Here is a 70,589-nt window from a genome sequence, read left to right on the forward strand (position 1 = left end):
AAGGGTCTGGGTCTGTCTTCTTTGTTTATCAGGCATGCTCAATTTAACACCATTGTAAATACATTTCAGTGAACTGAAAGGCAGGAAGTCAGCTACACTAAATATTTGGTTTTATGGATTTATGAGTTTTTATGGTCTTCAGCCTCATCCCGGGAGATTAGACATTTAGTTCTTATCAAGAGAAGTGCCCACTCCCCTGAAGGTTCTCATGTGAATCAAAGCAGACCCAATGCAAATGTCAGTGTGATCCAAGTTTATTACCAACATAAAAACTGAAACACTTGACTTCATAAGTATTCAGCACCACCAACACTGTTTAGTGAATGCTTATGCTTGGGACCTAAACATGATATTTAGACTACTGGCACAGAGCCTTGAGCTTTTGCTTTGACCTTCTTTTATAAAATCCCAACCAGTGAAGCACTCACAGAGTATCCAGTCTCAGCCTCAGAGGTCAGGAATTGTTTCAGATTTATGCTTTGGTAGTGTGGCTTTCTTTTGTTTTCTTTGTTTTAAATTATTTTTGTCTAGCACAGTAATTGGTATTTAGCCATAGTATCAGCACAAATAAAGCCCATATGGATGATTAACACTTTCAATGTCTCCTCAACATTGGACAGCTTGATTCTCATAAGAAATTTATGCTTGCTTGAGGATGTAGATATGCTTATAGCTACCTGTATTATTTACTTTATGCTAAACATACAATAACAAACATCAGGGTTTTTTTTGTTTTGGGTTTTTTTTAGTTTTTTTGCATTTTCACTATGTCCAAGTTAGCATGCTGACTTAGCTCAGTATGCTAACTTGGCTCAGCTCAGTTGTTAGTCTCATATTAGCATGATATTTTAGCATTTATCTCAAAGCACCACTGTGGCTTACCTCAGCAGCTAGCTTGGCTATGTACAGTGTACTCTTTCTATCTTTTATTCACAATTTAACTGTACTTAAAGTAAGACTCTGACCCATAGCACACCTAAATTCACTTGTGCTGTCATATGGCTTCAAAAGTCTAGGCAGGCTTATTATTTAAATGACTTGACTTTAGGGTAACTCACCTGGAAAGTGGAACCTTTGGTGCATTGGAATGGTGACATGAAGACATAGGTATGGGAAAGTCTGGTGTCGGGGGTAATTAGCACAGAACATTGAGGTTTTGCAGACGTGACATGTGACCACTAAGCAGTTGACATTAAGTTGTCCACCATTTTGAAGTGACAATCATAATAATGATGTAACCTCAAGGGAATAAAGCCTCAGTGACACGGACCTAGTTACTCCCTGAATCATACTGAAACTAAAAAGTGTCACACAGAATTGAAATGGAAGAGTGGCCTTGGGAGCCCAAATGCATTGCAACTTAAGAAAACACCAGCAAATAGAAAAACACTACAAAAGCACACAAAACACAGCAGAAGTAGAAAAAGCACCATGAAAGCTAACAAAATACAAAGGAAGTGATTGAGAGCTGCAGTAAACGACTAACAGCAAACGTATCTACAGTATTATATGAATAATGTGAATACAGCACACATTACCTTCCATCTTTTTTCCCCTCACAACACTGACTAATCCTCCTCTGTAAAAGTGTGGCTCAATCCTTTGCATGTTTTGTTTTCTGCCACTTCCACAGCTGTTCCATCATGTTATTGTCTCACTTCTTCCATTTTTGTGTGTATTTGTGCAGCATTTGCTGGTGTTTTGTTAAGTTGCTGTGCGTTTGGTCTCTCAGGGCCACCATAAAATTGAGGCATGTACCTTCAAACTTTGAATTAGCAGCCAAGAATTCTCCATTTCCAGTCTGCATCATACTTTCTTAAATTGTGCTACCTCTGAGCTTGTACAGTGGGGCAAAAAAGTATTTAGTCAGTCACCGATTGTGCAAGTTCCCCCACCTAAAATGATGACAGAGGTCAGTAATTTGCACCAGAGGTACACTTCAACTGTGAGAGACAGAATGTGAAAAAAAAAATCCATGAATTCACACGGTTGGATTTGTAAAGAATTTATTCGTAAATCAGGGTGGAAAATAAGTATTTGGTCAATAACAAAAATACAACTCAATACTTTGTAACATAACCTTTGTTGGCAATAACAGAGGTCAAACGTTTACTATAGGTCTTTACCAGGTTTGCACACACAGTAGCTGGTATTTTGGCCCATTCCTCCATGCAGATCTTCTCGGGAGCAGTGATGTTTTGGGGCTGTCACCGAGCAACACGGACTTTCAACTCCCGCCACAGATTTCCTATGGGGTTGAGGTCTGGAGACTGGCTAGGCCACTCCAGGACTTTCAAATGCTTCTTACGGAGCCACTCCTTTGTTGCCCGGGCGGTGTGTTTTGGATCATTGTCATGTTGGAAGACCCAGCCTCTTCAAAGTTCTCACTGATGGAAGGAGGTTTTGGCTCAAAATCTCACGATACATGGCCCCATTCATTCTGTCCTTAACACGGATCAGTCGTCCTGTCCCCTTGGCAGAAAAACAGCCCCATAGCATGATGTTTCCACCCCCATGCTTCACAGTAGGTATGGTGTTCTTGGGATGCAACTCAGTATTCTTCTTCCTCCAAACATGACGAGTTGAGTTTATACCAAAAAGTTCTACTTTGGTTTCATCTGACCACATGACATTCTCCCAATCCTCTGCTGTATCATCCATGTGCTCTCTGGCAAACTTCAGACGGGCCTGGACATGCACTGGCTTCAGCAGCGGAACACGTCTGGCACTGCGGGATTTGATTCCCTGCCGTTGTAGTGTGTTACTGATGGTGACCTTTGTTACTTTGGTCCCAGCTCTCTGCAGGTCATTCACCAGGTCCCCCCGTGTGGTTCTGGGATCTTTGCTCACCGTTCTCATGATCATTTTGACCCCACGGGATGAGATCTTGCGTGGAGCCCCAGATCGAGGGAGATTATCAGTGGTCTTGTATGTCTTCCATTTTCTGATGATTGCTCCCACAGTTGATTTTTTCACACCAAGCTGCTTGCCTATTGTAGATTCACTCTTCCCAGTCTGGTGCAGGTCTACAATACTTTTCCTGGTGTCCTTCGAAAGCTCTTTGGTCTTGGCCATGGCGGAGTTTGGAGTCTGACTGTTTGAGGCTGTGGACAGGTGTCTTTTATACAGATGATGAGTTCAAACAGGTGCCATTCATACAGGTAACGAGTGGGGGACAGAAAAGCTTCTTACAGAAGACGTTACAGGTCTGTGAGAGCCAGAGATTTTCCTTGTTTGAGGTGACCAAATACTTATTTTCCACCCTGATTTACGAATAAATTCTTTACAAATCCTACCATGTGAATTCATGGATTTTTTTTCCACATTCTGTCTCTCACAGTTGAAGTGTACCTCTGGTGCAAATTACTGACCTCTGTCATCATTTTAAGTGGGGGAACTTGCACAATCGGTGGCTGACTAAATACTTTTTTGCCCCACTGTAGTTATAGCAAGTGCTTGCAGAGAACTATGAAAAAAAGAATTCTATTAAAAACTACCAACACCAACAGGTCCAGTTTGGGTTAGTCCAATTTGCGCCATTGAGGCCTGGCAGTAAACAAATGGTTACAGCTGTGTCCACACACTGTAAAATCTAAATTTAAGCCTTCTCAGTATCCAAATGAAGCCATCCAGGTCAAATAGTGGATGGCTCAGATCCTCAGAGACATATCTCAGAGTCTCTGAGATATGACTCTTTAGGCTGTTGTAGTCAGGCCCCAGTGCCCATTCCATGCATTAACATTAAAGGGCTCTTTTCTGGTGATCAATTACCAATAAAAGAAAAGAAACTGTATTATTATATTACTATAGACATTCCTAGTGGAGGAGTTGCTAATACGCGTTACTATCATTGTAAGCGTACGAAGGTCATCTTTTCAGAACGCAACACATTTAAATAATGCTATGAGAAGAAGAGCAAAAGTGTGATTGAGGAGCCTTTGTGCATGTCTCTGTTTCTGTGTGTCTTCCTTACCTCCAGACACTCTGACACGGATGCAGACTTGTTGAAGCGTTCAAAATCGCATTTCCGACATAAACACCCACATGAATTATTGATGTACAGCCAACCCACAGCCACACATTCGACTGTTCATTTATTATCAACCAGGAAGTCAAAGAGGGTGCACTGCTGTGTCTCTGGGAAAAATATCTGCAAATTGCCTTTGTCCTATTTCACAATCTAAGAACGTCTGTGTGAGTGTGTGAGAGACATAGTGGGGCAGGAAAGCAAGAGAACAAGGGAGTGTAACAAGGGCAAGAATAAGAAGCAGATGTGATGCATGGAGCTTCTCCTGCACTGTGAAGCAGGATGTGTGTCATTAGTGTCCCCCTGTGGGAGTCGATGGTGGAGCTTGCGTCCTGCCTTAGGCCTCTTTTACACACACACATATATACACATACAAACAGACACACACAAACGCACACCACCATCACTACCAACCACCAACATAGTCTCTCCCCTTTTCCATCCTTGTCCTCTTCCTTTTGTTCTCTCTTTTCTCATCTCATTAAGTGTAACATGGAGATTTCAACAGAATGAAGCCTTTCTAATGTGCATTTATGTAACAGGTCCACTTACAGGCACATTCAGATTTCCTATAAATATAATTGGCATTAGTGTTGTAAGTGCCTGGATTAGCAGAATTATTTGAATTGTGCTGTATGTCTGAATAAATGTTTTACATCGCCTTACAGGTAGCAGCTAATTTTTCGTGCATCAAGAGACAATGTATACTAACTAAGCCATAGGTAGTTATTAGCTGCATAAGCCCCCCCTGCAACTCTTCTTAGGTCCACAGAGAGAGTGGGCTGGGGTTACTCGTAGCACCATTAAGGTGATTTCATGCAGTGCGCTGATCAGTGTGCAATGTGACGACTGCCCAGAGAAATGCCATCCAGTCAGCAGCAGCAGACAGGAACAGCACAGTGGAGGAATGGCTGATAGCATGTGTCTGAATTGAAAAAAACTACAACATGTTACATTTTGTATCAAGACCACATGATGAAAAACCTTTCTTGTAAACAGATTTCATCAAAGTACAGACATCAGTTGCATGTTTGTAACCTGCAGTAGGTCTGCAGTGAGTGTAAGAACAGGTTAGATCTGTTATCCATCTGCTGAAGGTCTTCAGATAATGTGGAAACGAGGCAGAGACACAACACATCCTGGTGGAAATTTTGAAGACACTCAGTTTCGCACTTTGCTCTGCAGCTCCCTCACATAACACGTCTAACCCAGCAGTGAGTCCTGTGTAAATGCACCTTTATCAACCCAATTTCCACCAGGAGCTGTTTTTTTTTTAGCAAAACACCTCTAAAAATAGTCACGGAAACAGCTCAAAGTTAGACAACAGCAAGGTAAAAACTAGTCAATGGAATTATTTAGAACTTGCATTTGTCAGGTCCCTCTCCGTGAATTGCTACCTTATCGTGGTGGAGGGGTTTGTGTGTCCCAGGGATCCCAGGGGCTATGTTGTCCGGGGGCTTTTTGCCCCCTGGTAGGGTCTCCCATGGCAAATTGGCCCTGAGTGAGGGACCAGACAAAGAGCAATTCAGAAGACCCTTATGAGGAAAACATCGGGGGAACAGTTTACCCAGCCCGGGATAGGGTTACCGGGGCCACGCCCTGGAGCCAAGCCTGGGGAGGGTGCCCGAGGGCGAGCGTCTGGTGGCTGGGGCCTTAGTACATGGGGCCCGGCCGGGCACAGCCCTAAAAGGGGACATGGGCCCATCCTCCCGCAGGTCCACCACCCGCAGGAGGCACCGTAGGGTTTGGGTGCATTGAGTGCCGGGCGGCAGCCAGAAGCGGAGGCCCTGGCAGACTGATCACCGGCTACCAAGACTGGCAATTGGGACATGCAATGGCACCTCTCTGGTGGGGAAAGAGCCTGAGTTAGTGCGTGAGGTTGAGAGGTACCGGCTAGATACAGTGGGGCAAAAAAGTATTTAGTCAGTCACCGATTGTGCAAGTTCCCCCACTTAAAATGATGACAGAGGTCAGTAATTTGCACCAGAGGTACACTTCAACTGTGAGAGACAGAATGTGAAGAAAAAATCCATGAATTCACATGGTAGGATTTGTAAAGAATTTATTCGTAAATCAGGGTGGAAAATAAGTATTTGGTCAATAACAAAAATACAACTCAATACTTTGTAACATAACCTTTGTTGGCAATAACAGAGGTCAAACGTTTACTATAGGTCTTTACCAGGTTTGCACACACAGTAGCTGGTATTTTGGCCCATTCCTCCATGCAGATCTTCTCGGGAGCAGTGATGTTTTGGGGCTGTCGCCGAGCAACACGGACTTTCAACTCCCGCCACAGATTTTCTATGGGGTTGAGGTCTGGAGACTGGCTAGGCCACTCCAGGACTTTCAAATGCTTCTTACGGAGCCACTCCTTTGTTGCCCGGGCGGTGTGTTTTGGATCATTGTCATGTTGGAAGACCCAGCCTCTTCAAAGTTCTCACTGATGGAAGGAGGTTTTGGCTCAAAATCTCACGATACATGGCCCCATTCATTCTGTCCTTAACACGGATCAGTCGTCCTGTCCCCTTGGCAGAAAAACAGCCCCATAGCATGATGTTTCCACCCCCATGCTTCACAGTAGGTATGGTGTTCTTGGGATGCAACTCAGTATTCTTCTTCCTCCAAACACGACGAGTTGAGTTTATACCAAAAAGTTCTACTTTGGTTTCATCTGACCACATGACATTCTCCCAATCCTCTGCTGTATCATCCATGTGCTCTCTGGCAAACTTCAGACGGGCCTGGACATGCACTGGCTTCAGCAGCGGAACACGTCTGGCACTGCGGGATTTGATTCCCTGCCGTTGTAGTGTGTTACTGATGGTGACCTTTGTTACTTTGGTCCCAGCTCTCTGCAGGTCATTCACCAGGTCCCCCCGTGTGGTTCTGGGATCTTTGCTCACCGTTCTCATGATCATTTTGACCCTACGGGATGAGATCTTGCGTGGAGCCCCAGATCGAGGGAGATTATCAGTGGTCTTGTATGTCTTCCATTTTCTGATGATTGCTCCCACAGTTGATTTTTTCACACCAAGCTGCTTGCCTATTGTAGATTCACTCTTCCCAGTCTGGTGCAGGTCTACAATACTTTTCCTGGTGTCCTTCGAAAGCTCTTTGGTCTTGGCCATGGCGGAGTTTGGAGTCTGACTGTTTGAGGCTGTGGACAGGTGTCTTTTATACAGATGATGAGTTCAAACAGGTGCCATTCATACAGGTAACGAGTGGGGGACAGAAAAGCTTCTTACAGAAGACGTTACAGGTCTGTGAGAGCCAGAGATTTTCCTTGTTTGAGGTGACCAAATACTTATTTTCCACCCTGATTTATGAATAAATTCTTTACAAATCCTACCATGTGAATTCATGGATTTTTTTTTCACATTCTGTCTCTCACAGTTGAAGTGTACCTCTGGTGCAAATTACTGACCTCTGTCATCATTTTAAGTGGGGGAACTTGCACAATCGGTGACTGACTAAATACTTTTTTGCCCCACTGTATAGTCGGGCTCACCTCTACGCATGGCTTGGGCTCTGGAACCAGTCTCCTGGAGAGGGGCTGGACTCTGTCTCAGTCTGGAGTTGCCCCTGGTGAGAGGCGGCGAACTGGGGTGGGTATTCTAATATCCCCTCGGCTTGCTGCCTGTACGTTGGGGTTCTTCCCGGTGGATGAGAGGGTTTGCTCCCTGCGCCTTAGGGTCAGGAAAACGGGTCCTGACTGTCATCTGCGCTTATGGGCCGAGTGGCAGTTCAGAGTACCCAGCCTTCTTAGAGTACCTGGGTGGGGTGCTGGAAGGTGCTCCACCTGGAGAGTCTGTCGTCCTACTGGGAGTTGGATCAGGTGGCAGGGGAGGACGCTGGACAGACCTGGTGCACCTAAACATGTAGTGAGGGTGTGCTGGGAAGGCCTAGAGGCCCCAGTCAGTGAGATCTTCAACGCACACCTCCGGCAGAGCTTCAACAGCATTCCGAGGGAGACTGGGGACATTGAGTCCGAATGGACCATGTTCAGCATCTCCATTGCCGAAGCTGCTGCACTGAGCTGTAGCCGCAAGGTGGTTGGTGCCTGTCGTGGTGGTTATCCCCGAACCAAATGGTGGACACCAGAGGTGAAGGGAGCCATCAGGCTGAAGAAGGAGTCCTATCGGGCTTGGTTAGCCTGTGGGACTTCGGAGGCAGCTGACAGGTATCGACAGGCCAAGCGGAATGCGGTTCGGGCAGTGGCTAAAGCAAAAACTCTGATGTGGGAGGAGTTTGGTGAGGCCATGGAAAAAGACTTTTGGACTGCCTCAAAGAGATTCTGGCAAACCGTCAGGCGTCTCAGGAGGGGAAAGCGGTGCTCTACCTGCACTGTGTATAGTGCTGGCGGAACGCTGCTGACTTCGACTGAGAAAATTGTTGGGCAGTGGAAGGAACACTTCGAGGACTTCCTTAATCCCACTGACACGTCTTCCGAGGAGGAAACAGAGTCTGGGGATGAGGGGGATAACCCGCCAATTTCCGGGGGCGAGGTCACTGAGGCAGTTAAACAGCTGTGGCAGAGCCCCTGGTGTGGATGAGGTTCACCCCGAGTTCCTGAAGGCTCTGGATGTTGTAGGGCTGTCCTGGTTGACACGCCTCTACAATGTTGCGTGGAGATCAGGGGCAGTACCCCTGGACTGGCAGACCGGGGTGGTGGTCCACATCTTTAAGAAGAGGGACCGGAGGGTGTGTTCCAACTACAGGGGGATCACACTCCTCAGCCTCCCTGGGAAAGTCTATGCCAGGGTGCTGGAAAGGAGAGTTTGTCCGTTAGTCGATCCTCAGATACAGGAGGAACAATGCGGTTTTCATCCTGGTCGCGGAACACTGGACCAGCATTTTATCCTTTCAAGGATACTTGAGGGCGCATGGGAGTTTGCCCAACCAGTCTACATGTGTTTTGTGGACTTGGAGAAGGCATTCGACTGTGTCCCTCGGGGTGTCCTGTGGGAGGTGCTACAGGAGTATGGGGTATCTGGCCCATTGCTACGGGCCATTCGATCCCTATACAACCGTTGAAAGAGCTTGGTTCTCATTGCCGGCAATAAGTCGGACTCGTTCCCGGTGGGTGATGGGCTCCGCCAGGGCTGCCCTTTGACACCGGTTCTGTTCATAATTTTTATGGACAGGATTTCTAGGCGCAGCCAAGTGGCGGAGGGCTTTCACTTCGGTGGCCTCAGAATCTAATCTCTGCTTTTCGCGGATGATGTGGTTCTGTTGGCTTCATCAGGTGATGGCCTCCAGCTCGCAGTGGAACGGTTTGCAACCAAGTGTGAAGCAGCGGGAATGAGGATCAGCACCTCCAAATCTGAGGCCATGGTTCTCAGCCGGAAAAGGGTGGAGTGCCCACTCCAGGTCGGGGATGAGTTCCTGCCCCAAGTGGAGAAGTTCAAGTATCTCGGGGTCTTGTTCACGAGTGATGGGAGAAGGGAGCCGGAGATCGACAGACGGATTGGTGCTGCGGCCGCAGTGATGCGGACGCTGCACAGGTTCGTCTAGGTGAAGGTAAATTGGTAAATTGAAAGCGAAGCTCTCAATTTACCAGTCGATCTACATCCCTACCCTCACCTATGGCCACGAGCTGTGGGTAGTGACCGAAAGAACGAGATCGCGGATACAAATGGCGGAAATGAACTTCCTTCGAAGGGTGGCTGGCCTCTCCCTTAGAGATAGGGTCAGAAGTTCAGCCATCCGGGAGGGGTCAGAGTAGAGCCGCTGCTCCTCCGCATCGAAAGGAGCCAGCTGAGGTGGTTCGGGCATCTGACAGGGATTCCTCCTTGGCGCCTCCTGGGTGAGGTGTTCTGGGCATGTCCCACCAGGAGGAGGCCCCAGGGCACACCCAGGACACCCTGGAGAGATTATATCTCTCGGCTGGCCTGGGAACACCTTGGTGTTCCCCCGGATAAGCTAGAGGAGGTGGCTGGGGAGAGGGAGGTCTGGGCTTCTCTGCTCAGGCTGCTGCCCCCGCAACCCTCCCCAGATAAAGCGGAAGAAAATGGATCGATGGATGGATTTGTCAGGTCATCAGAAATATGAAACTCTTTATCATGCTAGTGGTCTTTTTTATCTAGTGGAAAGCAAATCTTGTAAAAATACTGAAGGTTTAAAGCTGCTATAGTCAATGGTAGTACCGTATATTAACAAAGGATCAAATTATTGTGTATAGTGTGAAAAGTGCCTACAACCTTGAACCCACAGAGAACAAACACCTTTCTTAAATGTTTAAAGTGAGAAGAGAGTGTACCACATGATCAAATATTCCCTTTGGATGCTGGAGTAAAATATTGAGCTGGCATCCATCAGAGTCCCAATTACAATACTCTTTATGTTACTGATGCTCTCTTATGAATATGAATAGGAAGCTAATCTGCAACGTATTCATATAAAGCAACTTTGTAAAGTTATATAGATTAGTGCTGAATTTAAAACTTATTGTTCTGCCCACTAATGTTTTTCTGGCGATAAAGAAATTCTCACATCCTAAAATCTAAACTGTTTCATACTTATGTAATTTTTGTAATTTTTTCTATTATCTGCCGCTTTTGAGGGATTAACCAGAACAATCTTCATGGATCTTTTGCTGTGTGCATACCCAGTCTTTTCTAGGTCAATAAGATGGAGAAAATTATAACACAAATCCAAAGCAATTACTTGAGCCATGCTGAGAGTTAGTCAGAAAATCACTCTGAGAGTTAACTTTGCTTTAGATGTCTAACAGAGTACTCACAGCTTAATGATGGACTGATATTTTTGTGTACTTATAGTCTACAGGTGCATAATCTAAAGCTGCTGACCTTCCTTTTTTCACCTCACGAGGATGTCAGGCGTCGGAGCTCTGTCTCCTTACGTGGCATTTCAGTATGCCACTCTAATCCACACTGTATGAACTGTTCTCACAGCCTCTTGCAGACTAATAAAGGATGGAAATGTACTCAGACTGTTCTGATGAACCACAACTTTCTTTGGAGTTCTTGTATTGATTCTAACCTTTTGATCTTTATCTCAGAGACCATTAGTGCCTAATCTTAGAAAGCTTCTCAGCATATTGCCTTGTGTTTTGAAGTTATTCTCCTGGGCAGACCGTAATAATACTATCTTTCTCACAGTCACTAAACCAGTGAGCTCTCAGGTCATACTGAGAGGTGTTCTTCTGTAGTGTTTCCAGTAGCACAGTAAAAATAATTGTTTGTGTGCTAACTTCCTTCTCTTTTAGTTCCTGTAAACGGGCTCTTATCCACTGAAAGTACTCACACACCTGTCAGCTCACTCAAAAGAGAAAGCTAATAAGTGTGAGTGTTGTGTGATTTTGCATGTTAAATGTGTTTCTTTCTCTCAGACTGTGGATAGTCATGTTTTCCTTTTGACAAACATTAGTCTGGAGTCAACCTTTTATCTAATAAGTGTTACTATGGAAACCTAAGCCAAAAGGCTAATTTGCATCTGTCTTCCTGGTCTGGAGGGACACCGGTACTAGTCAAGAATGAGAAGAGACTGTAAAGTACAAAATAAATGAAAACACAGCTAATCAAGCCTGTTAATGACAATTATTTTCATAATACAGAGTTTGTATATTCATTCAGTATATTAAGCTGGAGGAGAATCAGTGTCCATGCCATTGTAGACTTGGGCCATCAATAAACACCAATCAGGCTTAACATTATGAGCACTGACAGGTGAAGTGAATAGCACTCCATGAAGGTACCTGTTAGCAGTGTTGGGGAGTAATGGAATACATGTACCAGCGTTACGTATTTAAAATACAAAATATGAGTAACTGTTAGAATACAGTTACTTTGTTGCAAACAATGGATTAAACGGCAATCTTTTCCTATTTTATATGTTAGGCTATCCCCTCTCTATCCCCTCTCTAATTTTTGTAAATCCACGCATTCGCCCAAACACAAACAAAACACGAAATAATAGGCACTAATGTATAGGGATGGGTACTGTTTAGGTTTTATCCGATACCGGTGCCAAATCTGTACTTTTGAAACGGTGCCGGTGCTTAAACGGTACTCAAACCGGTGCTTAAAGAATGGAGAACACCAACTTTGTCCAAAAACCTCTCATGTTCAGCTGTTTTTTTTGTAAAAAGATAACAATGTTAGTCTTTTCTGCAGCTATAGGGCATATATGGTATCACTCTTGGCTGGAAGCAGTGCTTAAACAATGGAAAAAACACAAACTTTGTCCAAAAACTTCTCATGTTTAACTGTTTCCACTTTTTCTTTGGTCATTTTAGCCTTTTTGGCCAGGGTGAAGGGAGTATCTGCCATCAAACAAGAAGACAGCCGCATGTAGCTATGATGATGTTTGCTAGTTCACCTTACATGCATTAATGTAATAACGTGGTTAGCCTACTCAACGTAAATTACACACGAACAACATTAAGCTACTCACGCAGAGAAGAACGGCTGCTGCTGCCATCATCATCCGTCATCATTTCTGCTACACTGGCAGGGCTAGGGGCCAGGACTCTATTCTTCGGGTCTTTGGGGGATGTTGCTCCGGGTCCGATAACTGGCAACCCACCTGCAGTAGATGTGCACGGAGTGAGGTCTCGCAGCAAGCTATCAAATACGGTGCATTTCTCGGCTTTTAAAAAAAACGCTACGCGTCGCCAGGTGTTTCATCGGATTTGAGGTGTTACCTCCTTTGACAGTATCACAGTATCAGCTTAAAGCACTTGTTGCAGGCTGCTGAGTTTGCATATTTTGCAAATGTTTGACCGGTCCATTTGACCGGTCCTCCTTGGGCATTTTTAATCTGTAACTCTGCTCTAAAAGAACGTACGTACCTGGACCCGCCTACTATCCTCGGAAACGTAAAATGATTGGCTAGAATCTAAAGTGTATCACAGCTCAGGAAAAAAAAGCACCGAAATAAAGCACCGAAATGTGCGCTGGCCATCATGGCACCGGATACCGGTACCCATCCCTACTAATGTAAGTGTACTGTTAATGTTGGTGGCGTCAGTTACACAATGGACCCAAAGCCAGCACAACAGAACCAACAGTGCACGGGCAGGAATGCATTTCTTACTTGGAAATTCCGACACCATTTCATATTTAAAGAAGAAAGGGATTGGCAAAATGTGACCACTCAATACAAACTCTGTTTGCTAGCAACCAAGCTGCTCATAGCGTCAGAAGGCTCCACCTCCAACCTAAAGAAACATCTGGAACTAAGTTATTTTAAAAAAAAACTAATGTTAGTCTACGGCAACTACCTTGTGATAGTTGTGGTAGCTACCTGGGTTATGTGCCACTTCAGAATCTTGGATGTACTATTGCTGTGTGATTTATTACGATTGCTGAAGGCTACTCGCCACCAAGCTAGCATTGTTACAACCTGCTTGCTGCAAATAATCATGTGCACTTCTGAAAGCAGTCTATGAACTAACCTCAGCTAATACCAGCTAAAAAATTTAGCTCTGTGGCAAGTAGTCTTCAGTAATAGTAATAAATCACACAGCAATAGTACATTCATGTAATTGTAAAAAGCATGGCAGTATAATAAGTAATCCAAAGTATTCAGAATATGTTACTCACATTGAGTAACTTAACGTAATATGTTACAAACTACATTTTGGGGCATGTATTCTGTAATCTGTAGTGGAATACATTTTAAAAGTAATCTTCCAAACACTGCCTGTTAGTGGGTGGGATATATCAGGGAGCAAGTCAACATTTGGTCCTAAGAGTTGATGTTAGAAGCAGACAAATGGGCAAGCGTTAGGATTTGAGGGAGTTTGACATGGCTTAAAATTAAGGACTAGCTGCTTTGATTGAAAGAAGAACCACAGTAAGCTGTATCCAATAAGTGTCATGGTCCCAGGACTTCTGAACTGATGTTTTGAGTTTTGACATTCTGTTCATTTGTATTCTTAAGATCCCTAGGTTTTCTGTTCAGTATTGGTAATTGGATTTTCCCCTCGTGTTGTCGTCTGTGTCTCCCTCTGTGTGACCGTGCATATAGTGATTTAAGTTATTGTGCTTTGCTTCCACTCCTTGTGTCCCGTGTTTTCCTCTTTACATCGTGTTCTCTCTCTCTGCCTCTCTCGGCTGTCTCTGTGCACTTTCTGTGTTATGTATAAGGTCAGCGTCTTGGCATCAGCATTTTCAGTTTCGTGTCCTCCCCGCTCTGTCGTGTGTAATTGTCCTCAACTGTGTTCCCCGTGTGCTTCCACTTCCCTCGTTACCTTCTGTGTATTTATGTCAGCGTCCCCCTCTGTTCTGTGTCTTTTCGTCCCTCATGGTTCTGTGCGTTTTCTGGTGTCTGCCCTGTGGCTTAGCTTCTCCCAGTTCAGTTTTGTATGGCTCTTTGTGTTCCTGTTAATAAAGACCTGCCTTTTGAGTTTATCCCCCTGTGTATTGAGCCATACGTTTGGGTCCTCTCTTGCCTACACAAAGCCGCTCCTTGACAATCAGTATTCTTGTAGAGTGACTGCACTGGACCTCCTGGAGTGTTTTTAAATTTGTGAAAATTTCTAATGGAATTATCTGACTTTGTGTGAGGTATAGACGTCCAAGAAGTTTGTGTTTGCTGATTAAAATGCTACTATTTTATCATATTCAGCACTAATGACCAGGCTTCTCTGTGTGTGCAAAACTCTCATACAGCTTGTTAACGATACTAGCTAGCATTTGCTAATAAATTAGCATAACGGCCTCTCGCCCAAATATGTCTGCTTCTGGTTAAATTAAAAAACACACAAACAAATAAATAAGTGAAGCCAAAACAATAATATTAATATCAAGGCATCAAAATATGGAGTCCAGAAAGAAATGGGTGATCTCACTGTGGCTACTTCCATCTTTTATATACAGTCTATTGGGACAACCTATTATTAATCTATATCCAGGCATAAATGTAAAAGACTGAAGTCTTGTCCAACCTCAGAGAAGATCCTGGGTTCAAATCCACTGGCTGGGCACAGTTGCCTCCATATACTCTGGCTTCCTCCCACAGTCCAAAGACATGCAGGTTAACTGGTGATTCCATAATGGCTGTAAATGTTAGTCTAAATGGCTGTCTGTCTCTGTGTGTTAACCCTTGGCCGACTGGTGACCTGTCCAGGGTGTAGCTTGCCTTTTGCTTTGTGAGAGCTAGGATAGGCTTCAGTCCCAGCACAACCTGGGACTGGATAAGTGGAAGAAGATTTGTGGTCTCTCCTAAAGAAAACAAATACACCAGAAATATGTAATGTCTCCCTCAGACCATGTCACCCAGTGCACAAGCTGTTGCTCTTCTAAAAGAGCCTGACTCATGTAAAAGTCTGGGGGTGTACGGACATAGTCACACGTGACACATCGAGCCAGGCGCACTGAAGTCCTTACCCAGTTCTGAAAATACTTGGTCACGGCTTTGTTAGTGCTGTGTGTATGAAGCTTCATTAAGTCAGTGGGAGGTGTTGCGCCTTCCTGCCAGTTTTGCCTGGATCACTACTAATGAGCACAGACATGGTTCACTGACAAGGTGTAGAAAAGATAGATTTTGCTTTATTTTTCAAAAGCGGCTCCATGTAATCGCACACTGCAGACTGCCTCAAACAGCAGCGGCAGAAGAAGAAGTTGCTTTCTGCTGGCTGTTTAAACACACCTGTCTAATAAGAGGCAAATTAAGGCACTATTGTTATATATGCAGTCAAAGAGCTAGCCCCTATAGGCTTGTTACCGTGACAACCACACACCAATGCCAGTATCTCCATTATTATCTTCTTGAAAGCTGTGCTCCGTCACAACTGCTTGTGAGCTTGTTACTGCCTGTTTTGGTGTGTCTCCACTAAAACCAAGAGTCAGAGGACTTTACTGCAGTGGATACTGTGCTGATAGCATACAGCATGGGGGAGCTCTGATGCCTCTCAGAGGCTTTTAAATGACATGTTACCCATATTTGAGGTGTTTAGTATGAGGCAGATCATTGTGTACTAACTGCTATATGGTGTAAGTAATTATAAGCAACAGTTTCCATCTGCATGGGTGCAGAATGTAATAAAGCCATGTGTTCATGTGGGAGCATCTTGAGTGATGAACATAATAACTACATATTATTTCATCATCTCGTGATTAGCATTTTATTATCCAAAAATGGGACGCCACTGCCAACCACTCCAGTAAGAATTAAATATTAAATATTAAATATTAAAACTAGAGACGGTCTTAAGTTACTGTATGAGTGCTAATTAGAGCATCAGTATCAAAAAGAAACTTTCTGTGTGGTTCAGTCCAGTTGAATTTTCACACAATCCGACTGGATTCAGAAGCATTTAAACATCCAAATCACAATTAAAAAGTACAAAGCAACTGAGACACTTTAAATTTGGGGTAAAAAAAATCTAAATGCTTAAAAGTTATTTCACTGGAGATCACAGCAAAAGAGAATCGAGGTGGTTTTTCTTTGTCTTGCCATCTGATTGTGGATTCAGCCGAGCACTGTCACCTGCTGATAAAAGTTTGCTCCATGTTTCGACTAGCACAGTTTTGGGTTCACCCACAGTGGCACATTAGTGAACTGTTATGTTGTTTGTTTTGTTTTTTGCCCAGTGGTATTCCGGCAGTTAAATTTTCTCCTTGTAAAATATTCTGTAAGTATTTAGCTGTCTTCTCTGGATCATTATCCCGTTGAAAGACCCACTCCCATTGCTTTACAGTTTTTGCCCGTTGCCTGAACACATTTTGCAAAACTTTGCTCATTGTGCCAAAACCCTAAACACAAGTAAACATGACACAACACTGGGAAATATACCATTCACATCTGCACCAAATTGAAACTCTATTCTCAAAACCTAAACTCTGCTATCAAAACCTAACATTCCTTTGTCAAAATGTAACTCTGTTGACAAAATGACACATACTTGCATCATATGCAAACACTTACAGAGCAGGGGGAACACACTAGTCTACTTTATATAAAGCACTGCAGTCTGTGATTTCCATTGTTCATTTGATTTCCAGGCATATTTTCAGGAGACACATTTGCAAACAACCAAAAAAGCAAATAGGCCTACTCAATATTGTACATTGCAGTACCATGAATTCAGAGAAAGCAAAAAAAAAAAAAGAGAGAACATATTACTGTACTACAGTGCTACACATACAGAACCCTCACCCCATCACACGGGTACCTGTGTAGCTCTCAGAATGTATTCATGTGGTACTGATATGGTACATATTCAGCTCGAAGTCCTTTGACCCTGTCACTGTTCCTCTCAAATGGGACTCTGTAGAGCTTCTTCATGGTGATGCTGTGTTTTCCCAAGATGCGTCTGATGGTGGTGATGCTCACATGGTTTATGTTGTTGAACACTTGCCTGTCTGCAAGTATTTGCTTTCGTAGCTGGTGGAGACAGATAGCATTGTCTGCCCTCACTAGGTCCACAACGGCAAGTTCCTGCCGTTGTGTGAACAGGCGTTGGCGTCCTCCCCCAGAAGGTCTTCGAGTCATTCTAGAGAAATACAACCACATATTGTCATCGGTTTGCTTATTTTTCTTACAGTACTTTACTGTATGTACTGTGTCATCCACTGTACAACACTGTACTTCAATATAAGTAATCATGGTATGTTTCACAGAAACTACCACTTTGGCTGCAAAAGGAGCATTAGCACCCTGCAATACCCTGTACACTTGATATGGTAACTGTAGAACAGTACTATAAAAACCATCTGAGTAGAGTAGAAGGCAGTGAGATGAAGACAGACCTGTTTTCTAGTCGGAATTTTCTTATTGCAGATGCCACTGTGAAGCGGCTTAGATGTGGGTGGACTCTCTGCCCAGCTTCCCTCATAGTCAGGCCGTGGTTGATGACATGGTCCACCAAAGTTGCTCTTATATCATCAGAAATATGGGTCCGTGCATGGCCTCTTTGACCTCCTCCTCCTCTTCCTCTTGCTCTCCCTCCATCCATGCTTGCAAAGTTCTTGAAATGGCTAAACTGAGGGCTTTTTGTGGTTGGCTAATTGGTGTTCAGTTTTGCAAGTAAGTGCCTTCAGGTGTATATTTGAGTGGTTGCAATTACCCGATGTGTTTTGTATTTTGGATACATGTGTTTTCCAAATGGCACCCTGAAATTTCATTTTTGAACGAAATGTATGAAATAGAGTGTAGTATGCAGGACCATGTGTGTTGCATAAAGGAGTAAGTGTGTTGCATAATTGCAACCAGAGTGCAAAGCAGCACTTTTGTTTAAGGTATGGGTACATGTGTTTGAGGTATGGTAACAAAAGCTTCAAGTTGTGTTACTTTAGTCTAAGCATGGGTTTATAGTGTTCAAGCAACGAGCAAAAACTGTAATAATCTTTTGGCTGATTTCTTTAAATTTGCATCCAAATTCTCTTGGACATAATTCTTTCCCCTCTGGCAGGACTTTCTACCATCAGATCCATGTAGGCTGAATTTGGACCCATCTGAAAAAATTTATCTCCTAAACTCACTGTCTGTTAACTAATTTTATCCTAGATATGTTTTTATTTTTTTCTTTGAGCTTGTGAATGGCTTTCACGCTCCCTCTGTACACGTTCTTACTGGTCTGAGAAGTGTGATCTCTGGAGCTGTTTGTGGCCTGTTTTTCTTGATGTTACTCACAATTATGTGGCCCAATCTGCTGCTGGTCTCTCGGCCTGTGTGCCTTCTGTTCTCTGCCATTAGCCCTCGGTTTTTAACTTGATGGAAGGTTTTTATTACTTTGCTATTTATAGTAGCATCTAGCCAGCTGCAAGATCATTTACATCTAATCTATAACATCAGTTATCAAAAATACTCTTATGTGATTCTGTCCAAATGCTATTTTGTTGCCAGTAGTTACAATAGTTTTAAAAAAAAAACTGAGTTACTACACTAACTCCCATAATTTTCAGCTGTATTGAGAGATCTTCATCATCAAAACAAAAAACACGCGCAGTAGCTCATCCATTCCACTTTCACATGGGCTTGAAGCCCAATCTTGAAAGCTTGTCATTGATTGCATGTGGTTGCTGTATGTGGGGATCTTTTGTTCTAACCTTTTGATCTCTGCTCTGGTGAATGTCCTCTATGGTTCCAGTTTCCTATCATAAGAATTTTAGCCCTGTTTGGCTGGAGGCTTAATTCCCAGTTAATCCTGTGTGTGGTAAGTGTCACTGTAAGCACTAAAGGGAAACTTCCTTAAGTAGAGATTTTTTTAAAAGGAAGCAAAAATAGTTCAAACTAAAATAGAAGCAGTAGAGGCAAGCATGTCTTGACTTTTAATATGTGCAAAGCTCAAAAAACACAGCATCCTGCAGTTTTTTAATCTCCCTGCTAGAAAGTAAATGCTCATGTTTTTCTTTTTTCATACTCTACGCCTGTAGTTTCATGAGTTCAGCTTTCAGCTAAAAATGTGCCAACATGACATTATTAGCTTCAGTTCCTTTATTTGGCTCCTGCTTGAAGCATATATGTGATTAATCACAGGATTGTTGTCCTTAAAGGTTACTCCCACTCTTTGCAGTATGTAGGAGTAAGTCTGAGAAATAGGATTTGTTCCTCAATTTTAGCAAAAGAGTAATTCTTTAATTTCAACAGTTTGTTGTTCCAATTTCAGCAAGAACTACCAGACTCACAAACAAGGAAAGCAGAGACTTAGCTCAGGGCTTTCACTGAAACAAAAAAACAAAACAGAAATAAATTAAAAAGTTTCTTGTAGGATGGGTGTGAGGAGGTCAGAGGTAAGTGGAGTGGGCAGGCGAGGTGTGTTTCCAAGGAGGATGGTTTCCTAAGGCAAGGCCAGCTAGAACATCAAGATGACTATAGTAAACGGGTAAGCAGATGCAGGTAACTACTGTGAAAAATCGAGGACGCAAGGAACATGAGTGAAAATCATTGTGCTGTTAGTTGAACACAAGACCTCAGAGAGAAACCCAAAGGGCCAGGGAGACACACCCACACACCGAAACAAACAAGAGATAAGTCAAACATTTCCCTGTGGCCTGACAGTCGTGGTAGCTTGCTGCGTGCTGCATCGACACTGTTGTTGCAAGCAGAAATGAGCTGACAGGCCTCCCAAAACCATGGATAACACTTGACGGATGATCTGATATCGTCGTGTTGGTGTTGTTCCTGGAACAACATAGTAAATATTGTTCCAGGATCAACATTGCAAGTGACCATGTTGTGACGTTATTCTTTGGCGCGCCAGACCATTGTGACGTTGTGACGTTATTCTTTGGCGCGCCAGACCATTCGTGCATTTATGAAATTCCAATGTTGCAAGGACAATATCAATTCTGATTAGCGTTTATTAAAGGGTTAGGGTTAGGTGCAACACTTGACTATCTTAACTCATATGGCAATCTCTTTGACGCACAGGTTCACAGGCTAACGACAGACCTGGATGAATGGATGCAGACCCACTCTCTGCTTCTCTGCAGGTAAACTTCCCTCTAATCAACAAGATGGTTCATTAGAGGGAAGGTTAAGAGCAAGAACAGGAGGAGAGAATACTAAAGAAAAAAGGCAGACAAATGCTCCTAATGCCTAAAAGTAAGTGCCTGACCAATCTTAGTGTCTTAACCCAAAATCACAGACTAAAACACTAAATAATCTGCTTTACATTTTAGCTCATCTTCATTTTCATATATTTTTTCAGATGTTTTCTCTGGTTCACTGCCGTGGTGCCTGTTGGGGTGGCTGTAGGAGCAGGTCATCTACTAATTGGAAGGTTGGTGGTTCGATCATTGGCTGCTCTAGCATTTCTTGGATAAGATACAGTACCGAACAACAAGTTGCCCTCTGAAGTATTCATCTGAGTGTGAATGATATAGATTAGATAGAAAGTGCTTGAGGATTGATGAGGATGTTGTATAAAATGTTTTGAAACTGCTATATAGTATAAGCCAGCTATATAAAAACTCTTTTTACCAAAAATTTAGAAGGCATAAGAAACATTTTTAAATCTTTTTTAGAGCAAAGTCAGTAAATTTTTTAAGAACCTCTAACATATTTGGCTGCTAATTCTATACATGCAGTGATATGTTACGGTGACCTTTAAAATACAGTTTAGACTGGTTTAAATTGGGCTTCAAAATAAGTGCGCAGAGTAATTTAAAGTAGGGCTGCCTTAAAGTGGCAAGAGTTGCTCCTACAAGAACTTTGCACATGCTGCAAAGAAGACAAAAAGCATAAAGTAAAATTGAACTCTTTAGATTCTGTAACCATTTCTAACAATTTCTCATTTGCAACAAAAATGTGCATTATTAGCTATACAGTTTTTTCTGATGGCTTTAACCCTAACTGTGATTCTTATAGCACAATTCCTAAAACTATTAATACTTATAGCAAAACCACTCACTGAGTTTGCAAAACTAAAAGCACAAACACTGCTTTGCACTCAGTTTGCAATTTTGTAACACACACTTTGCAAAACTGTAGGCACAATTCACTGCACAACACTCTTTTTGCAGAACTTTAAACACAACTCACTGCTTACACCCAATTACCAAATTTCCAACACACTCCTAGCAAAATTATACACATGTATGGCTATCATTAACACTATTTTGCCAACTGTCTGGCACACTTTCACATGTGAAAATTTTTTTAAATAATTAGTCCACTTTGCAATCAGCCTAAGCACTATAAACAGGCCACAGGTAAGCTGTCTATGTGGAGTACAATGGAAGGAGCAGTAAGAGTGAGAAGAGTGAGAATCAGAGGCCGAGGGAGAGGACGTGGAGGTGAAGAAGTTGGAGGAAGAGGACGTGGAGGGGAAAGAGGAAGGGTAAGAAGAGTAAGAAACAGAATAACTGATGACATCAGAGCTACAATAGTGGACCATGTCATCAACCATGGGATGACCCTGAGGGAAGCTGGCCAATGGGTTCAGCCTAAACTGAGCCGCTACACTGTGGCAAGCATCATTAGGACATTTCGAAATGAGAATCGGTAAGTACTTTGTAGCACTGCCGTACTCTAATGAGAAACACAACAGTACCATACATGCAAAAATACTGAAATTGTTACTTTACAGAATTGCTAGACGTCCAGATGTTGGGGGAAGAGGCAGAATGTTCACTCCAGAGCAAGAGACCCATATAGTGAACATGGTGATTGCCAATAATGCAATAAGACTGTGCGAAATACAGCAGCGCATAATTGATAATGACACCATCTTTCAAAATATACACAGTGCAAGCATTTCTGCACTAAGTCGTGTACTTGCGCGCCACAGAATAAGAATGAAGCAAATTTACAGAGTTCCTTTCAAGAGAAACACAGAACGTGTAAAGCAACTGCGATATGACTATGTGCAGGTAAGCTAGTGTCATTGGTTCTGAATTTGGAAGTGCATACTGTAGTGCTGTGCATGGGCCTGATGTGTTGCATTTGTTTTGTCTTGTCCAGAGAGTGATGGAACTAGAAGCAGATGCAATGGGACATGAGCTACTTTTTGTAGATGAGGCCGGTTTTAACCTCAGTAAAACCAGGAGACGTGGCAGGAACATTATTGGACACCGTGCCATCATCAATGTCCCAGGACAATGTGGTGGTAACATAACCATGTGTGCAGCTATAAGCCAAAATGGTGTTGTTCACCATCATGCAACCATAGGCCCATACAACACTGCACACATTATTGATTTCCTGGACACCTTGCATGACATGCTCACTGTTCAGAGACCAGAGCAGACCCGATATGTCATCATATGGGACAATGTTAGTTTCCATAGGGCTGCTTTGGTCCGCAACTGGTTTACAGACCACCCATCCTTCATGGCACTCAACCTCCCTCCATACTCTCCATTCTTACAGTAAATCCCATCGAGGAGTTCTTCTCTGCCTGGCGCTGGAAAGTGTACGACCGTCATCCTCATCCTCATCCTCATCAACACAATCCACCCCTCAATCCACCCCTCACAACTCATCAGGAAACTGACAGACCTGGGCATCAGTTCCCTCATCTGCAAATGGTTACTGGACTTCCTGACCAACCGCCCCCAACATGTCCGGCTGGATAACCACTGCTCATCTACCATCACAATGAACACCGGTGTACCACAAGGCTGTGTGATGAGCCCTTTCCTCTACTCCCTCTTCACCCACGACTGCAGACCTGCTGATGGTTCCAACACCATCATTAAGTTTGCAGATGACACCACGGTGATTGGCCTCATCAGTGACAACGATGAGGCCGCCTACAGGGAAGAGGTGGATCGTCTGGCTGAGTAGTGCGACACAAACAACCTGCTGCTTAACACCGAGAAGACCAAGGAGCTCATCGTGGACTACAGGAGGAATGCTGACCCACATCCACCCATCCACATTAAGGGGACGGCTGTGGAGCGTGTGAGCAGCTTCAAGTTCCTGGGAGTCCACATCTCAGAGGATCTCACCTCGACGACCAACTGCTCCAAGCTGGTCAAGAAGGCTCACCAGCGCCTCTTCTTCTTGAGGACTCTGAGGAAGAACCACCTGTCCTCAGACATCCTGGTGAACTTCTATCGCTGCACCATCGAGAGCATCCTGACCAACTGTATAACAGTCTGGTACGGGAACTGCTCTGCCTCGGACCGGAAGGCGTTGCAGAGGGTCGTGAAAACTGCCCAGCGCATCGCCGGAGCACCACTTCCTGCCATAAAAGACATCTACAGGAAGCGGTGTCTGAAAAGGGCTGGGAAAATCATCAAAGACCCCAGTCAGCCATCGCATGGACTCTTCACCCTCCTGCCCTCTGGGAGGCGCCACAGGAGCCTCCAGACTAAGACCACCAGGTACCGGAACAGCTTCTTCCCCACAGCTGTCAGACTCCTGAACTCTGCCTCCTGACATCTGACCCACGTTAAACTCATGGACTGAACATACACACACCCACAACCACCTACACACACACACAATGGACAACTGTACCCTCAAACACACAATAATAACATGGACTGAACCACCACTCACAACCACTAGCACTAGCACCTCTGTAGAAACTATCTACACCCTCACTTATCTTAACTGCACTACTGTATAGCTCTGTGTAAATAATCATTCTGTACATTCGATAATCTTTAATCCTACAACTGTTTACAACTTGCATAGTTCCCATTTCTGTATAGCTGTATATCTCAGATTCTGTAAAGTTATTTATTTCATATTCTGTATAGTTTTTCATATTTATATCCTGTTCATATCCTGTACATAGCTTGTACTCACTACAGCCTGTACATACTTATAGTTATAGAATATTCACAACATACTTCATACCATGTACATTATAACATACCATAATAGACCCATTTCTGTAATATACTCACATATCTATATTATTGCTAATATATATTGTAATATATCTATATCATTAAAGCACTTCTGGATGGATGCAAACTGCATTTCGTTGCCCTGTACCTGTGCATGTGCAATGACAATAAAGTTGAATTCTATTCTATTCTAACAGGTAGCCCTTTTACAGGCAATGGAGGAGGCATGTGGAGATATTGACCAGGCATCATGTCAGGCCTGGATACGGCATTCAAGGAGATATTTTCCCTGGTGCCTTGGACTGGAGGATATCGCATGCGATGTGGACGAAATTTTGTGGCTGGACCCAGAAAGACGACATGATATAGGCTGATTGTCTTTTTTTTTTCTTTTTTTTGTGAAATTCCTATTTTGTGTTCTGACTTTGTCTTGGTTTTGATGAGTGTGAATAAACACCAATACTTGAAGTTTGGATCCTTGTATGTTTACATGACACTATGGCAAAAGTGTGACCTCAAATTGACATCTGTACACAGAGAAAGCAAAAGCCAGATGTGTTTTGTATTCATACCATCAGTGTGCAGTTGGCGCATTGTGTGCTTAGTAGATGATGGCTTGTGTGTACTGTTTGATACGAAAACACCATTTTTACAAAGGTGTGAAGAGTTATGGTTTTTTGTTTTGTTTTTTGGGGGTTTTTGTTTTTTTTTGTTTTTCAGCCGCTAGGACACATTTCTCAATACTTAGGTCACTTTTGCAAAACTCTTCACACACACAATTCTACTAACTGACCTTCAGCTTGGCAAAGCAGTTCATTTCACATTCAAAATGCACTACAACTACCAAAACACTTCATTCAGGTCTCAAATAAACTCATTCTTCCAGAACACTAGCAAAGGTTGACAGCCGACAAACACACTTTGTCACCCACAAAACAATGACCTAAAAAACACTAACAACATGTAGCATTACACAGTGTTTTCTTGTGTAAAACAAGGACACATCTGTTTATAATTTCAATATATGTTACTGGAATGAATCAGACATCATGCAGAATTCGTTAATATTTGTTTATGTATTTTTATTTTTTTGCACTAAGTAATCCCAAAATGCAAGAATTTGTATACACACCAGTCACTGATACACATACAATAGTAATGCTAATCTACTCTGTCTTCTCCATTTGGGCACAGGTTCTCATCCACGTCACATCTTATGTCATCTAGGGCAATACACCTAGGAAAGAATCTTCTGGCATGCCTGATCCATCCCTGGCAATCTTCTGCTGATATCTCCAGGCATCCAGCATTCATTGCATCCAGGAGGGACATTTGATCATGTGGATGATGGTTGTAAACCTTCCACCGCCATGAGGAAAATAATTCCTCTATGGGGTTGAGGAATGAGAGTAAGGTGGGAGGAAAAGAAACTCCATTCTGGGATGGGCTGCAAACCACTCGGTGACTGCACGGGAGTGATGAAATGCCACATTGTCCCATACAATTATAAATGTTGGCTGATTCCTTCTCTCCGCATCCCTTTCCTCACCTAGCACAACCCTTCCATAGAGATCATGCAGGAACGCAAGGAGCCGTTCAGTGTTGTATGGCCCAATTAGTGGTCTGTGTAACAGCAGTCCATCAGTGGATATTGCTGCGCACATTGTGATGTTGGCACCCCTCTGGCCCGGGACATTCACTGTGGCTCTCTTCCCAATCACATTCCTCCCTCGTCACCGTGCTTTGGCCAAGTTGAAACCTGCCTCATCCACAAAGACGAAAATGTGGTGTGTTTGCCTGCCTTCAATCTCCATGACTCTCTAACATAAATCCACATGGCAACATAAGCTGTTACAGTAGTAAATTTGTAAAAATTGTTTTTGTGTGCGTTTGGTTTTGTTCAAAAACAGATCTGTATTTTATTGTGATCTTACCTGGACATACTGGTTCCTGAGTTGCTTGACATGTTCAGAGTTCCTCTCAAAAGGCACAGTGTACAACTGTTTCATCCTGACCTGATGTTTTTTCAGGACTCTAGAAATTGTTGTTATGCTTACACTGTGAATATTTGCAAGAGTAACGTTGTCTGCCAAGACTCTGTGTCTAATTTCAGTGAGTTTTATCCCATTGTTTCTGATGACCATATCAACAATGGCAGTTTCCTGCACATCAGTGAACATCCATCCTCTCCCTCCTGTGTGAGGTAACCGTTGAGTCCTAAGCAGAAATGCAACAACAATTACACAAAAACTTATTTACTTCTGAAATGTGCAAATGCCCTTGCAGAATACAAGTTACCTGTTGGTTTGCCGAAAAACTCTAGCAATAGATGCCACTGTAGAGTGTTGCAGATTTGGCTGCACTCTCTGACCAGCCTCTCTCATTGAGTGACCATGATTTACTACATGATCAATTACAGTAGCTCTGATCTCATCTGAGACTACAGCTCTCGATCTTCCTCTTATTCTTCTTCCACCACGCATACGTATTCCTCGCCCCCTCCCAGCCACTCTTCTTCCTCCTTCAGCCACTTCTCCATTTCTGGCTGGGTCCATGTTTACATCACAAAACAAACCTATTCAGCAGTTGTCTCCTTTTGTAATGAAATTGAAGGAGTAACACCTGTGTAGATGTTCATCTACAATGAGAATCAGCTGTGGCTGGTTAAACTGCATTTTTAGATTTAAAATATGTTTCAATAAAATATTGCTGTTGAATTTTGCTGTCTTATTCAGTTTTGCATTATGTTATTGTTTTGACCATAAGTTTAACAGTTTTGAAAACAGTATGTAAGTACATGCAAAATGTCCTGTACGTACAAAGATTTTTGGCAGTTGTTGTGTCTGAGTGAGAAAATAATTCATGAAATTTGAGAGATGTAGTCATTGAATGCATTTTGTGCCAAAACAATGATAACTGATCCTCAGTTTAGCCCATATAGACTTCTGTTGTGCTCACTGTGTGAGTTTTGCAAAAGTGACCTAAGTATTGAGAAATGTGTCCTAGCGTCTGTAAAAAACTGTAATGGTTTGAAGCTACGGGCAGCGCGACGTCTGGCTGATCAATGGAGCAAAGTACAGCTATTGAAAGGTTGCCTACATGCTTACAGTACAATTTACCACATATTAAAGGCCTGTGTGCATTCAGCAGCCTGCTGCATTGAAGTTTGCCTGGTAACAGATGACTCAAACGGAGTCAGGAAGTATACTTCTAAAATGTCTTTGTTTGTTGAGTGAGGTCATGTATGTTAAAACACAGACACATGGGCTGCCTGCACACATGCACTGTATATAGACTTGTTTTGCTTGTAAACGGCATGCTCATGCTCTGTTCTGAAGCGCAGAAAGTGGAATAACAGGAAGCATCTGGCGGGTGGCGGAGGAACAGAGGAAGGAACTGTTCTTTTTTAGAATATGTCCTAAGTGAAAATAAAATAAACAATAAAAGGTGAATCAAATGGACCATTATGGCAAGGCTGGGATGGTCAATTTGGTAAAGTAAATCCGTTGGGCATCTTTCTTTGCCTGATGGCAAAAGAGCCAAACGGGACAGGCAAAAAAAAAAAAAAAGAGAAAAAAAAGAATATGTCCTAAGACAGAATTACTGGAACATGCATATGTTTTTATCTGCTTGGATGCACAAGGGGGCGTTATATTTCCTGATACCCTGATGTTATATATATGACACCCCATTTATTGTTTGAAGAAGATCGAGGCTGATGTTTTGCAGAGCTCAACTTCCGGTGTTTTCATTCAAATTCCATTCTTGTCATTCTAATTCTGTTGTTCTCATTCAAATTCTGTTCTCTTCATTCTAATACTGTTTTTTCATTCAAATTTTGTTCTTTTCATTCTTATTCTGTTCTTTTCATTCTAATTCTGTTGTTTTCATTCGAATTCTGTGGTTTTCTTTCAAATTCTGTTGTTTTCCTTCTAATTCAGTTCTTTTCATTCTAATTCAGTTCCTTACATTCTAATACTGTTGTTTTCATTCTAATTCTGTGGTTTTCATTCAAATTCCTTTGTTTTCATTCAAATTCTCATTCTATGGCCTCACATGCCCTGGTTTTCGGCCATTCTACCTGTTAGATTATAATATTATTTTATGCCATGTTATACCCCTAACTAAAGATTGTGAATTATTATGTAGTTTTAGTTTGCATTATTCTCCGGAATTAGAAGAAGCTGATAACTATTGCATTCGTTAAACTGATTTACATTACATTAGACTGCTGATTTATTGTGGATGAATGATATTGTTTTATGATGTTATAAGAAATACTGTTTGCAGAAAGTCATCGCCTTATTTGTCTGATTAGAAGAGAACAGAATATACTGGAGTTTTCTGCCCCAACTCAGCAGGAGCAGATAAACGGGGAGCCAAGGTCGTAGCTTAGGCGCCGTGTGAGAGAAAAGCATGTGAATGTTTAGGCTTTTATGATAAGGTGGGAGAACCAGAGGCTATAAGAGTTTGAGCAATGCTCCAGCATTTTGAGATCTGAGGCTGTCTGCATACGGTGTCCATCTCCCACGCGTGTGTTCATTAAAATCATCGTTTAACTTAACCAGGCCGGACCAGTGTTGTTATTGTGGTTTTTTCTCTTGTCTCCATCCCCAATATTTTGAACCATAACACACCCCTCCTGGACGGCGTGCCCTGGCCGCTCCCAATTCGGAGGGACCTCCTGTCGCAGGCCGAGGGGGCTCTGTTCCATTGTTCCATCCTTTCCCGGCAGGGCTGCGGCTGACTGCCTGGCCCCTGAGAGGGAGGGGCTCGGCGCCTTAGGCCTCCCGGCCTCGGTCATTGACACCATGCAGGAGTCTCGGGCGCCTTCCACCAGGGCTGCTTACCGCTACCGCTGGGGACTGCTCTCCGCCTGGTGCGCGGCCCACGGGCAGGACCCCCATGGCGCGACGGTGGACGTCATCCTGAGCTTCCTGCTGGAGGCTGGCAGGGCCGCCGCCATGTTGCGTGGCCCAGTGGCTGCCATTAAGGCTGTTCGCCTCGGTTGCTCAGCACTTAGCGACACCAATGCCATCTTGATTTCCCAATTCCTGAGAGGGGTCCACGGTCCCCCCCTGGGATCTGGACCTGGTCCTTGGTGCCCTTGAGTGCATCCTCCCTTTGAACCTCTGCAAGAAGCAGGGTTGAAGTGGCTGTCGCTCAAGACCGCTTTTCTCCTCGCTATTACATCTGCTAGACGAATCGGCGAGCTGCAGGCCCTGTCGGTCCATCGTGACTGTTGCAGATGGCTGCCGGACAGTCAAGGGGTGGTCCTTCGGCCTAACCCCACCTTCCGGCCGAAGTTCCTCTCCGATTTTCACCTCTCCCAGTCGGTTGAGCTGTGGTCAGCTCCCACTGACGGTCTGGATCGGGAGGCGGCGCAGCGTCTCTGGGCCCTGTGGCCCGTTTGCGCGCTGACGCTGTACATTGCTCGTACTCAGCCGTTTCGTTCCACGGACCAACTGTTTGTCTCGTTCCATCCTGGGTTGCTTGGCAGGCCCCTGTCCAAGCCCCGTTTGTCCCGCTGGGTCATGGATCCGCCATCCGCCAGGCTTATGCCTCGGCCGGTGTCCCTCTCCCCTTGGGCGTTCGGGCCCACTCTACGCGTAGTGTGGCCACTTCCTGGGCTTTGTGGAGAGGCGCCTCCCTCTCCACTATCTGTGAGGCGGCGATGTGGTCCTCGGCCTCCACCTTCATGCGGTTCTACCGCTTGAATGTGGCTTCTGGCCCGTCCTTCGGGGACCGGGTGCTGGGTGCCTCTCGGCAGTAGCCTTGCCCCAGCCTGCCAAGCTCCTGCTGGCTGCCCAGGAGCGGCCGATTGTTGCGGTTCCTGCGCAGGACCAGCTCAGGCCAGTCTTGCACCTTGCGGACTGCGCCTCCACCCCCCGGCTTGGCCTTCGCGTCTGGCTTGGCCCTGACCGGGGTGGTGTGTACATATGTGTATTTGTACATAGTTCTTTGGTCTTTCACTCTCGGCGGTTCGGTTGCACTGTCTCCTCGCGGGGTGTCTTACAGAGTTACCCCGTACATATGGAATATGTAACGGTGTGGAGAGATAGTCTCGATATGCTAGAGAACGTACGGTTACGGTGTAACCTTGGTTCTCTTAGTGAGAGACTATCTCTCCACCATGAGGCCACTCGGAGACGCGTTCCGATCAAATGATCACCGGTGTCACGTCTGCACAGCTGTTTTATACGTAAGCTGTGGGGCGTAGCCGGGCGTGCCGGAGTGTCATAAAGAAATATCCAGAAGGCAACGACCAACGGGGGTCGTACCCCGTACATATGGAATATGTAACGGTGTGGAGAGATAGTCTCTCACTAAGAGAACCAAGGTTACAACGTAACCGTACGTTTCATTCACGTTTTCATTCAAATTTTTTTGTTTTCTTTCAACTTCCAGTGTTTTTATTCAAATTCTGTTCTCTTCATTCTAATACTGTTTTTTTCATTCAAATGGTGTTCTTGTCATTCTAATTCTGTTCTTTTCATTCAAATTCAGTTCTTTTCATTCTAATTCTGTTGTTTTCATTCTAATTCTGTTGTTTTCATTAAAATTCTGTTCTTGTCATTCTAATTCTGTAGTTTTCGTTCAAAATCCGTTGTTTTCCTTCTAGTCCATTTGTTTTCATTCAAATTCCGGTGTTTCAATTCAAATTCCGTTCTTGTCATTCTAATTCTGTTGTTTTCTTTCAAATTATGTTGTTTTCATTCTATTTCTTTTGTTTTCATTCAAATTCTGTTCTCTTCATTGTAATTCTGTTGTTTTCATTCAAATTATGTTGTTTTCACTCTAATTCTGTTGTTTTCATTCAAATTCCGTTGTTGTCATTCGAATTCTGTTATTTTTGTTCGAAATCCGTTCTTGTCATTCTAATTCAGTTCTTTTCATTCTAATTCCGTTCTTGTCATTCTAATTCTGTTGTTTTTGTTTGAAATCCGTTGTTTTCCTTCTAATCCAGTTCTTTTCATTCAAATTTGGTTGTTTTCATTCAAATTTGGTTGTTTTCTTTCAACTTCCGGTGTTTTCATTCAAATTCCATTCTTGTCATTCTAATTCTGTTGTTCTCATTCAAGTTCTGTTCTCTTTTTTCTAAAACTGTATTTTCATTCAAATTTTTTGTTTTCATTCAAATTTTGTTGTTTTCATTCAAATTCCGTTCTTGTCATTCTAATTCTGTTGTTCTCGTTCAAATTCTGTTCTTTTAATTCTAATTCAGATCTTTTCATTCAAATTCCATTCTTGTCATTCTAATTCTGTTGTTTTCATTCGAAATCCGTTGTTTTCCTTCTAATCCAGTTCTTTTCATTCAAATTCTGTTGTTCTCTTTCAATTTCTATGGTTTTCATTATAATTCTATTGTTTTTGTTCGAAATCTGTTGTTTTCCTTCTAATCCACTTCTTTTCATTGAAATTATGTTCTCTTTGTTCTAATTCTGTTGTTTTCTTTCCATTTCTGTTGTTCTCTTTACACTTCCGTTGTTTTCATTCAAATTTTGTTGATTTCTTTCAACTTCCGGTGCTTTTATTCAAATCCCATTCTTGTCATTCTAATTCTTTTGTTCTCATTCAAGTTCTGTACTCTTTTTTTCTAATACTGTTTTTTCATTCTAATTCAGTTCTTTTCATTCTAATTCTTTTGTTTTCATTCTGTTTCTATTGTTTTCATTCAAATTCCTGTGTTTTCATTCAAATTCCGTTCTTGTCATTCTAATTCTCTTGGTTTTTGTTTGAAATCCGTTGTTTTCCTTCTAATCCAGTTCTTTTTATTCAAATTCTGTTCTCTTTAAATTTCCGTGATTTTCATTCTAATTCTGTTGTTTTTGTTCGAAATCTGTTGTTTTCCTTCTAATCCAGTTCTTTTCATTCCAATTCAGTTCTTTTCATTCTAATTCTTTTGCTTTCATTCTGATTCTATTGTTTTCATTCAAATTCCTGTGTTTTCATTCAAATTCCATTCTTGTCATTCTAATTCTGTTTTTTCATTCAAATTTTGTTCTTTTCATTCTAATTCTGTTCTTTTAATTCTAATTCAGTTCTTGTCATTCTAATTCAGTTCTTTTCATTCTGATTCTGTTGTTTTCATTCTATCCATCCATCCACTTTATCCGAGGCCGGGTCGCGGGGGCGGCAGCCTAAGCAGAGAGGCCCAGACCTCCCTCTCCCCAGCCACCTCCTCCAGCTTATCCGGGGGAACACCAAGGCGTTCCCAGGCCAGCCGAGAGATATAATCTCTCCAGCGTGTCCTGGGTCTGCCCCGGGGCCTCCTCCGGTGGGACATGCCCGGAACACCTCACCCAGGAGGCATCTTTGTCAGATGCCCGAACGACCTCAGCTGGCTCCTTTCGATGTGGAGCAGCAGCGGCTCTACTCTGAGCCGAGATACTTGAACTCCTCCACTTGGGGCAGGAACTCATCCTTGACCCGAAGTGGGCACTCCACCCTTTTCCGGCTGAGAACCATGGCCTCAGATTTGGAGGTGCTGATCCACATTCTCGCTGCTTCACACTCGGCTGCGAACCGTTCCGGTGCGAGCTGGAGACCCGATGAAGCCAACAGAACCACATCATCTGCAAAAAGCAGAGATGAGATTCTGAGGCCACCAAAGTGAAAGCCCACTCCGCCACTTGGCTGCGCCTAGAAATCCTGTCCATAAAAATTATGAACAGAACCGGTGACAAAGGGCAGCCCTGGCGGAGCCCATCACCCACCGGGAACAAGTCCGACTTATTGCCGGCAATGCGAACCAAGCTCTTGCAAAGGTTGTCCATTGCAAGAGATTCTGGCAAACCGTCAGCCGTCTCAGGAGGGGAAAGCGGTGCTCTACCTGCACTGTGTATAGTGCTGGCGGAGCGCTGCTGACGTCGACTGAGAAAATTGTCAGGCGGTGGAAGGAATACTTCGAGGACCTCCTTAATCCCACTGACATGTCTTCCGAGGAGGAGGAAGAGTCTGGGGATGAGGGGAATGACCCGCCAATTTCCAGGGGCAAGGTCACTGAGGCAGTTAAACAACTCCCTGGTGGCAGATCCCCTGGTGTTGATGAGGTCTGCCCCAAGTTCCTGAAGGCTCTGGACGTTGTAGGGCTGTCCTGGTTGACACGCCTCTACAATGTTGCGTGGAGATCAGGGGCAGTAACCCTGGACTGGCAGACTGGGGTGGTGGTCCCCATCTTTAAGAAGGGAGACCGGAGGGTGTGTTCAGACTACAGGGGGATCACACTCCTCAGCCTCCCTGGGAAAGTCTATGCCAGGGTGCTGGAAAGGAGAGTTCATCCGCTAGTCGAACCTCGGATACAGGAGGAACAATGCGGTTTTCGTCCTGGTCGCGGAACACTGGACCAGCTCTTTATCCTCTCAAGGATACTTGAGAGTGCATGGGAGTTTGCCCAACCAGTCTACATGGGTTTTGTGGACTTGGAGAAGGCATTCGACCGTGTCAAAAAGTCTTTTTACATGGCCTCTCTGAACTCATCCCACACCCGAGTTTTTGCTTCAGCCACTGCCCGAGCCGCATTCTGCTTGGCCTGTCGATACCTGTCGGCTGCCTCCGGAGTCCCACAGGCTAACCAAGCCCGATAGGACTCCTTCTTTAGCCTAGTGGCTCCCTTCACCTCTGGTGTCCACCATTTGGTTCGGGGATTACCACCACGGCAGGCACCAACCACCTTGCGGCCGCAGCTCAATGCAGCAGCTTCGGCAATGGAGACGCTGAACATGCTCCATTCGGACTCAATGTCCCCAGTCTCCCTCGGAATATCAGGCGTTGTGTGGAGAAGAGGAAGAAGGAACCCAAACGCAGGACTCGCTGGTAGGTAAAGGCTGGTGAGGGTTTATTATAAGGAGTGGATGAACAGAGGGTGAACGCACACTGACTGGCTGGACAACTGAATGGCTGACGGAACTGAGGGAACACACGGGAAGGACAACATCACACGAACATCAACATCAATGACACGACAAAGAACTGGTGAAACCGAGGAACTTAAATACACAGGTTGAATGATGACAATGATTGGAAACAGGTGAGTACAGGGCTGAACATAATCTGACTAATGACACGAGAGACAAGCTGACATGGGGAAAAAACAGGAAGTGAGAACATTAATGTGGCAAACTAAACTGAACATGAACAAACTGAAATCACTGGGTCAACGACCCAGGAACCCTGACAGTACCCCCCCCTTCAAAGGCCAGCACCTGATGGCCGAAAGAAAGGAAAACCAGACCAGGGCGGGCGGAGGGGGCCCAGGACGGAGGGACGGAGTTCAAACAGAGACAGTTCAGGTGGGCGACCACGCGGCCAGCAGCTGAGCCCAAACAGTTCAGGCAGGCGGCCACGCGGCCAGCGGCTGAGCCCAAACAGTTCAGGCGGGCGGCCAAGTGGCCGGCAGTGACGCTGAAGTCGATCAGGTGGGCGGCCGCGAGGAAGATGGCGGCGGCCGCTGAGCCGGTCCGGTGGGCGGCCGCGATGAAGACGGCGGCGGCCGCTGAGCCGGTCAGGTGGTTGACCATGCCGGCGACGAGGAGCAGCTGCAGGAGGTGGCGCAGGAGATGGCGGAGACTGAGGAGCAGCTGTAGGACCAGGCGAAGCAGAAGCCGAAGCTGAGTCTGAGGCCGGACCAGGCGAAGCAGAAGCCGAAACTGAGTCTGAGGCCGGACCAGGCGAAGCAACAGCTGTAGGGCCAGCGGGCACGGAAACCCCTGGCTGGAGACAGGACGGGCCAGCGGGTGCGGAAACCCCTGGCTGGAGACAGGCCGGGCCAGCGGGTGCGGAAACCCCTGGCTGGAGACAGGCCGGGCCAGCGGGTGCGGAAACCCCTGGCTGAGGAGTGGCCGGGCCAGCGGGTACGGAAACCCCTGGCTGAGGAGTGGCCGGGCCAGCGGGTACAGAAACCCCTGGCTGAGGAGTGGCCGGGCCAGCAGGTGCGGAAACCCCTGGCTGAGGAGCGGCCGGGGCAGCGGGTGCGGAAACCCCTGGCTGAGGAGCAGGAGAGCTCACAGCTGGCTTTGGGTGCTGTGGCTGCAGGTCCGGGAACTGAACAGGATGGTGGACGGGCGACTGGGAGATAAGGAGGCGACTGGACTACAGACTGGACAGGAGGCGACTGGACTACAGACTGGACAGGAGCTGACTGGACTGACTGGACAGGGGCAGACTGGACTGACTGGACAGGGGCAGACTGGACAGGGGCCTGGAGGACAGAAGACTGAACTGGAGGGGATCGGAGGACAGGAGACTGAACTAGAGTAGACTGGAGGACAGGAGGAGACTGAACTACAGACGGCCGGACGGGAGGCGACTGGACTGACTGGAGGGCAGGAGACTGGACTGACTGGAGGGCAGGAGGAGACTGAACTACAGGGGACTGGAGGGGAGCAGACTGAGCTACAAGTGACTGGACAGGAGCAGACTGGACTGACTGGACAGGAGCAGACTGGACTGACTGGACAGGGGACTGAGCTACAGGTGACTGGACAGGAGCAGACTGAGCTACAGGTGACTGGACAGGAGCAGACTGGAGAGCAGGTGAGTGAACTGACGGGGCTGGAAGCAGAACAGCAGGCGTGTGAACTGACGGGACTGGAAGCTGAACAGCAGGCGTGTGAACTGACTGGACTGAGGAGACTAATGGATAAACAGAGGTCGGTGAGGCTAATGGCTGAGCTAAAGACTGAGCTAGTGAAGGGGACAAAACTGCAGCCTGGGCTAATAAAGCTGGTGCCTGAGCAGGGGACACCTCAGCTAGCCTAACCAGTGATAGTGCGAGGGTGTGAAAAGCTGGATCAGGAGATGGATGAAGGGGTGAAGTAGCAGGTGGACCGGTTAGCTCTTCCAAGCCTCTAGGGAGGTTAGGGTTAGGGAGAGAGGGAGCGGCCGAAGCGCGGCGTGAAACGTCCACTCTCCGCGGCAAATGCTCCGGTGCAGGTGAGGCAGCAGGTGGGGGAACGCGGCGTCTCCGAGGCCCGCCCAGAGCCAGGCGAGTCCCCTCGAAGACGTGCTCTCTCTCCGTGAAGAGCCGCTGTTTTCCCCTGAGCTCCTCTGCCCAACGGGGAAAGCGCTGCCTCCTGCCGCTCGTAGAGGTCCGAGTTTGCTGGGTTCCAATCGTGTCTTCGTGGCATGGGTCGTGTCATTCTGTCAGGCGTTGTGTGGAGACGAGGAAGAAGGAACCCAAACGCAGGACTTGCAGGTAGGTGAAGGCTGGTGAGGGTTTATTATAAGGAGTGGATGAACAGAGGGTGAACGCACACTGACTGGCTGGACAACTGAATGGCTGACGGAACTGAGGGAACACACGGGAAGGACAACATCACACGAACATCAACATCAATGACACGACAAAGAACTGGTGAAACCGAGGAACTTAAATACACAGGTTGAATGATGACAATGATTGGAAACAGGTGAGTACAGGGCTGAACATAATCTGACTAATGACATGAGAGACAAGTTGACACGGGGAAAAAACAGGAAGTGAGAACATTAATGTGGCGAACTAAACTGAACATGAGCAAACTGAAATCACTGGGTCAACGACCCAGGAACCCTGACACGGGATGCTGTTGAAGCTCTGCCGGAGGTGTGCGTTGAAGATCTCGCGGACTGGGGCCTCTGCTAGATGTTCCCAGCACACCCTCACTACGTGTTTAGGTGCACCGGGTCTGTCCAGCGTCCTCCCCTGCCATGTCTCCACTCTAATTCTGTTGTTTTCATTCAAATTCCATTCTTGTCATTCGAATTCTGTTGTTTTCTTTCAAATTTTGTTGTTTTCCTTCTAATTCAGTTCTTTTCATTCTAATTCAGTTCTTTACATTCTAATTCTGTTGTTTTCATTCTAATTCTGTTGTTTTCATTCAAATTCCATTCTTGTCATTCTAATTCAGTTCTTTTCATTCTAATTCAGATCTTTTTGTTCGAAATCCGTTGTTTTCCTTCTAATCCAGTTTTTTTTTCATTCAAATTCTTTGTTTTCATTCTATTTCTGTTCTTGTCATCCTAATTCTGTTTTTTCATTCTATTTCTGTTGTTTTCATTCTAATTCTGTTATTTTCTCTCTAATTCTGTTGTTTTCATTCAAATTTTGTTGTTTTCTTTCAACTTCCGGTGATTTCTTTCAAATTCCATTCTTGTCAAACTAATTCTGTTGTTCTCATTCAAATTCTTTTCTCGTCATTCTGATACTGTTTTTTCATTAAAATTTTGTTCTCTTCATTCTAATTCAGTTCTTTCCATTCTAATTCAGTTCTTTCCATTCTAATTCAGTTCTTTACATTCTAATTCAGTTCTTTACATTCTAATTCTGTTGTTTTCATTCAAATTCCTGTGTTTTCATTCAAATTCTGTTCTTGTCATTCTAATTCTGTTGTTTTCATTCAAATTATGTTGTTTTCATTCTATTTCTGTTGTTTTCATTCAAATTCTGTTCTTGTCATTCTAATTCTTTTGTTTTCATTCTAATTCTATTGTTTTCATTCAAATTCCTGAACTTGTCCATTTTATTTCTTAATATATAAGTTATTTTCTCCATAGATAGTATAGATGTCACTCCATTAAGCCATTGAGATAGTCCACACACACACAGCCTTTCTGTCATACCACTTCTTCATGCTTGCCTGGGATGTACATAGGGCCTCTTTTGCTAATGCGGTGGCATGTTGCCTTCGATCCCTGCACGTCTTCACAAAATCTGCCACGTTAGTTTTTGGAACACCCCTTCTTTCAACACCTTTAGTGGGCCCCGCACATCGTGGCCAAATACAAGGGTAACTGGGCGGAACCCCACAGACTCCTGCTTAGCATCGCGTATCGCAAACAGCACAAAGGGGACACCCTCATCCCAACTTCTGCCCGTGTCATGGCAGTACTTTTTCAGCATAGCCTTAAGTGTTTGGTGCCAACACTCAAGTGCACCCTGCGACTCTGGGTGATAAGCACTGGACACAGAATGAGAAATGCCAAGGAAGATTAGTCCGTTTAAGAGTACAAGCCAGCTATGCATACTAAACCTTAAGAAGATTAAGAAATACAGGGAGTGCAGAATTATTAGGCAAGTTGTATTTTTGAGGAATAATTTTATTATTGAACAACAACCATGTTCTCAATGAACCCAAAAAACTCATTAATATCAAAGCTGAATGTTTTTGGAAGTAGTTTTTAGTTTGTTTTTAGTTTTAGCTATTTTAGGGGGATATCTGTGTGTGCAGGTGACTATTACTGTGCATAATTATTAGGCAACATAACAAAAAACAAATATATACCCATTTCAATTATTTATTTTTACCAGTGACACCAATATAACATCTCCACATTCACAAATATACATTTCTGACATTCAAAAACAAAACAAAAACAAATCAGCGACCAATATAGCCACCTTTCTTTGCAAGGACACTCAAAAGCCTGCCATCCATGGATTCTGTCAGTGTTTTGATCTGTTCACCATCAACATTGCGTGCAGCAGCAACCACAGCCTCCCAGACACTGTTCAGAGAGGTGTACCGTTTTCCCTCCTTGTAAATCTCACATTTGATGATGGACCACAGGTTCTCAATGGGGTTCAGCTCAGGTGAACAAGGTGGCCAAGTCATTAGTTTTTCTTCTTTTATACCCTTTCTTGCCAGCCACGCTGTGGAGTACTTGGACGCGTGTGATGGAGCATTGTCCTGCATGAAAATCATGTTTTTCTTGAAGGATGCAGACTTCTTCCTGTACCACTGCTTGAAGAAGGTGTCTTCCAGAAACTGGCAGTAGGACTGGGAGTTGAGCTTGACTCCATCCTCAACCCGAAAAGGCCCCACAAGCTCATCTTTGATGATACCAGCCCAAACCAGTACTCCACCTCAACCTTGCTGGCGTCTGAGTCGGGCTGGAGCTCTCTGCCCTTTACCAATCCAGCCACGGGCCCATACATCTGGCCCATCAAGACTCACTCTCATTTCATCAGTCCATAAAACCTTAGAAAAACCAGTCTTGAGATATTTCTTGGCCCAGTCTTGACGTTTCAGCTTATGTGTCTTGTTCAGTGGTGGTCGTCTTTCAGCCTTTCTTACCTTGGCCATGTCTCTGAGTATTGCACACCTTGTGCTTTTGGGCACTCCAGTGATGTTGCAGCTCTGAAATATGGCCAAACTGGTGGCAAGTGGCATCTTGGCAGCTGCACGCTTGACTTTTCTCAGTTCATGGGCAGTTATTTTGCACCTTGGTTTTTCCACACGCTTCTTGCGACTCTGTTGACTATTTTGAATGAAACGCTTGATTGTTCGATGATCACGCTTCAGAAGCTTTGCAATTTTGAGACTGCTGCATCCCTCTGCAAGATATCTCACTATTTTTGACTTTTCTGAGCCTGTCAAGTCCTTCTTTTGACCCATTTTGCCAAAGGAAAGGACGTTGCCTAATAATTATGCACACCTGATATAGGGTGTTGATGTCATTAGACCACACCCCTTCTCATTACAGAGATGCACATCACCTAATATGCTTAATTGGTAGTAGGCTTTCGAGCCTATACAGCTTGGAGTAAGACAACATGCATGAAGAGGATGATGTGGACAAAATACTCATTTGCCTAATAATTCTGCACTCCCTGTACATCAGCCTGCTCTTCCATTCTGAATAAGAAAAGACAACAAAGGAGCTGAATGGTTTGGAACGCAAACCTAAGCATTGTTGTCTCCGTATTATTATCGTTCTTCCTTTTTTGTCCATTGTCAGTATTGCAGTGAATTTTGGCTTCATTTCCTGTTTTTTTTTTTTTTTTGTTCTTTAAGATGTTCAAAATATTCTTGAGATTCTGCTCTATTATTTCATTTAACTTCCATAATACCTCACAGACCCAGTGTGCTTCCTTGGGATTAAGGTCCTGGTTCCTCTGTGTAGAGGCCGCTGAAGTTCAATGAAGTCATTTCTCATTGTTCCCAAAAACAGTTTGCAGTGCTTTTGTTTTATGACCAGCTGTCTTACCATGCTGTAAATCCCATGAAAAAAAAAAAAAGGCAAAATGTACCATTTTAAAATCATGGAAATTTTTGTATTCATTTTTTAAGGACTTTTAACTACACATTGAATTGTACTGTTTACCATTTATGGAAACCTATGTTTTAAAAAAAGAAATGATTAAAAATCAGTTTGTCTGCAACAGTCAAACTACACTTATCACAGTTAGTGAGATCAACCTTTTACCTCTGTCTGATGTAAGCAGTAATTGAAGCTTCTGACCTTAATCTATATCCCTCCAATTATCTTTGAGGGAAATTGCATGAATATATGTACAAATGTACTAGTATTTCTAATAAAGTGCTTGGATAGTGCATACATTTATAATGGATCAAGTTCCAATTAAATATTTTGCATATCTTGTCTGTAATGCAAGGTCTCTGCAAGTTACCTCAAATCCTGCAGAGTGACTCTGCATTACTGGGAAGTTGTTTTGGTTCACAAACATGATTAGAATGCACACAGGCAGTTTGCTGTACTATCACAGAGAGAAAACAAGGAATAAAGCATAAAGATTACCCAGGGCCTTTATCTCCCTTCATTTAGGTTTTTCAACCATGTATTAAGATATTTAATTCTGAATTTATAATTAACTGTAGTCCCATCATTACTTGTTATCAAAAGACCGTATCAACTGAAGTCTCTAAAGAGTCTCCATCAGATTCCTCAAATGGCTGCCTCCATCTGTCTGGACAAATAATTGATTTGCCTCTGTGGTGTTATTCTCTGTGGAGCTGTGGAGGCGAACACAAATAACCTGAATGATGGCAACATTCGACCTGAAGTGGCAGTCAGAGCAAATGGTGTTTCACTAGTTTTTAATGGCTATTTTACAGTTTGTAAATTTTCTTTTGTATTCAACATAGAGTATGCTGTGAATGAAATGAAGTGAATGACTCATCCACTCGGGTTATTTATAGAGCGAGGGACAAAGCAGCTCCAGCAATGAGGGGAAGATGTCATAAAATGATAAGTGTTAACTCACAGCTTCCTGCGTCCACAGCGCAGATTAATTAAAAGTAGAAAGAAAAGAAAAATAATGTCAAAGGAAGAGCAACGAGCCCTGCAGTCACCAACAGGTCATGCTTTCTAACCCATTTGAGCATTTTCTGTTTTTGTCACTGCTCAAGAGTCGTGTACGACCACGCCTATTGCTGCAAAAACACGTTAATCTTTTCTTTGCCTGCATCATCTTTTCAACATCTACACTCACTTGTAAACACAGTTGAGCAAAAGATACAACCCTATTACTGACTCAGTTATTTCTTTCATTACAATCTTTCAGTAATGCTCACCACCAGTGAGGGTAGGGCTGCTTGGACAATCTGTTCTTCTCTCTTCTATTTCAAAATTAAATGTCAAAATGTATTTGTTTGTACTCTCCAGAAGCTCACAGGGAAGCTTTTTACTAATGCACAGCCTAGTGAGGAGGAGGACATTGACTAAGCCTTCCAAAATCCTTACATCACTGTTGGAGAAAAAAAACATCAATATTGAAATGTGTTATCAGGTGAAACAGTATGTTTGCTCAGGCTTACACACAATGCCACAGTTCAGGGAAGGTGCTTGAGTGAACACAAGCTGACAGCTGCTGGCTGAAATCCTAAAGGATTGTAAATCTGAACTCAAAATGTAGCAGTTCAGTTTTATTTATTTAGCGCCAAGTCACCTCAAGGCACTTTATATTGTAAGATAAAGAACCTACAATAATAGAATGAAAATCCCAGCAGTGTGACGATCCCCTATAAGCACTTGGAAACATTAGGAAAGAAAAACTCCCTTTTAACAGGAAGAAACCTCCACCAGACCCAGGCTCGGGGAGGGGTGAGGGGAGGAAGAGAGCCAGACATGAATATTAACTAATAATCAAATGCAAAGCAGTGTATAAACACATAGAGAGTGGGAGAAAAAGTGAGTGAAGAGGAAATAGTGCGTTAATGTTGGGTCCAGCTTTGAGGCCTTGATTTGGTGCTGTATAAATATAATTGAATTGAACTGAAGTGAACTACATCATGGGAAGACCCAAGAAAAAAACACAAGCATACAAGTATGCTGCCATATTCAAATGTCTGCCATATGGTGACTATAAGTGTGTCTACTACTTTGAAAATTAAAAGTATCAAGCAAAACGATTTTACATGTGCCTGAGGTGGAAAAGAAGCATCAAATCAAATTACATGCAGCTGTTTGTGCCTGTTTCAAGTGACTTTTAACAGGAAAAACTGTCAACTCTTGCTTTGTTTCAAATTTCATTTGACATGCCGAGCACCACAAAGAAAGTTCCATTTTCTTTCATAATGCTGGTGTGGCTGCAGAAGTCTCAGAAGTGGTGCTATCAGCGGAGCAAGAAACCTCCAGCTGTAGGTGAGGTTAATATTTTTCTTCGTGGATCAACTGATCCTTTAAGCCACTTTTGAAGTCTATAAGTTTCAATTTGGATCTCAAAGGATGGAGTTGGGTTGAAGAATCAGTTTAATGCAAAGTGTACAGGTCATAAATGGATTGCCGTCGTGACTGCGCTCTGTAATGCGTCCATTGCACCTGGTGGGACATAAAGCCACTGCAGGGGGACTTTGAGGAACCATGGAAAAATGTGAAGTGAAAATCATCTGAATGAATAAGATTTATGTAAGGAAAATAAACTAACAGGAGTTTGCTGATGCTGCTGTGCTATCTTTACCTTTTTATTGTTATTTTGGATATTTTGTATGATTGTGAGCTGAGGAGTGTGAAGTTTTAATGGCTTCTGAACAGGGATGCCTTTCCAGTTTTAAAAGACAAAGCAAAAATCCCAAGGCACTGCTCCCAAAACCCACACAGCACAATACAGACGTGACAAGTGCTACAGCCAGACAATTTCCACTATCTGAGAGCAAGTCGACTTTATCTTCACCACCATGTCTTTGGGGAGTTTACTCACAAAGACCTCTGATAACGTATTGCTTTGACCCTCCACATCCTCCAGTTTCAATTCCAGAACATTTTATGCGCTACTCAAACTTCTCTTTCTGACTTGTAACCATAACCCCATCTGAATTCCACATTTCTCCACCCTCAGCAACGTCCTACTTTCCACTGTCTGCAGTCACAGAAGATGTTTGCAGTTTTACGGCCTCATTAAATGCAAACAAAGCCAAAGTTTTAATCGTGTGACGCACAAACACACCTATGCACAAGGGAGAATCTCAGCATTGATAGCAACTTTTTGTTGGAATTGACATTTAACAAAGTTAACCCTTTTCCAAACAGCATTCTCGCTGATATTGATGAAAAAATAGTTTCTTTTGATGAATCCAAGTGTCGAGGCCAGTGCTTGGAAGCTCTTATGTAACTGCTGGGCTTATAGTGAAGTGTCAACATAACAGGATACAGCGTAGAAGTAATAAAGCAGCCCTGTGAGTCACTACGCTGACAGACACCGAAGTAATCACAGGGGATCTGTGTCGACAGCATAACTTTTCACACCTGTCGGTTCTTTGGAACTATATGACTCAGTTTGTTAACCCTTAAGTTTCTATCTGTAATGTGAGTATATGATTTTCTGTAGTAAGCCATCCTGAGCTGTGCTGAGCAATTTAGCATCAATTAGCTTGTTGTTTTGGTTTTAATCACTGAAGGTTAACTGTTTGGATTCAGTCTCACTACAAGGATTACCACTGTGGGTATTTACGAATTTAGAGAGAAAAATTAGTTCAAGGGACAATAAATGCTTAAAAACATTCAAAAGCATTTACAATGGCACAAGACCTAGGCGCTGGGGTGGCAGTGGGTTGCAAAGCGACTTTTCAAATTCTGAGTTATGGATATGTGAAGGTCACTGCAGCTGTTCATTTTGAATTAGCTTTACAGTTTAAAATCCATTGTGGATTGTTTTTTTTGTTTTTGTTTTTTTTAATTGTTTCTATAATATTTATTTATACGTGTTGATGTTGGGTAATCACAAGTAACTGTGAGACTGAGTGTAAAATTCAAATCAGTGAGTTTATGCTTTTATGTTTTGTTGTACACGTGTGTTTTGCAGTCATGAGTCTCTCAGAGGCAGTATTAGCCACATGTTAGCCACTCCTCAAGATGGTATCCATCCATCTTTGGTCTCCATGGATACCAGCTGAGCAAACTGAAATCCATTTGTTGGTTGGAAATATGAGATCGGCAGATACGTGTGCATTCTGGTCGATTTTTAATTGAGTTCAACATGACTGTGTAATAGTCACAAGGAGGGTAATATGTTCAGCAGACTGTGCTGTGCATGAACACACACCCTCCGCTTGCACTTTCATCCTCTGTCTCTCGCTCGCGCTCTCTCTCTGTAGCGATTAGGTATAATTGCTGTCATTTTTTCTCTCGGTAATCGAACTCTGTGTGGGCACCAACACGATATGACACGAAAAGTACAGGGCCTCAGCACTTGTTCTCCGATGCTGAGGAAGTTAATTAAATTCACAATGAACCTCTGTCAAAATACACCCCAGATAATTCAGTTGTTTGGACAGTTTTCGCAATGAATTCCTGCTGGCAGACTGTATGTGTGTGCTCCAGCAGCAGGTCTGTTTGGAGTAAAGGAATCAGGTAGGAAAAAAATGACACGTTAAAACAGCTAATGAAGAGAGATATCAGCTGAGTATTTTAACAGCTCTGGGTGACAAGAAAGAGGAAACGGATTTGAGCACAGCCAAGAAAGAACATATTTGTTAGTCTGCCATGAGTGCTTAAATCCTGAGGAGAAAGATCACAGAAACCAAAAGAAGAGGAGTGTCACTAATCTACACACAGCGTTAGAAAACAGCATCAGATCTTGAGTTAATGTGTGTTTGTTTTAAAGACAAGTCACTTTTTTTCCCATTTCAGTCATTTCTTCAGCAGCAGCTATTTTTTATTTAGGATCAATCATGACTTTTGGATTGAAAGCTAGGCTTATCTTGTAAGACATCCTGGAGTAAATGGTTTTATTGCAAAAAGGGAGAGTTTGTTGCTGTTGGTCCTACCTAATATGTCCAGCTCCAAATACAGATTCTCCCACCTCTCTGGAAATGGATAAAATCTCTCTAGAAGGAAGCCTCTTCACTCGCTAGCCATCTTTGTAACACCACCAGGCAGTTATTTAAGAGGATGTTTTGAAGCTACTCTTTAAATCAGCTTTGGTGAGTGCAATAACGTTATTTTCAGCACAACATAAAATCCTTAAAATCTGTTAACTTTGCCCCCAAATAAGGTTTAAAAATCTAAAAGAAGATATCCTTTTGATCATACACGTGTTTCCATACAGCCAATAAAGTCAACATCTCTTGCTCTTCCCAGCAAAGCACTGAACAAATGACGTGCAGATTCACATGATGAATGCAGTTAGCCAAGACAAAAACAGAAGCCAGTTTCTCAAACCTTTGTAAGAGATGTGTTTTACAGTGTGTGCTGTGACACACTAGTCACAGCCAATCAGGCATAACATTCTGACCTGCTAATATTGTGTTGGTCCCCCTTTTTTGAGGCATGGACTCTGCTAGACCCCTTGCAGGTTTGCTGTCATATCTGACTAAGATGTTAGCAACAGATCCTTTCCAGTCCTGTACTTACAGACTTGTTTGTCCATCACATCCCTCAGATGTTCGATTGGATTGAGATCTGGGGAATTTAGCCAAATGAACATCTCAAACTCATTGTTATGCTCCTCGAACCATTCCTGAACCATTTTTGCTTTGTGGCAGAGTGCATAATCGTGCTGAAAGACACTACAGCCATCAGGGAAACTGTTTCAATGAAAGGGTGTACATGGTCTCCACCAGTGCTTAGGTAGGTGGTACGTGTCAGTGTAACACCTACATGTATGGCAAGACCCAAGATTTTCCAGCACAACACGGTCTAAAGCATCACACTGCCTCTGTAAGCTTGCCTTTTTCCCATATTGCATCGTGATGCCAGCTGTTCCCCAGTTAAGTAAATGTGATTCATCAGACAAATCCACCTTTTTCCATTGTTCCGTTGTGTTCATTGTTGTTGTGCTCGCTTTTAGTGGTGGACAGGAGTCAGCATGAACACCCTTACTGGTCTGCAGTTATGCAACAAACTGTAATACTCTGTGTATTCTGGCACCCTTCTAGCAGAACTAGCTTTAACCTTTTCCACAGTTTGAGCTATAGTAGCTCAGCTGTTGGATCAGACTACATGTGCCAGCCTTCACTCCTCAGATGCATCAGTGAGCCTTGGCTGCCAATGTCCTTGTCGCTTGTTCATCACTGTTCCTTCCTTGGACTACTGTTGATAGATACTGACAACTGCAGACTGGGAACACCTCACAAGAGCTGCAGTTTTGGAGATGCTCTTGCCCAGTCATCTAGCCATCACAGACCACTGGGTAAGAGTACCTCTCAAATCCTTACGCTTGCTCATTTTTCTGCTTCTAACGTCAATTTTGATGACCAAATGTTGACTCTGTCCCTAATATATCGTACCCACTAACCATCCTAATATTATTTTTGGCATTCATGCACGTTCTTCTTTTTTCCTTTCCTTGTGTGACCATCATCGGCATATGTTTCACAGCTACACAGGACAAGACGATCTATCTTTCTCCCCACTGAAATAACGGCCATGTTCTAGGTGATGCTGACCTTGTGCTTTTGGTGTTAATCCCCATAATTCATCCTCAGCATGGCCATAAACTGTTAACCCTTTATACCCCAAAGGCCACAGCAGTATAATTTGCTACCATTTTTAGAAGCTTTGTGCTTTACCATTTTGATTCAACAGAGGCTGTAAGCAGTAGTGGGATATTTCTGCACTAAATTGTGAATAAGCAACTGATCATTGGTGGGCATTTTGTATGGACTGAAGCTCTTTTGAAAGATTCAGAGCACTTTAAAGGTCTTTTTTCTTTTTTCTTTTACAAACCAGCATGATGTGTTATCCATGTGTCGTGTTCAAAGACACAAAAACCATTAGGTAAAATTAAGACAGTTTTGCTAGATTAAAAAAAAACCAAAACAAAACATTTTTTCACTCCCACAACATACTGAAGTTTGATAATTAACCATTCACAATACATTTTAAAACACCAGGTACACTTGATCTGCTGGGTTCTATTTCTGAACATCTTTCTGCCAGCTAACAATTGTATATACCATTAACAACCAACAATACCAGTGCTAAGTAACCAAAACGTCTCCCATGAAAATGACCGAATGCCATGTAGGGCTGAAATCTTTAAACTATTTCAATTTCAACTGCTGTTTATTTAGGTTTAAGCAGCAAAGATCAAACATAACCTCAGTCTGAGCAGGCCACGGAGTCAAGCTCAGGTCACATCCCAGCACATCATTGACTTTAATGGCTGCCCTGGTTCCTCAGCTTCCCTTGCATATATCCCAGTGGCATGCGGTGACGTTTACAGAAAGGCAAGCAGAGACGATTACCTTCCCCCCAATACACATACAGACAAAAACATCTTCCTCCACTATTGACCTATCTAACAAGATAAATTGGATTAGATTAAAGCATGCTGTTTGTACATTCTGCCTGTACTCTGCATCCCACATAGCAAGGAAGTCTGGCCCGGATCTGGTATTAAGCCGGCACTGCTGTCTGACTTCTGGCAGACGTATGTCATCGAGATATGGGCCAGGCCTGGCATAGATGGCACTGTCTATGTGATGGCATGCCATATCTGGTTTGATTGTGGTTTGGTGTATGTGGCCCAGGCTCATAGAAAACAGGTCTTCCCTGGATCCAGCATCAAGCTGGCACTTCTGACTGACTGGTGTCATGGCAGGGAGCATGTCAACCAGATGTGTGTCAGGTCTGGCAATGATGGCACTATTTATGTTCCTATTTTCCTATTTGAGTTAGAAGGCCCAAATGCTATGTTGCCATGCTATACTGCAATGGTAGCCAACGTTTCAAATGCAGCTTAGACAGGTTTGTGAGTGTGCACTTTATCCGCAACCTAGTGAAGGTATACTCATGCTCAGCCAGTGGGTGGCTGTAGCTCAGGAGGTAGAGTAGGTCACCTACTGATCGGAAGGTTAGTGGTTTGATCCCTGGCTCCTCCAGTCTGCATATCAAGAGTCTGAATGTGTAAGAATGTAGTTAGGAAGCACTCAGGTTAAAGAAAATGTGTGATTGACTGAACATGGAATGTTACTTCCTTTTATGCTGTTTGTGCAAGTCCCAGAACAGAGACATACAGCAAGTGACAGCATTTCGACATTTTATTTATTTATTTATTTAGGACAGTGCATGTTAATGAACATAAATGTAAAAAAAAAAAAAATTACATGAATGTAAACATACCAGATTATAGCCAAGGGCTAATTTCCATCTGTTGTCCTTAAGCATAAAAATAGACATAATAATTCATAAAACTTCATCATTCATTCATAATAAAAACTCCATCACCAAACTTACACATACACACCATTCTGTTCCCAAATAAAACATTAAAACTATACAACTCATACATGATCACACACTTGAATTGTCCATAACCAGTTTTTAACCTTTGCCTTAAACAAATTGAATGTCGAGCATTCTCTAATGGGTTGAGGAAGACTGTTCCACAGATGGCCACCCTGGACAGAAAGGACGTTCTGCCCAAATGCTGTCCGTCTGTGGGGTATAAACAAGTCTCCTCGGATTGTAGCTCGAGTGGTCCTGTCTGAGCTTTCTTTATGCCTAATGAACTGCTTTAGTGGTGGTGGAGCAAGGGAGTGTAAGACTTTATATATTAAACTCACTCTTTTAAGTTTCACTAAGTTATTGAAGTTCAGTAATTTATGTTTTTTTAACACATGACAGTGGTGGTGGGAAATCGGTTTTTTGTCAAGTAGTTTTAAACTTCTTTTATAAATGTTTTCAATAGTTTTAAGTGTTGTTGGATAAGCAAGTGACCAGGACGTCAAACAATAGTCCATATGAGAGATGATCATTGAGTAAAAATAAGTTTTTGCAACATTCATATCTAAAGTATTACGTATATGATTAAAATTTCGATTATTAAATTTAAGTACCTGGGACACTTTATTTATGTGACTCTTGAAGGACAATGTTGGGTCTAGAATGACCCCAAGATATTTAAATTCTGGAGCCAATTCAAGCTCTACTCCATCCAGGAATATGTTTGACTGCTTCAAGTTTAAGGGGCGTTTTGAAAAATACATACCGACAGTTTTTGAGGTGTTCAACATTAGGCATGAGTCCTCCAGCCAGCTATGCATTAATGCTAAAGCAGCTGTAAGATCTTTTGCCACCTGCTGGACACTATTTGCTTGCGTATATATAACTGCATCATCTGCATACATTTGAGTAAATATATTTGGACAGACTTCAGGTAAGTTATTGATAAAAAGAGAGAACAATAAGGGCCCAAGAACAGATCCTTGAGGAACCCCTGTATCACAGTCTAAATATGGAGATTTAACCCCATCCAACACCACACACTGTTTCCTGTGTGAGAGATATGAAGCAAACCACTGAAGAGCCTGACTGGAGATATTAAACAGAGTCAATCTGGATAACAATATCTGATGGTTTACAGAGTCGAAAGCCTTCCTCAGATCTAAAAATACAGCTCCAACACAGGGACTCTTGTCCAGCAAGCTCTTCAAGTTCTCCACTAACATACACAGGGCAGTATCTGTGGAGTGATGTGCCCGAAAGCCAAACTGCAATGGATGTAATGAGGGTTGGGTGTTTTCTAGGTGAGCAGTGAGGAGTTTAACCACCCACTTCTCAGCTATTTTAGATACGACCGGGAGTATGCTTATGGGGCGATAATTAGCCATGTCAGTCTTCACACCTGCTTTGAAAATTGGTGTAACTGCAGCAATTTTCCAATCTGTTGGAACAATGGAATGTTCGAATGACATCACAAAGATAACGGATAAAATTATTTTTTTATGAAACCTAGAAGGTAAACAGAGCTTGATCGGATCTGACAGGAGAGTTATGAGTTGGAAACAAGCCAGGGCTGAAAATAAAACCAACACATCTGCTAAAAACTGCAGTTGCTCTAATGGCCACTTGAGGCCCCACGTAAGAACTGTAGGGTGGATGATTTGTAAGTCATCCATGTAGATACAAGTAAGTCAAGTTATGTGATTGTCATGTGTTGTAGCAAATGCAGCAGATTGCTTTCTGCTCAGCTTCATCTCAACTAATCCAAATCAAGGAACTGGATCTCTTCAGTTTGTCTGGGCTGTTTTAAAATACTCCTCTATAGTATAGCCCAACAAACCAAACCAAATTTCCCACATCCACATCACTTACAGTGGGGCAAAAAAGTATTTAGTCGGCCACCGATTGTGCAAGTTCCCCCACCTAAAATGATGACAGAGGTCAGTAATTTGCACCAGAGGTACACTTCAACTGTGAGAGACAGAATGTGTGAAAAAAAAAAAAAAAAAAAAAAAAAAAAATCCATGAATCCACATGGTAGGATTTGTAAAGAATTTATTCGTAAATCAGGGTGGAAAATAAGTATTTGGTCAATAACAAAAATACAACTCAATACTTTGTAACATAACCTTTGTTGGCAATAACAGAGGTCAAACGTTTACTATAGGTCTTTACCAGGTTTGCACACACAGTAGCTGGTATTTTTGGCCCATTCCTCCATGCAGATCTTCTCGAGAGCAGTGATGTTTTGAGGCTGTCGCCGAGCAACACGGACTTTCAACTCCCGCCACAGATTTTCTATGGGGTTGAGGTCTGGAGACTGGCTAGGCCACTCCAGGACTTTCAAATGCTTCTTACGGAGCCACTCCTTTGTTGCCCGGGCGGTGTGTTTTGGATCATTGTCATGTTGGAAGACCCAGCCTCGTTTCATCTTCAAAGTTCTCACTGATGGAAGGAGGTTTTGGCTCAAAATCTCACGATACATGGCCCCATTCATTCTGTCCTTAACACGGATCAGTCGTCCTGTCCCCTTGGCAGAAAAACAGCCCCATAGCATGATGTTTCCACCCCCATGCTTCACAGTAGGTATGGTGTTCTTGGGATGCAACTCAGTATTCTTCTTCCTCCAAACACGACGAGTTGAGTTTATACCAAAAAGTTCTACTTTGGTTTCATCTGACCACATGACATTCTCCCAATCCTCTGCTGTATCATCCATGTGCTCTCTGGCAAACTTCAGACGGGCCTGGACATGCACTGGCTTCAGCAGCGGAACACGTCTGGCACTGCGGGATTTGATTCCCTGCCGTTGTAGTGTGTTACTGATGGTGACCTTTGTTACTTTGGTCCCAGCTCTCTGCAGGTCATTCACCAGGTCCCCCCGTGTGGTTCTGGGATCTTTGCTCACCGTTCTCATGATCATTTTGACCCCACGGGATGAGATCTTGCGTGGAGCCCCAGATCGAGGGAGATTATCAGTGGTCTTGTATGTCTTCCATTTTCTGATGATTGCTCCCACAGTTGATTTTTTCACACCAAGCTGCTTGCCTATTGTAGATTCACTCTTCCCAGTCTGGTGCAGGTCTACAATACTTTTCCTGGTGTCCTTCGAAAGCTCTTTGGTCTTGGCCATGGCGGCGTTTGGAGTCTGACTGTTTGAGGCTGTGGACAGGTGTCTTTTATACAGATGATGAGTTCAAACAGGTGCCATTCATACAGGTAACGAGTAGGGGACAGAAAAGCTTCTTACAGAAGACGTTACAGGTCTGTGAGAGCCAGAGATTTTCCTTGTTTGAGGTGACCAAATACTTATTTTCCACCCTAATTTACAAATAAATTCTTTACAAATCCTACCATGTGGATTCATGGATTTTTTTTTCACATTCTGTCTCTCACAGTTGAAGTGTACCTCTGGTGCAAATTACTGACCTCTGTCATCATTTTAAGTGGGGGTACTTGCACAATCGGTGGCTCACTAAATACTTTTTTGCCCCACTGTACCTGTCATTGAATGTCTGTGAAGGTTCTCAGTCATCCAGGTCATCGTAAAGGAGCTTGCAAAGAAAAGCGTCTGGACTTCTTTAAGTTACTTGAAGACGTTTCACCTCTCATCCGAGAAGCTTCTTCAGTTCTAAGGTCAAATGGTGGAGAGTCCCAGATATAAACCTAGTGGGAGTATCCCCCCACAGAGGGACAAAAGGACCCCCTGATGATCCTCTAATCGCCTGAGCCAAGGTGTAAAACTGGGTGTGGGTCCCAATCAGCCAGAGTTTCGGGTGAGTTCATTGTGAAACCTGGCCCCACCTTATCATGCGAATTCCTGAGGTCAGATGGCCCAGGATGTGAGTGGGCGTTAAGGCGTCTGGGGAGGGAACTCAAAACTGGATTATAGATGGCAGAGAGTTGGTGTCGTAAACCACCGCCTCTGTTCAAAGATGGTCGCTCACAGTGGACATAGATGGCTTCTTTCACTCCTCTTTCAAACCATCTGTCCTCTCTGTCCAAAATGTGAACATTGGCATAAGAAGGACAGACGCAACAACATTGTCATCCCCTATGTAGCCGGTGTATCAGAAAAACTCAGGAGGGTTTTCCCCAAGCATGACATCCCGGTGCATTTCAGACCCAGCAACACGCTCAGACAAAAACTGGTTCACCCGAAAGACAAAACGCCAAAACACAGACTTAACAATGTGGTGTATGCTGTACAGTGCAGTGAGGAATGCCCAGACCTCTACATTGGAGAGACTAAACAGCCACTTCACAAGCGCATGGCACAACACAGAAGAGCCACCTCCACAGGACAAGACTCAGCAGTCCATCTGCATCTTAAGGATAAAGGACACTCTTTCGAGGATGCCAATGTTCACATTTTGGACAGAGAGGACAGATGGTTTGAAAGAGAAGTGAAAGAAGCCATCTATGTCCACTGTGAGCGACCATCTTTGAACAGAGGCGGTGGTTTACGACACCAACTCTCTGCCATCTATAATCCAGTTTTGAGTTCCCTCCCCAGACGCCTTAACGCCCACTCACATCCTGGGCCATCTGACCTCAGGAATTTGCATGATAAGGTGGGGCCAGGTTTCACAATGAACTCACCCGAAACTCTGGCTGATTGGGACCCACACCCAGTTTCACACCTTGGCTCAGGCGATTAGAGGATCATCAGGGGGTCCTTTTGTCCCTCTGTGGGGGGATACTCCCACTAGGTTTATATCTGGGACTCTCCACCATTTGACCTTAGAACTGAAGAAGCTTCTCGGATGAGAGGTGAAACGTCTTCAAGTAAATTAAAGACGTCCAGACGCTTTTCTTTGCAAGCTCCTTTGACTACCTGTCATTGAGTAAAGTGTGTTTGAATGCTGGATTCTGTTTTCTGGCCAAAAAATGAGGACAAAAACCTTCACATATTGTTTACACATGATTTTTGCACGAGTCTTAAACTATACTTTTTATTTTTATTTTTTATCAAATAAAAGTATAATCTTGCGGTAATTCAGGGTAATTAGGGCAGTCAACAACTGAGGGAAGCATTTAGTTTATAAGGTCTTCTTTTCAATAGCTACATTAGCAAATGTTCAATTTTAGAGTTACTTTGATGTATTTTTTAATCTGTTTTGAAAAGCGTAGCTAGTGAATGATTTAGCCGGAGGATGTTTGAATGCTTCAAATAAATTAACACAAATAAATTAACACAAAAGCACAACTTTGCATAATGTGCAAATGCAGAGAGATGTACTTCCACATGCACACACAGGTGCACACGTACGCTTTCTCATTCACTAACACAGCTCTGACCTATGAGTCATTCTGGCTCTCCTTCCAGACACCCTCTCTCTCTGCCTCCCTCCCTCCCTCCCTAACCTGCTGGATGTCACAGATGGATGCAGCAGACAGCCGCAGTCTTAATGCTGTTTCCTGTCTCTCTCTGGGCACTTAGCAACCGCTCGGCTAAGGGCGAGTTTAACCAGCAATTAAAGGAGAAATTCGTCATCGCTTACCATTACAGAGAAGGATCGGGACTGGATAAACCAAAACAAAAGCATGAACAAGACCACTGAGTGAGAAACTGGGCTAATCATATGATCAGCTTTGAATAATGTGTGAACTGATGTTTCATTAGAATTAAAATCACTCTGCGGTCCGAGTGACATGGGGCTTTATGGGAATTTGAAACTGACCAGTGTGTTCCCTGAACTGTTATCCTGTGGTTAGGTTATTGCTGACTACAAGTCTCTGAGCCCAACACAAATATATCAGCTTAGTGTGGTCCTAAATTAAAGCATGAAATCTTTTTAAAGAAAAAAATGTTGCACACAATCTCATGGCTAGCAAAGCTCACTCAGTCTGCAGATTTAACAAAACTCTTTCTCATAAAGTCAGTTCTCAACAAAAGCTTTTCCTTCTCCTTCTCTAACAGTAACTATCCATGTCACAGCTACAAATCAGGTGCAGTCAGGTTTCAGTCCCTGAGTGCTGAAGCCCGGCATTCATAAAAGTCGCCAACATGCTGCTGACTCAATGATTGCAGATTTTCAGTCCTCTGGCAAAAACATCAGCACAGAAAATCTAAGGAGCTTGGAAAGAAAAGCGTCTGGACTTCTTTAAGTTTCTTGAAGATGTTTCACCTCTCATCCGAGAAGTTTCTTCAGCTGTAAGAGCAAATGGTGGAGAGTCCCAGTTTTTCAAGGTCACAAAGGTCATTCTTTCAAGGATGCCAATGTTCACATTTTGGACAGAGAAGACAGATGGATTGAAAGCGAAGTGAAAGAAGCCATCTGTCATGGTCCTGAATCTGATGACTCGGTGTTTTGTGTTTATTAATATTGTCTTACGTTCTTGTTCATCCTGGTTATTCATTCTGTTAAGCTTTGCTAGTTGTTAGGTTTCGGTTCTGTACCCCCTCTGTTCCAGTTCAGTCAGGTCTCTGTGTAAAGCCCGTGTCTCTGAGTCTGTGTCTCTGCATGTGTGTGAGTTTCCTGTTTTACTTTGAAGGTCTTTGTCATATGTCAGTGTATTCAGTTTTGCGTGCTCCCACATCTTATCTGTGTAATCAGTGTCAGCTGTGTCTCCCAGCTGTTTCCTCTTGGTCCTGTTCACCTCTTGTATTTAGTGTCTGCGTCTTCCTGTGTGGGGCTGGTTTCACAATGGGTTCACCCAAAACCTTGGCTAATTGCAACCCACACCTTGGCTTTTGTGATTAGGTAGAGGATCAATAGGGGGATACCACCATTTCCTCTTAGAACTGAAGAAGCTTTTTGGGTGAGAGGTGAAACGTCTGCAAGAAATTTAAAGAAGTCCAGACACTTTTCTTTCCAAGTTCCTAAAACTACAACAACCTGGATGACTGAGGACCTTCACAGACATCAGCATAGAAACGGTGCACCGGAAGCTTTATGGCATGGGTTACCATGGTGAAGCAGTTCCTGTAGGTGTGACATGTAGTAGGTTGAGTTCTTTTGTCTATATAGTATATTTGACATAAGTGCATTACAAGCAATTATAAAATAGTAATTATATTAATGAGTTACACTGTACATTACCTCACCTATCAAGAATTGGGCAGATGGGTCATGCCACAGCCTTGATTCAGTGGATCAACAAAAGTATGCACATTTTAAAGTTGAAATTCTTTAAGAAATAATGATAAAATACACACAATTAATATTATGCCTACATATCAGGAATCATGCTTTTGCCTGTTAGTATTTTCTTCATGCATTTTGAAATTACTATGTCTATATTTAAATTTTTCATGCGCTTGGCTGTCTTGTAATACCTGTGAGAGTTAAGATAGAAGAAATTTGTTTAATAGCCAAACAGGACTTGACTTAAAAAACATTTGCATCTCCTTGCTGCTCTCAAGCCTGTTAAACATGACTTTATAAGATGCAACACGTGTGTAATGAAACATGCATGCATGAAAAGGGCAGACTTAATTCTTTAAGTCAACTGAGCCATACTGTGGTGTCTCAACACCTTCTAATTATTAATGTGGATAGTTACTGAGTGGTTTAAGTGTCATCCCCATGCAGCCGTTATGCCCATATGACAGCAGAGAGCAGCTTTTCAGACACTGAGTGCTAAACAGGAAATGTTACACTGTATGTGAATGTAATATGTTATGACAGTCTGCTGGTCTTAGCCAGGTCTGGAGGAAAGACTGCAACAAACAGCAAAAACATGTGGTGTGATGTGTTGAGACAGCTGGATATGGTGCTAACACTCAGCCTTGCTACCAACTTTCCAAAGTGGTCACTTGTGGTATTGTAGTTTCAAAAATCCTGTATTTTCCCGTAATTTAAATTTCAGCGATGAAATTGCTGCTTCATAACAAATGTAGGACTTATGAAGTTTGTAACTCGCTCACTAGAATTTTCTCAACAATTATTGTGGCTGCCTCAATCAACGCAGACAGTTACAGCTGATCAACTTCACCTGGTCCAATTCAAACTGGGCCTTTGGTCTGTATTTGTTGGATTTGTCTCTTTAAAAGCATTTTTTTCATTAAAACAGTTTTGATGAGTGCAATGCAAATATTTCTTTAGTTTGTAATGTAGCACTAATGAGTGTCTCATCTGTCTCCAGAAAAATAAAGACAATGATGGTCATATAGCTAAACTGGAGCTGTCATAAACCCAGCATTTTGCCCAAGGGGTGGACTCAAATGCAGACACCCCACACACTGGAAAACCATTTACAACAGTCTTTATTTAACCATGAAAATCACAGGGGAGAGGGGATTTGGGGTAGGAATGGCTGTGGGGACGAGATGGCGTCTAGTACTGGAGAGGGGGTCCTGGGAACCGGGTCATGGAGGGGAGAGCTGTGACAAACTGAGGAATGAGGGAGGGTCTGCAAGAGGATGGTGAAATAGTTACTGTTTTTAAAGTAAGAAAAAGATAACAGAGGAGAGTTTGCTAGTGAGTTTGTTCGTGGAAGTATCCAGACACAGTTCAGCAGCCAGAGAATCCAGGTTGCAGGGGCAGGTAACCAGGCAGGGAAGGCAGCCAGATATTTCCAGAGCAGAAGAATGAAAGTTCACTCAGGTGAGTCCAATTTGCGGAAGCAACACCCTCGCCGGAAGGCACATAACAAACTGGCAGGTTGCTCTGGTGCTCTGGGTTAAGAAGCCCTCCTGCTGATTGCACGTAGACAAAGCCCAGGTGAGATGCAGGAAGCTTCACCCCAAAGGGTGACAGCAGACCAGCAGCCACAGGTGGAATAGAATAGAATTTGTAGGTGGGGAGCTTATAATACTATAAAGACCAGAGTTCCTTGCTCGAATATTGACAGTGTTATTAAATCAGTTTATCAAATCTTTGTTTATTCTCTCCAGACCTTCCTTAGTGTATAGGTTCCTTGGTAAAACAACAACACATCAATCAGTGGGAACACTTCAAGGCTGCCCTTTACACAGCCCAAGTATTTTAATGGTCCTGCAGTGCACAGGTAAAGGCTACAGGCAGCACTTAAAAAAATTTATTAGACTACCACTCAGTGTAAGGTTTGTGCCATACATGTTCAAAATCATTTTTTAGGTTTCTGTAGAAGTATGCAAGTATGCACAAGCTCTTTAATCAAAAATATATTTTTAATGGAGAAATATAATTACAGTAATATTGTAAAAGTAGAAAAAAACACCGAACCACAGTATTATTTTGTATTTACATTCATATCTCAACAGAAAAAATCGTTTAGTGGTTTGATGCTTGATTGATTTCTGACTTCTGCTTTCAGTTCAGTGAATTCAGTCATTTAGTTTTAATCAAGTTTTTTGACAGATTAAAACAAATGTTATGGCAGGTGGTCTAATTATTTATTAGCACTGTAGGTGCAAAACACACAAGATCCGAGCAGAGCAAAAAGAAAAAACAGCTGATACAAGCCAATACATCTGTGAAGGTTCTCAGTCATCCAGGTCATCGTAATCAAAGGAGCTTGCAAAGAAAAGCGTCTGGACTTCTTTAAGTTACTTGAAGACGTTTCACCTCTCATCCGAGAAGCTTCTTCAGTTTTAAGGTCAAATGGCGGAGAGTCCCAGATATAAACCTAGTGGGAGTATACCCCACTAGCTAGAGAATGGCAACCTCAACATCGAAGTTTACCGGAAGCCCACACACACGGACCAGTACCTCTACATTGGAGAGACCAAACAGCCACTTCACAAGCGCATGGCACAACACAGAAGAGCCACCTCCACAGGACAAGACTCAGCTGTCAATCTGCATCTTAAGGATAAAGGTCACTCTTTCGAGGATGCCAATGTTCACATTTTGGACAGAGAGGACAGATGGTTTGAAAGAAGCCATCTATGTCCACTGTGAGCGACCATCTTTGAACAGAGGCGGTGGTTTACGACACCAACTCTCTGCCATCTATAATCCAGTTTTGAGTTCCCTCCCCAGACGCCTTAACGCCCACTCACATCCTGGGCCATCTGACCTCAGGAATTCGCATGATAAGGTGGGGCCAGGTTTCACAATGAACTCACCCAAAACTCTGGCTGATTGGGACCCACACCCAGTTTCACACCTTGGCTCAGGCGATTAGAGGATCATCAGGGGGTCCTTTTGTCCCTCTGTGTGGGGTTTCTCCCACTAGGTTTATATCTGGGACTCTCCACCATTTGACCTTAGAACTGAAGAAGCTTCTCGGATGAGAGGTGAAACATCTTCAAGCAACTTAAAGAAGTCCAGACGCTTTTCTTTGCAAGCTCCTTTGACAAGCCAATACAGTTTATCCCATCTATGACTGTGGTATGCTAAGTCATCTGTAGAGCAGACAGAAGAGACCTGTGAAAAGAAAACGCTCATAATAAAATATTCAGTAGAGCTGTGCTGTGGGAGCTTTGGGATCGAGAGAATCAATAAGAGGAAGCAAACGACACAGCATCTGAGACATATTTTTAAAAAGGGATGAAAAGGGGAGGTTGTAAACGCTGCGGGTTAAGAAGTGCAACAAGCCCTGAGGAGAGCTGAAACCCCAGTGTTCAGCTGAAATAGAAGCACAATTCAGCTTATGACTGCAGCCTTTTCTTCTACTGTCATGCCCACTGACTGTTAGTTTTACGGTTTTGTGAGTTTTTTGCATCACCTCATGTGCGCCCCTCACGTGTCCCTCCGTGTGTTATGGTGTCTTCCGGTCTTATGCTACTCTCTTTGCGTTGCTTCTTTTGATTTTTTTTCTTCTTCCTGCCCTCATTTGTTTCCCTTGTGTTCAGTCACTTTAGTGTATTTATTGCAGCTTCATTGCCTTGTGCACTCTTGGAAAAAGATTTTATGTTTTCCCTTATTTATTTATTTTCACCTTGTGTTTTTGCTGCCACCTTTTGTCATGATGTTTTCATGATGTTTTTTTTCTTTTCCTTTTCTGTCTTTTTTTATAAATTAAAGTTCTCTATTTGCTTTTTTTGTTTGTTTGTTTTTAAAGTCTGTGTCCTGTGTTTGAGTATTTGTTTTGACCATATTTAACATCTACGACCTTGGCCAGTTTTTACACGGTTGAAGCAGCCAGTGTTGCTGCCATGCCAGTGTGTTTTATTTTAAACGGGTCTACAAGTCAAAATAACTCCTCTTACATTGTAGTTTCTTTACTTGTGCCCATGGCATTGAATCCCCAAGGATTACAAATATACTTTACTTTATAGCAGCATTACTGTATTTATGATTGTCATAAGCAGAGATGGGCGCGTTACTGTAATCCGATTACTTTTTTCAAATAACGAGTAAAGTAAGGGATTACTATTGCAAAAACGGTAATTAGATTACCGTTACTTTCCCGTAGGAACGCTGCGTTACTGCGTTACTAAAACCGTGATTTCTTTTGCAAGAATGTCTCATGACAGTGACGTAAACAAGTGCGACGTTCGTGACAACAGCTGTGTGCAGATCAACAATGGATCATATATTGATTGTGGGAGAGAGTATGAGCGTGCAGCGTTTAAAGCGTGGAAGTACTGACCTTACTTTGAGTTTGGTTCCATAAAAAGTGACACAAACATTAGCGTCCGTTGTGCGTGGGAAGAAAACTTCTTTTTACAGCGAAAAAAAACCCCTAAACTTCCAAGCAAGCACAGAGTGCGCAACGACGTAATGGGAAACTCACAGAGAAACTCGCGGATTCTTCCACTGACCGCTGCGGCACACCTGCACCAGGGTAAACCTCTGCCTACCCAACTCCTGCTTTACAGGTGAAAATAGAGCAAAAGGACCGCTAGTCTTTGATTTTATTTATTTTCTGCTGTGTTTTACTTGCATCTATTTGAAAGAGTGAGTGTAAACACACACACAAAAAAAAATGTGCTGGAATGTGCAGAAAATAGGTTTAAATATTAAACAAATTTCTTCCAGTCAGAGAATGTTGCATATAATTAAATGTTTGCTTGATGCATAAAGTTAAAAGATTAAAACTGATAAAACAAGTTTTAAAAAGGGACCTTTCCATTTGATTACATTTTGTATGATGGATTATGCAGAAAAAGTAGAATTGGGCTGAAAGACCTTCAACCTTTCCCTCTCTCTGTCTGTAGTCCCAGCCTGCTTCAAAATGGCCACCATCGTCCCTGTACCCAAATCCTCCACCATCTCCTCATTGAACGACTGGCGACCTGTAGCCCTGACCCCCATCGTAAGCAAATGCTTCGAGAAGCTGGTCAGGGACTTCATCTGCTCTGCACTACCCGACTCACTGGACCCTCTACAGTTCGCATACCGCCACAACAGGTCCACTGATGATGCCATAGCCCTGACACTAAATACTGCCCTGTCACACCTGGAGAAGAGAGACACGTATGTGAGAATGCTGTTTGTAGATTACAGCTCAGCATTCAATACCATCGTTCCCTCGAAGCTGGACAGGAAACTGCAGGATCTAGGACTGAGCAGCTCCCTCTGCAGCTGGATCCTTAGCTTCCTGTCTGACAGACGCCAAGTGGTCAGACTGGGCAGCATCACCTCATCCCCCGTCACACTGAACACTGGTGCTCCACAGGGGTGTGTACTGAGCCCTCTCCTATACTCACTCTACACCTACGACTGCACAGCCACTAACAACTCCAACATCATTGTGAAGTTTGCGGACGACACTACAGTGGTGGGTCTTATCACCAATGGTGATGAGACGGCTTACAGGGAGGAGGTCAGCGCCCTGACCCACTGGTGTCAAGACAACCATCTCACCCTCAACGTCGCAAAGACAAAGGAGTTGATAGTGGACTTCCGGAGGTGCAGAGAAGTACACACCCCCATCACCATCAACGGCGCTGCTGTGGAGAAAGTGAGCAGCTTCCGGTTCCTTGGTGTACATCTGGCTGAGGATCTTACGTGGTCAGTACACACAAACAAAACAGTGAAGAAGGCGCAGCAGCGCCTCTTCTTTCTCAGGAGACTGAAAAGATTCGGCATGAGCCCCCGCATCCTCAGGACCTTCTATCACTGTGCCATTGAGAGCATCCTCACTGGATGCATCACCACCTGGTATGGCAACAGCACCGCCTACAACTGCAAAGCTCTCCAGCGAGTAGTGCGGTGCTCTGAACGGATAATTGGAGGTGAGCTTCCCTCCCTCCAAGACATCTACAGGAAGCGCTGCCTGAGGAAAGCGGGGAGGATCATCAAGGACTCCAGTCACCCCAGCCATAAACTGTTCAGACTACTTCCATCAGGAAGGAGGTTCTGCAGCATCCGGTCCCGTACCAGCAGACTGAGAGACAGCTTTTTCCATCAGGCCATCAGACTGCTGAACACTTCATAGACACCTCAGCTTCACTACTGGAACTTTAACATTATGCACTCCGTACTGTACAGTAATGCCACTGTTTTGCACATGTCTCAACTCTGTATATTTTTATATATTTTATTTATTGTTTACTCTATTTAATTTGTAAAATATGTGTACACACACACACACACACACACACACACACACACACACACACACACACACACACACACACATGTAGAAAAATATTTAGTATACACATCCAGAAATGCATATACTATTATATATTGTACATATATTTATTAGTTTCAGATGTAGCCATTCTTGTATTTTGCTTGTTTACATTATTGTATTTTGCACAACTCTGTTGCTTGTGAAGCTCGCACACAAGAATTTCACTCACATGTGCTGTACCAACGTACCTGCACATGTGATGTGACAATAAAAGTGATTTGATTTTGATTTGAAAAAAAGATCTATCGCTTTATCACCTATTCAGGTTGTAAATCGTGTTTTTAAAAAGTAACTAAGTAACTAAGTAATTAATTACTTTTGAAAATAAGTAATCAGTAAAGTAACGGGATTACTTATTTGGGGACGTAATCAGTAATTAGTTACTGATTACTTTTTTTTCAAGTAACTTGACCAACACTGGTCATGAGTCTAACACAAAGAGTCGTGTAGCTTCATGTGTTTCTGTGTGGGATTTACGTTAGTTGGTTTAGAAGTGGTGCTTCCTGTGTTGTTTTTCCCATAACAACCCAGCTTTAAGTTGTAACCATGGTAAGCACAGCTTTCATCATTCACCTGAGCGTTATCCTGCTGCACTTGAGCACGACATCATCAGGGGCTGTCTGGTCAGTTGGTATAAATGGCATATTGATACCAATTGTAGCAGTCAATAACAAGTGGGATGAAAAATTCAGAATAATTAATTCAAATATGAGGACAAATAAAATGGTTCTATATTTGGATCTGATTAATTGATAAGAAGAGTTTCTTTTTTTCTTTCAGAATGTCCCCAGACTCAGTGAAACACAGGATTAAAGACTAAAATCTATGTGGGCAGTTATTCTGGAGACTCTCTTCCAGTTAATGTGTTGTAAGCAATAACTTTAAATTTAATGGTTAAAATTTCACAGATGGAATCATCAATCAAATCTGACAATAACTAACTTAATACATTTCTTGACTTTGGAAAAGCAAATACCTTAAAATCCTCACAAGTTATCCTCCTGCAAATCATCTGCAAAGCTGTATCCTTTTTAGGAAAAAATAAAGATAGCAAGCATTACGTCACCAACAGGTTATGAAGCCTTGAGCTGTGAGCTTTGAAACCGAACATCACAAGCTTACGCCGCCACATCAGGGTTTATCCGACTTTCTGGACCCAGTCATCATTCACAAAATACACTTGAGGTGTATTTTCAGGCTTCAGGCTTGAAACTAGTGAATGAGTTCATAAACTCTTTGGCAAAGTGTTTACTGAGGTTGCACACGGAGGAACTGAAGAGTTATTTTCTAATAGGCTTCTAAACTGCTCGACTTCTTTTAGGAACCAGAATAGTCGCCCCCTGCTGACTACTGTGAAGAATGCAGATTAAAAACCCTTAATAATGGGTTTTACTTTTCAGACCTGAAAGCTAGCTCCATCTCCTCAAACTATGTCAATGTCATGCTAGTTCATATTACGCAAGTGGTTAGCTAGGTTTATAATGAGCAGCAAACCGAAATCATGGCACAGGGTATAATAAAAAGGTCGGTCCACTGTGTCCATTTCACACTTCGCCTCTCAAATGTCTGAAATGTGCACATTTCACACATGTAGAAGTTGGGTCCACTACTTTCCACTCCACATGGTCTGCCAGCCCAGACCTTGACAATACATCTTTTGCTCACTACCAACTTCTTGGCTTTAAATGTTCAATCTCCCCCTGCTGATAATGTAACATTTGCATGCGTGTTATTTTTACGCTTTAGCTCTCTAAAACAGGATTCTGTCAGTGCCAGCCTGTGTTAGCCTAATATGGTTTTTCATGTGCTTCTGGATGAATGCCCATCTTTATTTGCATGTGTGCCTACATGTGATACCTGCCTGTCCAACCGGTATTTGCTGCGACCCTGGAGCAGAGGGTGCACTCCCTGCAAGCAGACCATGAAGCCGGGGAGCTCAGACAAGAGCTTTAACTTTATCCCTACAGATACAGTCAGGAGTCAAAGCTCAGCCTCTCTGCTCTTCCTCCCTCTTTTGCTTCTCTATAAATTTTCCATAGTAATGCATTACAATTTATTTGAGAAACCTCACATTTAGCCCAATGCTCCTTTACAAGTATCCCCACTGTTTTTGGATGTGTCACAGCACAAAGATTGTCTCACAGATATATCAGCAGGGCAAAAGAGGAGGGATGGGCAGGTTTATTTTTGTCTTTCAAGAGGATATAAACAATAAATATTTCCCTGCACATCCACAACACAACATCTGCTCTGTGGCTTTAAGATGAAGGGATGAGGCAGAAGCCTCATTCAAAAGCAGCAGCATCAAAGCCCCGTGAAAAGGCAGCATGACTCTGCACTGTATTTCAGAAGCAACGAGTGGATAGTCTGAGGGTTTTTTTTTTCTTTGTCCTCAGTGAAAGCTCAGTAAACCTAAAAGTTTAACTTTGCAGCAATAATTTGAGAATAATGCTTCAAGATGCACCAGACTAATCCAGTGTATCCAGTCCATAATACCCTCAGACAACTACTCCTAATCTGTTTTTTGGGTTTTTTAAAATAAATTTCGTCATCTCTCTGTCTGTGTCTCAGCAGTTGCCTTGGGCATGAAAAGCAGGAGAAGACAGAGATATGCTTAATACAAAAGAGAAAAGATCATGCACCAATGTACTATTACTGTGGTAAAGCGGTGCTGCTGTGTGATGTGTTGTGACAAGACTGATTAAAAGTGGCCAAGAATAGACACAAGTGGGGGGGTGGAGAAGGAATGAGAGGATTGTCTTATAGAAACCACGAGAAGTTTAATTCACAGTAAGTCATCTCAATTCAATTCAATTCAATTCAATTTTATTTATATAGCGCCAAATCACAACAAAAGTCGCCTCAAGGCGCTTCATAGATACAGAGAAAAACCCAACAATCATATGACCCCCTATGAGCAAGCACTTTGGCGACAGTGGGAAGGAAAAACTCCCTTTTAACAGGAAGAAACCTCCGGCAGAACCAGGCTCAGGGAGGGGCGGCCATCTGCTGCGACCGGTTGGGGTGAGAGAAGGAAGACAGGATAAAAGACATGCTGTGGAAGAGAGACAGAGGTTAATAACAGATATGATTCAATGCAGAGAGGTCTGTTAACACATAGTGAGTGAGAAAGGTGACTGGAAAGGGAAAAACTCAATGCATCATGGGAATCCCCGGCAGCCTACGTCTATTGCAGCATCACTAATGAAGGATTCAGGGTCACCTGGTCCAGCCCTAACTATATGCTTTAGCAAAAAGGGAAGTTTTAAGCCTAATCTTAAAAGTAGAGATAGTGTCTGTCTCCCGAATCCAAACTGGAAGCTGGTTCCACAGAAGAGGGGCCTGAAAACTGAAGGCTCTCTCTCCCATTCTACTTTTAAATACTCTAGGAACAACAAGTAGGCCTGCAGAGCGAGAGCGAAGTGCTCTAACAGGGTGATATGGTACTACAAGGTCATTAAGATATGATGGAGCCTGATTATTTAAGACCTTGTATGTGAGGAGTAGAATTTTGAATTCAATTCTGGATTTAACAGGAAGCCAATGAAGGGAAGCCAAAACAGGAGAAATCTGCTCTCTCTTTCTAGTCCCTGTCAGGACTCTTGCTGCAGCATTTTGGATTAGCTGAAGGCTTTTCAGTGAGTTTTTTGGACACCCTGATAATAATGAATTACAGTCGTCCAGCCTGGAAGTAATAAAAGCATGAACTAGTTTTTCAGCGTCACTCTGAGACAGGATATTTCTAATTTTAGAGATGTTGCGCAAATGGAAGAATGCAGTCTTACATATTTGTTTAATATGTGCGTTGAAGGACATGTCCTGGTCAAAAATGACTCCAAGGTTCCTCACAGCGTTACTGGAGGCCAAGGTAATGCCATCCAGAGTAAGAATCTGGTTAGATACCATATTTCTAAGCTTGCAGTACGACGAAACAATAACAACCAGAAACAGGCACAATAATAAATCATAAATAAATAACATGTTACAGCAACGTAACATATTAAAAAATAATTGCAAATAATAGGAACTGTTTGGGGAATTATTAAAGCTAAAATCAAATGCTCAGATGTGTCACCATAAACCCACTCAGCTAGTCACAGCCTCTCTCAAGCAAGCAAATTCAAAGAATACTACCAAATTTAGCATGTTAGCTCCTTTTACCTGGAGCAACTGCAGCAAAATAAAGATTGCTGCTCCAGGTAAAATACACAGAAAAGAGTAAAAAGATTTTATTCTGTTTATTTGTCTATTTAAGTTAAGTCTAAAATGTTCCTTTTTTTGTTGCTGCATGAACTCTGATTATGATGCTGAAAAGTGCTGGAGTTCCTGTAACGTGCATTCTTTTTTATCACCACTAGGGGCATCTCCACTGGTTACAACAACAAGTCCAGTTAAGAGACTACCAAGAAAAAGCCTCGTGTTCCCTTTTCTATGTCTTCAATAAAAATTATCTTGGAGAGTATATGGGTACAACCAGTTGTTTCAGGTCTTACTGAAAAAAACACGATGCTCATTTTGTAAATTGTTGTCACCATCAGAGCCAAACTGACAAGTCACCCGACGACATCCTCACATGTCACGTTTACTTCCATAACCTCTACGTGGCAGTGGAGGGAAACGATCAACCTCACTAACGAAAGGGGGATGTCATAGTTGGTACAGCCATCTTTTTATACAGTCTATGAAGATTTAAAAAAAAAACAGTTTTGGTCTAATTTAACAGTTCCTAAATGTGACAGGGTAAAATTTATACTTAAAGTTATGCATAATGAAGGGAAGGCTGTTAAGTTTGGTTCAGCAAAAACATTTTATATTTCTCTGTCGGTTTTATGTTTGCCATCAAGGGCAATTTAAGGTGCATGTTTGTGTGGAAGCCACTAATGTCATGGTGATTAATGGGATTTGAACATACATGAAATTCTGTTAATTAAAGATATCCATGTGAAATAACATCTTAGAATGAGGGAGTTTTGTTTTGCTGACTTCTTGAAATACGAAAAACCAACTGGCTGAAATGCAATACAGAAATGTAAGCTAATAATAATTAATGAACGTGGGATGTGAAATTTCACTGATGAAGCCTCAATTGGTGTTAATATCTGTGTAAACTTCTCAGTTGTGCCTCTGAATGTCTCTTCTGCATCCTGTATCATTTACTTCCTTTTTTAAGCCTGTATATGTGTCAGTCATGTGATCCTGCCAATTACATTTAGATTTTCATGAATGGCCAAAGTGCTTTGATTGTTTCTGATGTACTGTCTGCACAAAGCGTCAGTAAACAAGTGAGTCATGGGTCTATAGATGCATAAAGCACCTTTTTTTTTTCCTACCGGCAGCCGGGCTCTCCTTTTCACAAAAATGGATTTGAGGACCGTTACGTAAATGCTGCTTTTAGGTGAAGCACTTCAAAATTAGCACCTCGGGGTCTTTTAATGGTTGTTCCACAAAAAAAAAAGATCATTTCATAAAATGTCAGGGTTTGGGTTTTCATCCTTTGATCCCTTTTTAGCAGCTCACATTCAATCTCCTGTAACCCTCCCAGGCAGATGTGCAGGCTGTAAACGTTCTGTTTCAGGAACCCAATGACTTCATTGTTTCCATCATTTCAGAGAAAGGTGACACACGTGGTGAGGGACATTTTGTATGTCTGCCCCGGTGTGTTGTAAAATGCCTTGGAGAGACTCTGAACACACTCTGGTGCCACATCATGCATTTCAATAAAGACCAAAAAACTGATGCGTCTCACCTATTCACACACAGAGACACACACAGATACACACATAATCGACCGGAGAGAGGGGAGGCTGACGTCAAAGTCCCATTCACAACCACTCCCTCTGCCTCTCTCGCTCGCTCTCTCTACATTGTGCCTGCCAAGCTTCTGACAACCTGAGTTACGGAGCTGAATTATTGGCTGCTGGCCTCAGTAGTAATGAATGGAGAGCAGCCGGTCAGTCGCCAGGAGACAAACGCACAGAAAGGAAAGGCACAAAAGAAGAGAGGTGCCCTCAAACATTATAAAGCACACACACAAACACCACAGCTACTATATTCAACACATTTTCTCAGTCATTTGGTTTACATGAGCAGCGGGAGCCTGTAAATGCAACATTTTTGCCACATTTAGAGCAGTTTAGGTTCATTTCTAGAAGCGGTTTAAGTCCTGTTGTACTGTTTGAAGGGGATGGGCTCAGCTTACAAAAGGTGATGTAACTTACATATGTACACCAATCAGGATTTAGCAACATTTAAGAATCTGACAGACAGAGGTTCTTTGTTTTGCCCACTGTCTGTGAAATCTAATTTAAAGCTTTTTATTTTTCCATTTTGGCTTTAATTGCTGATTTTTACACTCCACCATACGCCTGATGGCATCACCAGGTCTTTTACTGTCCAGTTTACACATTGTAACTACAATGTGTAAACTGAAACTATAAACTATAAACTGAAACTATAAACTCTAAACTATTCTGTAGTTTCCTTGTGTAATGTAATATATAAGGCCATATACTGCATTCATTGAGTTAAAGGAATAAATAGCTCAAATAAACAAGAAATTCTCCATCCATTCAAGATTTCTTTCTAATCTTCTGAACTATTAAATGACTTGACTTGCAAAGGTACAACGATGAGTCAGCCAAAAATATAAATCTTGAAGATAGTACGTCTCAGACTGTCCCAGTAGCTTAGCTGAATGTTAAAAACTTTCAGTTACATTTGAAAAATCTAGCTGAATATCTTGATGCACCTTTAATGTTTAGGATTTGACATTTGTGAGAGCTTAAGATTTTAGCATTAAATACCTTATATATACCGATAAATACCTACTGCCCAAAGCAGCAGTAATAGTTGTAATCATGTTGTGCACTCAGCATTTGTGGAAAAGTGGTTTGTTTTTGGCTTTTTTTTTTAGTTAGAAAAACCTAACTAGCTTAGGCTATGAATGCTGTGGTATGTTGCATGGTACATGCTTGTCTGTTTTTCTTCTACTTTGAGCTGCTCGCTTTAGGGGGTCACCACAGTGGACCATCTGCCTCCATCTCATCCGAACCAGCATCCTCCTCTGTCACACCACCCCTCTGAATGTCCTCCTTCACTACATACATTAACCTCTTCTGTGATCCTCCTTTTTTCCTCCTGCCTGGTGGCAGTCCATCTTTATATCCTTTGTCTGATATGTCCCTCCTCTGCATATGTCCAAACCATCTCAGCATTCCCTCTCTAACTTTGTCTCCAACCTACTCAACCTGAGCTGTCCTTCTGTATTCCTTTTATGTACTCATTTCTAATCCTTTTCATTCTGGTGACTCCCAGTGATAATCTTAACATGTCCAGCTCAAGATCCTTTTGGTTAGTTACAATCAGCGCAGTGGTCTCTACAGAAATAAACATAAAATAAAATAATTGATACAACTTGCTGCTTGTTTCAGACAGTGAATGAAGTGAAGGGCTGCATCAAGGTCAAGTATAAGAAAAATAAATATCACTTTGAACTGTTTTGTAAAGTCACTAGAATCAAAGAATTAAAAATAAGAAGTAGAAGTGATAATATATTATTATATGCCTACTATTTTCCATCTTTATTCAAACTAAAGTAAAAGAGAACCTTCTAAACTTCCTCTTCACTTAAGTTTCTGTTCGCCAGAATAAACTTAATCGCCCTTGTGAGAGACGGCTGGAACAAAGACTCAGCCCAATTATTTTACATAATGTGTAATGAGACTGCAACCTGAGCTAGAAGTCAGTGCGGCAAAGTCAATCCTGTGCTTGAAAAAGTTTCACATTCACCACGTTACAAACGACATAAATAAATTACCATTTTGAAAAAGTGTGACATAACACAGCTGTATGAAAAAAAGGAAATTCTAATTGCCAATGAGAAACTTGTCATCTGACCTGAGAAAGCACTTTGTCTTTTTCTGTGGACAGGCGGTGGAAATGGGAGCGGAACTGAGCTGTAATTGGTTTCTGTTTACCAGTAATCTTTCCACGGACACAACCACAAGCAATTAGTCAGACAGCTCGGGCTTTATCAGTACAAAAGTGGCACAGTGTGTGGATGGGTGCATGTGTGCGTGTTATCCATGAGGGAGGGTGTAATTAGGCTGAAGGAGGCATGAGATAAAAATTAGCTCCTTTGTCCTGGTTCTCTTTTACTCCCTTGGCCCTGACAGTGTCTTCTAGAAGTTGTGAATGTGACAACAGTGAGCCTCTAAAGTTCCTTAATGAATGGGAAAAGATGCTGTATGACTCATCAGTTCCCACCCCATGTACATACACATTTTAAACACAAAAGGGTTTTAAAGCAGATTGTATAATGTTTTGAAAAGCTTGAAAATGGAAGTGCTGACAAATGTTTTACTAAAAAAAAAAGAAGAAGAAGAATTGGGCTTTTTAAATCACATTAATTTGTTTACATTGTGTCAGGCTTTGTGAGTCATTGTGAGGAAGGACTGTGAGGATGCTGAAAAACCCAGAGAACCGTTTTACTGCAGCTG

At 42.9% G+C, this 70,589-nt stretch overlaps 1 protein-coding gene and 2 long non-coding RNA genes across 3 annotated transcripts; 1 reads left to right on the plus strand and 2 right to left on the minus strand.

Annotated features, from left to right (window-relative positions):
* Positions 1 to 25,682: 25,682 nt before the first annotated feature.
* LOC120729436 lies at positions 25,683 to 27,087 on the minus strand. Its single transcript, XM_040024988.1, has 3 exons — positions 26,545 to 27,087; positions 26,181 to 26,463; positions 25,683 to 26,066 (listed from the first exon to the last, which is right to left on the minus strand). Exons 1-3 carry the CDS (start codon positions 26,799 to 26,801, stop codon positions 25,980 to 25,982), a joined length of 627 nt encoding a protein of 208 aa, XP_039880922.1. The 5' UTR covers positions 26,802 to 27,087; the 3' UTR covers positions 25,683 to 25,979.
* A 209-nt stretch (positions 27,088 to 27,296) lies between these two features.
* On the plus strand, positions 27,297 to 48,348 carry LOC120729455. The gene is made up of 4 exons (XR_005694942.1): positions 27,297 to 27,440; positions 41,379 to 41,382; positions 44,320 to 44,322; positions 48,336 to 48,348. It is a non-coding gene; the product is annotated as an uncharacterized LOC120729455 (long non-coding RNA).
* Positions 30,746 to 37,616, minus strand: LOC120729452. The gene is made up of 2 exons (XR_005694941.1): positions 37,544 to 37,616; positions 30,746 to 30,861 (listed from the first exon to the last, which is right to left on the minus strand). It is a non-coding gene; the product is annotated as an uncharacterized LOC120729452 (long non-coding RNA).
* Positions 48,349 to 70,589: the final 22,241 nt, after the last annotated feature.

This window comes from Simochromis diagramma, unplaced genomic scaffold (assembly GCF_900408965.1).
Source record: "Simochromis diagramma unplaced genomic scaffold, fSimDia1.1 OVJJ01000348.1, whole genome shotgun sequence".
Lineage (NCBI taxonomy): Eukaryota > Metazoa > Chordata > Actinopteri > Cichliformes > Cichlidae > Simochromis > Simochromis diagramma.

Bases quoted from the DNA above. Each gene is read 5' to 3' on its own strand.
- LOC120729436 (XM_040024988.1), bottom strand. From the start codon at position 26,801: ATGGACCCAGCCAGAAATGGAGAAGTGGCTGAAGGAGGAAGAAGAGTG. The intron at 26,464-26,544 runs GTAACTTGTATT...ATTTCTGCTTAG, and splicing joins GTTTTTCGGCAAACCAACAG to GACTCAACGGTTACCTCACA. The intron at 26,067-26,180 runs GTAAGATCACAA...GATTTATGTTAG, and splicing joins TCAGGAACCAGTATGTCCAG to AGAGTCATGGAGATTGAAGG.